General features: G+C 46.4%; 4 protein-coding genes across 5 annotated transcripts; 1 reads left to right on the top strand and 3 right to left on the bottom strand.

Moving 5' to 3' along the window:
* Positions 1-14993: 14993 nt before the first annotated feature.
* On the bottom strand, positions 14994-47332 carry ALG9 (ALG9 alpha-1,2-mannosyltransferase). Of its 2 annotated transcripts, XM_086626954.1 has the most exons (15): positions 47232-47332; positions 46438-46576; positions 46109-46243; positions 45234-45304; positions 44520-44608; positions 43381-43516; positions 42935-43022; positions 42687-42792; positions 37001-37123; positions 34950-35104; positions 32584-32713; positions 32025-32172; positions 31573-31702; positions 25629-25759; positions 14994-15195 (listed from the first exon to the last, which is right to left on the bottom strand). In XM_086626954.1, the coding sequence occupies exons 1-15, from the start codon at positions 47330-47332 to the stop codon at positions 15072-15074; spliced, it is 1806 nt and encodes a 601-aa protein (XP_086483080.1). In that variant the 3' UTR covers positions 14994-15071. The 2 variants fall into 2 exon arrangements, with proteins under 2 accessions (XP_086483080.1, XP_086483082.1); XM_086626956.1 differs by lacking the exons at positions 37001-37123; positions 45234-45304; positions 46109-46243; positions 46438-46576; positions 47232-47332 and having other exon boundaries at positions 44520-44602.
* A 5408-nt stretch (positions 47333-52740) lies between these two features.
* FDXACB1 (ferredoxin-fold anticodon binding domain containing 1) lies at positions 52741-56849 on the bottom strand. Its single transcript, XM_086626953.1, has 5 exons — positions 56681-56849; positions 56011-56167; positions 55671-55874; positions 54867-55025; positions 52741-54124 (listed from the first exon to the last, which is right to left on the bottom strand). Exons 1-5 carry the CDS (start codon positions 56847-56849, stop codon positions 52936-52938), a joined length of 1878 nt encoding a protein of 625 aa, XP_086483079.1. The 3' UTR covers positions 52741-52935.
* Positions 56850-59829: 2980 nt separating this feature from the next.
* Positions 59830-63134, bottom strand: CRYAB (crystallin alpha B). Its single transcript, XM_009990760.2, has 3 exons — positions 62937-63134; positions 61198-61320; positions 59830-60033 (listed from the first exon to the last, which is right to left on the bottom strand). The coding sequence occupies exons 1-3, from the start codon at positions 63132-63134 to the stop codon at positions 59830-59832; spliced, it is 525 nt and encodes a 174-aa protein (XP_009989062.1).
* Positions 63135-65289: 2155 nt separating this feature from the next.
* HSPB2 (heat shock protein family B (small) member 2) lies at positions 65290-66765 on the top strand. The gene is made up of 2 exons (XM_086627042.1): positions 65290-65383; positions 66314-66765. The coding sequence occupies exons 1-2, from the start codon at positions 65290-65292 to the stop codon at positions 66763-66765; spliced, it is 546 nt and encodes a 181-aa protein (XP_086483168.1).
* The last annotated feature ends 2360 nt before the right edge of the window (positions 66766-69125 follow it).

Raw genomic sequence — 69125 nt, 5'->3', positions numbered from 1 at the left:
TGGGGCAGGCCTTCCAAAATCAGTCATGAAAGCTCACACAGCCTACTTCAAAGGGCCTACAAAGACAGTGTGCTCCCTGAGCAAGCGTTTCTAGAGCTCCAAGAAGTTCTAGTAACTCCCTTCTAACTTGCTCAGATGACATGATTTGATCAAGATAAATATACACACAAACACTGCAACAGCAAAAAACGAGTTCATAAGCATCTCGTACGTGTATTACCCTTGACTCAGAACTGGAGACTGAGTAACAAGTACAAAGTGCAAGAAATACCCATGCATTTTGCTTTATTTTGAACATGTTGCCTAGAGCCCTGGCATGACATATCTAGATTTTTGTCTTTCCCTGGGGTACTCATCCCAGAATACCAGTCTTTAAAAGGGCTGATATTTATATCAACAGTTCTTAGAAGCCACAATGGCAATTTTCTTTTTTTTCTCCAAAAGAATTAATTGTAAACTGCCTAAAAATAAGCCTGGAAAACCTCAGAGAGGAAAGCAATGTCAGCTTCTGGTAGCTTTACTACAGCACTCTTGGTGCTGTGTAGCCTCCATTGTTCCTAGCTGGGTCACTGGGGGAAATCTACAAGCCAAGAGACCTCATATAGTCCCTGAGGAGCTCAGAGACATTCTGTTATAAAGCAACAGAGGGAAACAGCTACAGATTTCACCTGGTAACCAAAAAACTCTATACATAGTGGCTGCTTTTCCACAGCAACCCTTACCTCTGAAATCAAGTCATCTACATAAACAAGGGCATCCTATTTTTCCTGAAGAGACAGCAGTGGCTATTGGTATCCGACTGTAGGTTCCCAGGAACCACCTCCTAGTAAAGTCTAGAAGCCACTCAGGACAGGGACTCTGCAGTCTGTACAGTGCCTAACAAAGACGTGTTACAAACAGGATACAGAAACACAGCACAAGCATCACAGGTTGTGTTTATAGGGAGTCACTGGTGTTGTGGAGCCGCTATCCTTTTTGCTAGCACAGTCACATCCCACACAGCACATACTCTACACAGAATAAACAAGGCTCCCTACAGCCAGAGATGCAGCTTTCACTGTCCTGCCAACACAACAACCCTCAACCCTATCAGGCAGTGACCTGCTTCAATCAGCAGAGCACCTTTTTGTACCTTTGGAGTCGTCAGCCACACTTCAGCTGCCCTCCCCACCACCCCTCCAGCCAGCCAGAGAGCTTCCTCCTCCCAACACACCTCTACCCCACAGTCACATCCCTTCCCCTCCCCTTCTCCAGTCTTACCTCCATGCCTCCAGCTATCAACAAACCCATGCAATACGTAGTCACCACATGCTCTGCCTGCACCCAACCAAACCATGGAGAAGCTTCTTGAGTGCTCTCAGGTGGTGACAATGAGGGCTTGTTAGCAGCAGCCAGGCTGACCCAGGTGCTCCAGAAGCACAGACTGAAGGTTGAGGGCTGTGCTGCCCACCTGCCGAGAAGGGCAGGGTGCTACACTTTGGAGGCTGTGCATGGTCTGGCTGCTGCACACCTGCAACAATTTACATGTCCTAGCCATGTTATTGGTGCAAAAGCCACTCGGGTGAGGTTGACATGATCCAAACATCACTCCTAACGAGCGCAAAGGAGAGTTCTGGGAAGAGACAATATAACACACATAAAAAGCTCTTTCTTATTACCAAATGCCCTTATCTATGGAGAGCAACCCTCAGAGTGTGATGCTGGCATCTAGGGTTTTGTTCAAAAATAGAAAAAAGTCAGGATGTTGTCCTCACAGGCACTGTTCCTATGCAAAGGCCTTCCTATAACCTGCAAGGACCCCAGGATCTGGGTCATGCTGGGTTTCACACCACAGCGCAGAATACTCTCCTCCAGCTATCTAGAAATACAGTGTTTTTTCTGGAGTGAAGACAGCATGTGAGGGGTTAATGGGCTAGAACACCAATTCAGGCTGTATCTAAACAGAAAGAAAAATGACCAAAACATTTCTCAAGAGGCAAGGCAGCTGATGGCCAGTAGCATCTGAACGCCTGCTGCCAACAGGCAGTTCAAGCACCCAGGGTGTTTGGAGCCAGGATCAGCTGCTGCATTTTGTTTTCAGTAGTGCCCTTCTCCCTGTTTTTGAAGTAGGTCTCAGTCCCAAGGCAGGTGAGGCTAGAAGGTTTGCTGGGAGGTATTTGTCCTGTTTGGAGACAGTACTACCAAGTCTGCAGTCTCAAAGGACAGAAATTCTCAGTAAAGCAAAAATGTGAGTTTTTTTAAAACACAAACTATCACTCAGTGTTCTGTAACAAAAGAAAATATCAAAAAAATCAACACCAGCTCTGAGTGGTTTTAAAAATGTAACTAGGAACAATCTGACTTTGCTAACCAGATTGTGAGGATAAGGCCTTAGTTGTTAGTGACAAGCTTAGCTCCAAGCACCAAAGATATTTCCAAGGTTACGCAGAAATACCCAACAAGTGACGTGGGTAAATTTAGCAGTCACATATTCCCCACTGTTGCATGGCTTAGCTATGTATTTCTGAGGGTTTCCCTGGAGAAGGTCCACCAATCCCCCCATTTATTCACAAAGCAAGGGGAATGTTAGATGAAAGCAGGGAGAACAGCATGCTTTGCCACACTGGCTCTAAACCAATGATACAGTTCTGTGGGCCTGCAGCTAAGCATTTGAAGGATGAACTTGTCAGTTACCAACAGAGAGGAACTGCTGCTAGCTGAAGGGCAAATCAGTTTCTGGGGATTTCTGGAAAGCTGTGGTACCCAATGATGAATGGCGCACTTGGGAATTATCCTGTAACTACAACTTTTCATGGGTGTACAGGTGATACTTTTAACTTGCTGTACAACTGTTCCCTCTCTGCAGCGGTCTAAAAGTATTGACCTGCCTGCAGGGAAGTTATGGGAGGCAATATAGTCATGCCTGAAAGACTGTTCCTTGGAGAACACAGACAGGAACAAAGCATCAGTTTGAACAGGGAAAACCAACTCACAAGGAGAAGCCTCATAAAACAGGTTTTCCAGCTCTGGAAAGGAAGTTCCCTGCCTGTTCTGCCTGTGGGCAGAGAGAAGTTTAAAATTTCTCAGCCTTGATTAATTTTATTTTCCCATGCTGTTTGTAAGAAATGTCCACTCCCATCACACAGTCTGCTTTAACAGCAAATCCTTCACCAAGCACTTGCTCTGTGTGAATTAGCAGAGTCAACGACATGTAGACAAGGCAGCCTCTGAAATAAACATGCCTGATTTCCCTTTTCACACTGAACGACTTGTATCGGTTGTACCTTCCAGGAAACAAATCAGTTAGTAGCTATTAAGAATGTTCACCTAAATCAAGTGATCACAGCAGCTTAAATACACTCCTTTAGAGGCAGAACAAAAGCTCAAGTCCTCAGCAGCAGAGCTCTGACTTCACTGAAGTCAGGCAAAAGTTCTAATTTCACTTCAGTGTTCATGGATTTCATGCTTTGTCTTTAGGGAAGTGCAGACTAAAGGAAGGTGCAGCTAAAGGAAGCACCTAGTTGAAAGCTGCTAATTTGCACGTCTCCTGTGCTGAATCTCATACAAATTGCACTTCTGGCCAAGATTCCAGAGACAGGAGATGCCAGGAGCTCTGAATAGGTACATGCCAGCATTCAGAGAGACACATAACATACACACAAGGCCCCATTCCATTTACTGTGTTTGGCTCCATCTGAGCGGTATTTTCCTGCTGATGTTGAAGTACCAGATGCCTCCCCTCCAGCCAGCATGCAGGAAACCACCTTTGAAAAGGAGCTAGTGTTAGAAACTGAAACCCTCTGCTTTCTAGCCGACAGTGCAAAGAGCTCTGCAAACTTGAACACATTCTATTTCAACCCTCCTTGCAAAGAAAGCATTTGCTCCGTTTGGCATTGTTTGTCAACAAATGTGTCAGCAATAGGATTGGTAGCAATAGGATCTTGAGGCTCAAAGACACAGGTTTAACTGCAAAACCCATCCTTCCTGTCATGTGAAATGAGCAATATAACAGGTTAGAAGATCCTGAGCTATTGCCTCCATCTAGAGGTAAGAGAACAAGCAACCTGAATTCATAAAGCCTGCATAAAGCACCCATCACATTAAAGGTTTTCTGCATTTACTAACCAGATTCTTCCTGATCTCCTGTATCCATCACTCCACCTTTACTGTGTTGTTTCACTTTTGAAGACACCATGTTTCATTTAGGACCAGGTTTGACATGTTATTCAGAGTGCATAGCACCTACTTCCGTGAGTATGTCCTAGGTACTATGAGCAAAGAGGCTCTAAGACAATCTCTTATATCCATACTGCCCTGTTATGGAGTCATCCTGCCTTTCTGTTTGGGAAGACACCTAGTGTACTTACAGAAAGAAACCATCCTGAAAGCCAGGCACTTCCCAGCAAGCTAACTAGGCTCCAGCTGCTGAGATCATACATTGAGACCAATGGTGGTCTGGCCAGGGTTTTATTCCCTGGACACTGCTGTAATTAAACAGAGGAGTTGCTCCCTCCCCAGGATTATCAGTCAAGTCCTACAGAATTATATAGCAACCTTTGTAATCTATAATTAAATATTAATAAATATTATAATAGAGTTTTTAAATATAGCATCTATACATACTTAAATCCACTATTATTTATATCTACTTATAATTGCTCATTAATCAGACACCAACCCAACCTAGAATCACCTCAAAAATTCCACTTAAGCTTTGTAAATTATCATCAGTCAAAGGAATGTAACCATCCAAAAATCTGCCTTCAAGAAAAACATGCCACAGCATTTCTGAAGTTATTACCTAACACTATACACCTGTAAGAGTTGGAGAACCCACTTCCCTCCAACCAAACTAATCCGACCCATGTTGCCAGGGAAGCTGGAGGGAAGCAGGCACTGGAGGCTGATTTTCTAGCTTGTGAAATTGCTCCCAGTGCCAAGGTAGACAAGCTCTCTGGAATAAAGCAGTCAAAGCAACAAAAGTTGTGCAAGAGGAGAACTGTGTACTCCACAGCTGCACAAACAATGCCTATTTCACTTTGCCCCACAGCTGCTGCAAATGGTCATCATCGTGTTCTTAAAATTCAGTCTAACTGGGGCTTTAATACTGTGACAGGTTTAGGGAAATATATTCCCAGTTGCACTACTGAAAGACAAACCCATGACAACCTGTCTTTAGGGCTGAATGAGTTTTAATCCCCTCCCTCCCCTGCAAGGGTATAAATAGTATCTGAAAAGGTTCCATGGTTTTCCGCACAGTTTCTAGGACTCTCTTCAAGACTTCCTAGGATTTATTCTCCTCACACTCCAACCTGTGACTTGTACTTTTGACTCCATCAGTGAGGGGTAAGAAGAATTCATGAAACTGTGAGATATGGTTTTGAGAACTGTCCAGGGCAGGCTCTTCCTCTTTCACTAAAACTCTTTCCAGTCTTGTCTACTTGGACTTTTAAACAAAGAGAAACTAGTGCAAATCACCCTTCAAAACAACGTGGAGCTCTCCTGCACACAAAATCTTCTCCACCTAGCTAACTACCCCAGTGATTATACATCTCAGGAGAGAAAAGCCCTTCGAAACAGGCTCATTCAGTGAGTCGTTGCAAAGCATGAGGGACCAGTGGGGGGTATTTTTTTTTTGGCTTCAGCTCTGAGGGCATGAAGCTAGATTTCACTTGGCTAAGTTGCAGAATGCAATTAAGGACTATGCTGCCTTTCCCTACTAGTGGAGGAGAAAAGTTTCTTACTGGAGCCAAATAACTTTGGCAAACTAAATAATTTGCACAGTGAAGGTCTACAAGCTTCTTGTTAGTGAACCAGAAAGGTAACAGCAAGTTTACTGAAAGGTAAAGCAGCAAATGTAATTCCTTTCTTACAAAAATGCTTGAGGATCATAGGAAATTGCAGTAATAAGGAAATTAAGTGTCACAATAATTGAAAATAGAGAGGGCTGCTAGACCAAGGACTTTCAGTAACAAAGCTCCAGCTGTTACACACAAGCTATATCCAAGTGGTGCGCACACAAAAAATCCATTAAGACAGAGCTTTGGTCAAGGTTGTCTATCAGGACCCCCAAAAAAGCTATTGCTTGAGAGCATCCTTGTTACCCTTACACTGCAAGTAAGCAATGCAAGTGTGGACTGACATTACCAGAGCCCAACTTTGCACGGTTACAGTACATGCAAAGAACTCGATGGCATACAAAAATGCAGCCGTAACTGACGGCTCCAGTGCATGTGCCAAGCTGGCCACTCCAGAACTGTCCTAACCACTTTGTCTCAGCTAACTACAGGTGCAACACTTTGCTAACTTGATATGTGTTTTCTGTATGGGAGCTGGCTTACATGCCAACTGCCAGAAACATGATACCAGAGTGGAAATCTGTAGGCATTGATCTGTTCAGACATGGTCAAAGGAGTTTTTCTTAAGTTAGGGCATCTCTGCTCCCTTTCTATACCACGAAGACTCATGCTTATCTGAATGTCTGAATACCTCTTCCCTTTCTGTTGGGGCATTAACACACAAACAACTTTAATAAATGTCATTTAAAAACATATGTGCCCTGGGGTCTTGAAGAGGAATGCCCCAGTATCCTGCCAAGTACAGGTCGACGTTAGAGAATTATGGATCCGTGGCACAGAGCTTTAGGTTGAGATTTATCACCATATGCATGTTGCACATCCTTTCAATGCCATGTATCCTTCCATCTAGCAAATACAAAATCATAAGACTACAGATCAAAACCATGCTATAATTCTTAGGGAGAGGGGGAGATGGAAGAGGAGTGCCAGCTTAATTTCTATCAAAGGTGGAACTATCTTCATAACTCTCGCCTGGGCTGAACTGAACTCAGCAAAAGGCCAGACAGACAAGCCACCCACACTCCAGCATCACTGTACTGAAGGACAGAGGAGACACGGCTTTCCTGATGTCCCTCACACAGGCCGACCCCTCATTCTTACTAGTGTGATAAGGTCTCACTTTTTATTGTGTTCAGTCATCGTTTCAGGGTGCAGCCTTGGAGGTGCATAAGAACCTTGGTGATGCAGTGATACAGCACAAAAAGGCAAACAGGAAACTGGAGAGGCAGGAATTGCTGAAACCAGGCCTAGGATGCCTTTGACCTGATAACAAAGGATGCAAACAAACTTCATGGAAGTCAACAGTTTTCTCATGGATTTTAGTGGAAGCAAGATTTCACCTTGGGAGTGAATAAATGATCCTGTGGCTTTATCTTTCTCTTCCCCAACTCCAGCCTGTCTTGGAGCAGATGGGCTGAAACACACCCCACACTCAGAACAGAAAATGAAAACATGACCTGGCAACCATTGGAAGGCTCCCACAACATTGTCTTTTATGAGCTACACAAACAAGAGCTGCCAGTGTGGGAGACTTGGGGCAATATTCCAGCAAGACGGGAGAAACAAATACCAAAACAAGAGAGCAACAGCATTTTAACAGCTTGCCTGGAAGAATAAATATTGACTGGTGAACTGGAAAAAGCCAGCTCATCCTCCTTTTTGGTGAGGGCAGTTCTAGCACAGAGCAGGAGCCCTCACAAGTTAGCAAGCACACTGGGCTTACAAAACACTACATGGAAGTTTCTTAGCAAATATTTCTGGAAGGTGGTACTGGACAGCTGATCTGCACAATGGCTCTGTTCATGAACAAAGGCTGTCTGCAGCCTCTAGAGAGTGAGCTAAAAACATACAAGGAATTCACGTGACACTAAGGGTAAGCAGAGTTGGGTTCTCTGCACACCTCCCTGTGCCAGCCGAGGCGGATGGCCACAGAGTTTTAACAGATTGCCAGAAACAGCAAGTGCTCCAGCAGAGCAGGAAACTAAACCCAGCTCCTCTTGGGGAGATGCTGGACACTGGTCTGCCCTCTTTTGTCAAGGAGTCTTTTCAAGACGTTGAACAACTCAGCTTTTGCCTTCACCAGCTTTGCTTACCAGTATTTGCTGTCCAAGCACCATCAGCGTTTCAGTCAGCTGATGGAGAACTGGCCAAAGCTAATTACGGCATGAAGACCAAGCACAAAAGCACATTAACAATTTTCATCACCCCACTGTTAGGTACAAAGTCCACAGAAATGGATCTGTGAACTCACCAGTAAAAAACGCTAATTCATGGTCCTCCTCATGCACAGTCCTTGACTAGTGTAATTGGAGTGCCCTGTGTGGTGACTGCCAAAGTAAGAAAGTGGCTTTTGGGGGTTGTAACACAGCTCTAGAGTCATCTGACTCTCACAGACATCACAGCCGCTCTCACAATGAAAGCTCAGACACACACACTGCTATTCCTGTAAATCATTAATGCAGCAGGCATGTCAGATCGTAACTGACATTTAAGAGGCAGTCCCATTAACCCTGAGTCTGTTGGCGAGCACCCTGTAATCTTTTCTTTCCCTTTGTTTAGGAGAAAATACCTCCCTGCCTGAATACCATGGAACATATGCTGTGGCCAGAATTCCAGGGAGTTTTTATGGTGTCAAAAAAAAAAGAGAAAAGGTCCTACAGTTAGCAGTTCTGCCTTGTTCTCCACGTTCACACAAAATGTAGAAATCAGACCACCCACTTCCTCCCTGCTTAAGTTATTACTATTCCCTCTTACCTGTCTGTGGCTAAAAAAGTGAATGAGGATTGCATCTATTCCTTCACAATGACTACCATCTCCAGGCTTGCTATTGCTGGGAAAGACAAGTATAGCCTTGGGTTCTGTACCAGCTCCCACATGAGGACGACTATTTATTTTGGAGTGCCAGAAAGATAATATATTTATTAGCAAATTCTGCAACATAGAGGACAGGGAGCCTAATTGAAAGGAAGCAATTAATCGTTAGTTTTCCTTACAGACATGGATTATCTGTTAGTAAGTGTCAACTCACTGGAGAAAATGAGATCCCAATTAGGCAGGAGAGTTTTCTGGGTTGCTTTAAGAATGGGAGGGGACTTGCTTTGCCAGAAGGCCCTTGTTCAGCTTCTCATTTCTTGTGCACAGTAGCAAAGAAACCATTAGCAATCCCTGAGCAAGGGAGAAGGGAAACTCTCGGCATGGTGGGGTGCCATCAAGTTTTCTCACTCCCTGCCTGTTCAGCACCTCCATCTCCCACCCTGTCTGGTTGTACTGTCACTGCTGAGTGATGAGTATCCTGTCTCCTTAAAGACATTACCCATTGCCCTCTGCATCCATCCCTGTGTCAAAAAGGGGAGAAGCCTGTCAGTTCTCTGAACATTCCCCTGACAAAGAATTATCTACAGGCAAAGAAGATATGTGGAAAGGGTGCCCCAGCAAACAGATGCACAGGTGGCCAACTGGAGACGTGCAATATTGCCTTCTCCCTCTCATCTCCTCACTGCACTAGGGATGCAGCACCAGGCTTGCAAACAAGCTGCAGGGTGTGAGAAGCATGGCAACATGGCAAGCATCGCATTCGCACTGCAGAGTCCACTGCCTGACCTGGTAGACAGACCTGTTTTGCCAGGCTCAGCTAGAAAAAACAGAGGTAATGCAGGGCTGCAAGGCATTCACCTAGAGAAAGAATGACAAATGGTTTTAAGATTTTAGCTGCAGCACCAGCCCTCCCCACACCCTTAACAGTAACACCCACTGGAAGGGAGTTGGCCATTTCTTTAATCGTTTTTAAAATATCTCCTTTATCCCTTCTCCAAGCCTACAGCATGTCCTGGCTATTTTGTGCCTGCCCCAGTTTATAGAGAGAATGACACATGGTGCAGTCTGAGCAGCTTTGAGGTTTTTATGTACTGCAGAGCATTACCTAACAAGTGTAGGTAAGAAGAGGAGCCCTGGGTCCTGACAGAAAGCTGAACACAACTCCCTGGAGAAAATACTGAGTGCACAAAATACAAAATCAGCATTGCATGGGAAGATAAAGCACCCTACAGCTAAAAGTACTCATGCCAAACAACTGAAAGAGGCAGAGAGAGCAGCGGCACAGGCAGGCAGGTGGGTCAAGGGAATCTGTGCTGGGAAGATTTGTCATGGGAAGAAGATGGCTATTTCATTTGGATGGGAAAGCTAACAGCCTTGAGTGAGACAACAGTGCTGTTGGCCCAGATGCATTCACACGTTACGAGACAGTCAGTGCAGTTCAGAGGCCTGCTGCAAAGCTTGTTGAAGTCGACATTTCCATTGCTTTTTGGTGAGCCTTAGATCTGTCCTTCCTCAAACAAGGCGGAGAAAGGAAGTCACTCCTGTTTCATGAGGCATTGAGGCTTTCTCACACTCATGCAGGGTGTTGTTGGAGCTGCGTAGGGAACTAGACCCAGTACTTCTGCTTTAGCTACCAAAGCAGCTGGTTTGCATACCTACACACTGTGGTGACCTTGGCAAGTTCTTTGTCCAGTTACTTATTATTTGTGTTTTCCTGTCCCCCTCTAAAATAGCTGGTATTTGCCACCCTGCTGACATTGGAGCAGATGTCTCATTAGCACAGCTAGAACTTGGGAGACTGGAAGAGCGAGGAGGATGAGCTCAGGTGGGAAGAAGCAACAACAGCAGGGACAGGCAGGTTCTGGAGAAGCAGAGATCCTTTTTTTCTTACCAGCTTCCCTAGTGAAGAGCCAGAGAGAAAATCATGGATATTTATAAGCAAACCTGTCTCTAAGGCAGCAGCTTCGAAAGTCTAATAATAGGAGTTGGACTTGTTTATTGCATGATTCAGACAGCATTGCATAAAGCTGCTGGAAAGCTCCTCAGGCATATTCCCGAGAAGCTGTGAGTTAGAGGAGGGCCCGAGTCTAGCTGCAGTGGGTTCAAGCCAGAAGAGTACCAGCAGGTTCTGTATCTTCAGAGGCACAATCAGAGCCAGCAGAGATGCTGGAGCAAACTGGGCTGTGCAGAAGAAATATAAAAGCCTTCTCCCAGGGAAAGCCAACCACCCTCTCCCTGTCTAGCAACAGCAAGGTAAGACACAGAGGAGCCTGGTAATTGCACCTCTTGCTTTGACTCTTTGGTTACTCACACCTGCAGCAGCACTGAGCACAGTCCAGGAACCCATGGTGCAATGCACTGTGAAATACAGGCAAGGACTGCACCTGCCTCAAGGATTTTGCAGCAGTGGAAAGAATGTCAGGAATGTGGAAAGCTACCTATCCCCCAAATCAAGGCAAAACCCAAGTCTACAGATTGTTGCTACTATGCCTTGACCACTGGGCTGGTCTCAAACAAGATCTGATAGCATGGGCAACTTCTTATGAATTCACCACAAAAAAACACATCCAGTGGCGCTGTTGTGGTTTCTTGCTGACTCAGATACAATGTGTTGAAAGTGCAGCTTCCACAGCCAAGTACAAAGTGAGAATTAAGAACAGAAAAGGTCAAAACAGCCTCTTCTCTATACGAGGGAGAAAACTGGGCTTTGCAGCACAGGGCAGCACCTGGACAACATGTGCTGAGGCAGAATAATTGCTCTTCACTACACAGACAGTCTTTCCAACCAACCCATTTCAACACAGGACAGAGGAAACTTCCCAGAGAATGCCTCTTTGCTCACTCCAGGCAGGACAAGTGCTACAACAATGTCATATGGACTATTAGAAACCAGAGGAGGCCAGAGCAGCCTTCTCTGTGCTGGGTGTAATACAAGGAAACTGGCCCTTTTCTAGAAAAAGTTGTGTGAAGCATGTTTTCTGAATCATGTTTAAACATTTACCCAGTAATTCACCTCTCAAGCAGGATTCATAGAGTTACAGGACAAGTGATTGACAGTACCACAGAAGAACCCAGGCTCCTGGCTCTCCAGTCCAGTCTCTATATCAGGCATCCAGACACGTGCACTTGTTTGGAGGAGATCAGAGCCTGCCTCCACATCTAGCTTCAGACCCTGCCTCTTCACTGATCCCACAAAAAATGCACCTCTGTCCAGTCCTGGTTGCAGTTCTCCAGTCTTGCCTGGATGAAGAACAGGGCAGGAGGGCAGCATAGGACTACATTGATGAAGAGTCCTGCTAGGCTACGACGCTCTCTCACCCTGCACATCCAGCCTGACCTTTTTTTGTTGCTTAGCAGACACAGCTGGAGTTTGCAAAGCAGAGAGATGAGGCCTCATCAGTACCTCTCCAGGCAAGTGGATAGAGACGTGCGGTTATTCACAGGGACATGCACTGAATCTCAGCAGGGCTGAGATGATGCTCAGGTTCTGACAAATGCTAGAGGAGAAAGAAATTCACAGCTCTTTCCTCCAGCAGTGCCTCAAGGGCTAGGAACTCAGAACCACAGAATCTCATTACCAGGGCCTCTCTCTGCTGCTACTTTGAGCTCTTCTTACAGAAACAAAATCAACACACAACCTACTAACTCGATACCTTTTGTTAGATGTGAGGTGGACTTAAACACTAAGATAGTCCCTGCTTCTGAGGTTAGTACAAGTAGTAAGGAAAGAGCTGTTACCAGTAGGGCCACAACTAAGAACTATCTAAGCATTAGGCTTACTAGAGACAAAGCAGGGAATTAGAGGAGAGGAAAGAGCAGTTGTCACTGGACACTGACCACCACTTCCCCAGGAACCAAACCTCAGTACGGTCCCTCCAGCAAGGGATGCACAGTCTACTTTGGAAAGAACATCCCTTCATCATGCTTTACAGAAATCTCCTGTATGTTAGCAATGCAATGTGGCAAGTGAGTGAAAGTGCTTCCCCGTTCTTATGGAGGGAATAGTTATCAAACAGCAGCTGCGCTCTCAATATGACAGACCAGCTGCCAACATGCCATCAATCTCTCCTAGAACAACCAGGTCCAGCGCAGATCTGCCACTCACACCTGAAAGCTGGCCTGTGGCATTCCCAGCTAAGCCAGCCTGAAGCCTCCCCAGCCTACATGCAGCCCTCAACATTTTACTTACTGTTATTCATGTCCAAGGTATCTGCTCCACACACCTCAATTCCTTTGCCCCTACTTCTTCACACACACTCTCAGCTCCTGGATTCTATGAGAGTACATTATTTCAAATAATTTTCCTACAGAAAGAAGACAAAAAACTTTGAACAGGAAAAAAATCCTCAGTCAAGGAAAGCTTAAGTATCACCTCCGTGGAGATGTAGTGTCATTTTTGTTTTCCCTTCAAAAAAGAGTAAATTTGCATTCAGCATCCTTGGAAACATGTTGGAGTCCAGGAGTGCCCTCTTCTGACATGCCCCAGACCCCAGGCAGAGCCCTAGGTGAGATGATCAGCTTATACATACGCCTGCCTTTGGAGCACGTTGCAGCTGAACCCCAGGAACAGGAATTAAAAACAGCAGCAAAACTGAAATGGACCTTAAATCCTGCTGCAGCAGACAAGCAGGAAAAAATATTCTGTGGAAATCATGACTTCCCTCAGCTGATTTCTTACAGTCAATCTGTCTCATTGCTGGCCCTTCCTCACGGACTCTCCACCTCAGTGCTCCTTGCTGCAAAGGCTGGATGAGCTCAAACAAGATGAAATTTACTGGGTCCCAGTATTTCACAGCAGGATTGTCCAACCTGCAGTGCTCTCAGCCTCAGTTTAAAGGTGGAGAAATACTGCCAGAAAAGAGCTGTAACCCCTGTACAGTCTCCGACCAACAGCATCAGCGTCTTGCATCAGCTCTCATCTTCATGCGAGACACCTGATCTGGCCACAGCCATGACCGCAAGGTTGTGCCCATGTATGTTTCTGTCAAGAAACCAGCTTCTGTCAGTGTGTTGGGTCAGACACTAGCAGCACTGTAGAAAGCCATCTAGATACCTTCTTTTCCAGAACCAGCCAGAATAATAGTAAGAGCCCTTTCTCCAGAGACAGAAAGGAGACGAAGGACTGCCTACACAATCCTGATGTGCTATCCAACAGGTTTGGTCACAACACCCCACTGCAACCCTAGGCAGCGAATCCAGCTAAGGCAGATCAGCAATTTGTGGTTTGACCCTTTACCCACAAGCTCACAAACCACAAGACTTTATTATTTTTTAATAGAAATCATAAATTAGCTGTCCCAAACCTGTCTCCTCATAATAAGATCATACATTTGCTTTAATTAGGGTCAAAGCAAAAAGAAAATTAAAAAAAATCAGAAGCCCCCCCACTCAAGCTTGCTAACAGAACCAGAAAAGCAAACTACAAAATGCCTTTTGAAATGTTTTGTTTTGTTTTGGATGCAGCTCCACCTTTTAGTGCAAAGCTCTTTGCATCCATATCTGCATTCAAAAAGCAAGACCCTTCATCCAGCTAAACCCGAGCCAGGTAGGCAATTCTCGCAGTCGCTTCCTCAGGCCCCAATGCACATACTCCTTGTACTGCTCACTCCATCAAGTCTGTTTATTTACTAGTAATCTTCTTGTTATTGATGGCTTTTTGCTTAATCTCAGCACTGCACAGAGCGCAACAGTCCTGACTTGTGAATTATGAAACAATGAGGGGAGCCTCAGCATTTCCTCTCAGAAATCTCACCTATGTCTCAGTCTTTATGATAGAAACATTGGCAGCAACTTCACCACCTCAGTCCCAGTGGTCTCAGCTGGGATGGATAGATTGCCTCTATGCTCAACAGCACTATCCATGACAATTATGGAATAGCAGGGACTGAAGGAAGAAAGGCCTTGGCTCCTTCGCCTGCTGCCAGGAAGGCTGGTTCTGTACCAGAAACACTAGACGAGAAACAACTTGTTGGCAGATGAGGATGGTGGAGGTGGGGGGCAGGAGAGAGAGAGAAAGAGAGAGAGAGGGGATGAACTGGATTTTCCCAGTGCCAAATTGCAACCTGGAGCAAAGCCTCGTACTGTCATTCCTTTTTATTTTCCATTTTTCTCTTCTCTAGTGTAATGAATAATAACACAAGGAGCAGCAGGGATAATACGTTTGTAGGTGGCTGCTGGATTTTCAAATGGTTTCTTACCAATACTTTCTGTGTAGGCAGAGCAGAGACCTGACACTGAGAAATGAAAGCAGATGATGCACCCTTTTCACAGCTGGAAGCTTGCAGAGCAAAATCACTTCATGGGAAATCTTTATTAGTGAATCTTACAAGCGCAATCTTTCAAAAAAGGAACTGTAGATGGCTTAGGCAGCTGTCCAAGAGTGTCAGCAGATGCTTTTGGTTTTGTTGCCCAGGTGTGTTGCTAGCCTCCCATTTTTTTCCTGGTTTGCTTCAACCTCCGGGATTTCAGAATAGTATAGTTTGCATACCATGTGTACTGTTCTGAGAGGAGAGGGATGTAGAATGCACGCAGCAGCTTTGAGGACCTGAAACCAGAAAGGAAAAACAAATCATCCTTAAAGCGCTCATTAGCCAGTATGTTCACAATGATACAAATGAGGCTTTGCAAAAGATTTAGGCTGGTCAGTCAGTGACATGAGGAATGCTAATGGTTCAGGCATATGAAGCCCAGTCCCATTTTCTCCTTGTCTGTAGGACCAAAGTTGCTTTGTGTCAGCATCATCAGTTTAAGAGCAGCAGCCTGCCCAGTTCTTCAGCATGGCCACTATCCATTCCAGTAGGATTAAGGGGGAGAGAGAGAGAGAGCAGGAAGGTGTTTATCAAAAGGAACTTAGATCACAGATATCACTGTCCAAAAAGCAGACAGTATAGCCCTGTGGGTCTTTGGTATCATACAGACAGGCAGGCCCTTCCTGTTCCTCAGGCACACTATGACGGTGAAAGATAACAAGCATGCAGTTAGCTCCTGGCCTCTCTTCTTTTCTGTCCAATCTTTCTGGGGGCCTATTCCTCCACGCATGTCCGAAGGGCAGTAAGAACCTTTGATGGGCATTGGCATTTTGAAGTTTTGCTCTTGTGCTGATCTTCTGTTGAGGGTATTGAATTAAAGAGGGATGGACTTCTCTAAAGCCTACAAGGCACTTTGCTGCAGGCTGCCAGCATTCACTCCATGCCTTGCTAGTGCTGGGAGCTGGCATTTCATAGCACTTTGCACAATTGGACCAATGGAGTACTCAAGCATGGAGGGTTTAATGGCTGCATCAAATTAGTACCTTTTGTTTGGTTGCTAATTGATGGAGCTGTGCTAGATGAGTACATTTTAAATGCATGTATTCTTTTAGTGAGCAAACTAATAGTAAAATCCTGGTTTAAATGTGAAGCAGATAACTATAATGTCCTTCAGCAGCAGCTCTAAACCTTGCTAGAAGCTTCAAAAATTTGAGCAACCTACTGAAATCATGGCTGGGGCAGTGTCTTGCTTCCTCAGCATTGAAGCTTATCTCTTTACTTGTTGGTAAATTACCAAGTCTTGACAGACATAAGTTTAACTCCATCCACAGAAGGCTTGGAAAAGCAGCAACAGTACTCAAATTTGATTTGCAACACGCTAAGTGGTCAGGGATGGTACACAGATCCAGCATGTACTTGCTGGTCACTGCAATTCATACTGCTTTACTAGTAACACAGCCAAGGTTCTGGACATCCAATTCAAGTCACTTTTTCACAGGAAATATGAATTGTGTTTTGTTTGCTTATTGTAAGGCAGCACTGGATATCTTTCAAAAATGCAGTCTAAAAAACAATGGCAGGAACTGCCACTGTGAACTACATCTCCCCAGAGCCTTCCAGGGTTCTTAAACAGCCTTACTGCAACACATCTGAGAACAAGCAGCTCCTGATCTCCTGCAACTTGGAGTAAAAGACTATCCAGGAAAAGACTGGTCATACCTGCTTGCATTGGCACAGCACCACTCAGCAGCAGAATCCTGTTACATAAGATGCCATACAAGCACAAAGCAAGGCATTTTTCAGTTGAAGTGTTCTGTTTTTAGATAGACAAAGTGATAAGCAGTAATCTTCGCACACCGGAGAGGGGAAACTGAGGCAGAAAGTATTGTCTACCCTCAGAGAGACTGAGCAAGTCTGAATTCCTGAAATTTACAAGTCCCACTTCTAACTGTGAGATTCTACCTCCTTTCAACACCTAGCATCTTGTAAGCCTGCTTTTGCCTAGCACTCAGACCGTGCTTTAGGATATAAAAATGCTGATTGCTTTACTTCAAAGAACAAAAAGCTCAGTGATAATACTTAGGCCCTTTACAAATTGTAAAGCATCCAGCAAAGTTCTTAAATAAAAGAATCACTGGAAATGGTTGCTTTCTGTGAATTCCTGAGGTGCTGGAATCAGGAACATATTCAAAGTAGAATCTCTTAGTAGCAAATAACTAGGCAGAAGATGGTAATTTTGGTGTATTCTGAACATTTTTTGCAGCTGTCATTTCCTTGAGCCTGGAAATTGGAGGTCAGCCCTCTCACTAGAAGCAAAGGCATCCCTTTGAAAACAAGTGCTTGATTTTCCTCCTCCAACTCTTGTGGCTAATGAACATCATGTCATTGCTGAACTTATTCTGGCATCTCCTCCTCTGAGCCTGACAACCCATCATTGCTACCATGGCTGCTCTCTGTGAATGGTATGGTTTCACTTCAATTCCTTTTAGCGAAGAAAATGAAAAGAAAGAAAGACAAGAACAAGCACCTGTGTTCAAGCTGCTTGGGATGCTGTTTAAAGCAAAGAAAATGAAAAATAAGGTGGAGTACCAGCTTGCTGCTATATTGCAAGAAAGGGACAGAAACTAGCACAATTCCCCAGAGCTCAGGGTGCGTGCTTGGGTTAAGATGAAGTAATTTATTGAATTAACCTTGTGCAGTTTAGCTTAGGAACAGAGAGGAAGGCAGCACCTTCAGTTGATGACTAAGGTCCCAAATATGGAGTCTGTAGCACTGAAAATGCTTTCAGTCGCTCAGTCCAGATGTAGTCCTCACAGCAATCAGACAACAGCACCCAGTTCACATCCTCCCCTTGACCTGGATGCATCTACACACTGACAGCCTGCCCAGGCCAGCACTGCACAGCGAAGCGGGCACCCAATAATGTAAGTCTGATTGCTAGAGCAACAGAACTAAGTGCCTGTGTTTACTCTCAGTGCCGGTGCCTCTCATAGATCTGCAGAAACACTACTATCCTGTCTGTACTTCCTCTTCTTTACACCTTTTCTGAGAAACGCTCCCTATACCTTTTACTTGTTGGTATCCTGAAATACAGGCCCAATGCAGCTCACATGGTTGTACTCACATGGTCTTCATGGCATGTGTTTAGAATGTGCAGGATTCAGCTTTGCTTTCTAGAACAAAAGGATATTCCAGGAGCTGGCAGTAGCAAAAATCTCCTCTCAAATAATCCAGATCAGTGTAACCATCCTGAGTTTGCAGACAGCCTGAAACAACAACTCTGCGCAACAAAAGCTCTCCACATGCTCTTAACTTTGCTGGCATCTCAGCCCTTATTAGTTTAAATATCAATGTTCACTGTTTCACAGATGATATCACAGTGAAATGGGAGGAGAAAATACTGTTGGTAAAAAGAAGATCAAAAAAGGAGAGGCAGGAATGACTGCTGGAAAAAAATAGAGAGGGTGGAAAACCATGAGAAATGCAGAGCAGAAAGATAGCTGCTCTTCCCATCAGTGGATGTCATACATAATGCCAAGGCACTCATGACAAATAACAATACAGTGAATTGATGTATAAAGGCCACAGATGATCTACATTCCTGCACTCCTCCCCAAAACCAAGAAGTACATGATCCAACAATGGAGAGCTGTAAGTCTAAGCCAGAGGAGACCTCAGAATCAAAGTTCACCCTGCTCTTCAAGGTGAATTGATGTATTACTCAAACTGTGAAGTCCACAAGGAGTCCTTGGTTTCCACCAGGTGTTAGCTAATCAGGCTGCTGGTGCCATAGCAAAATAGCTCTTTACTAACAAGATTTATTAAGGTGAAAAGGGAACAATTTACATTGGTTCCAATTACCCAGTCTAAGGACACAAGTTAAAAAAGGCAACAGAAAATAAAAGAGGCATCTTAAAAAATAATGTTTATGTGCTTAGACAATCACATCTCAGACATAAAAACAGGAAACTCTGAATATGGCATGGCAAATGGCAGCACCAACGTATCTGCTCCGCAGCTATAAGGTCAGCCTTTGTATTTGTTCAGCAGCAACTTTCTCACTGAAAAGAGACTCAGACTGGACACAAGCACAAGCTGAGCTCTCTGCTGCTGGTAACTACAGAGCAGCAAAGCCATGGATGCCTGCTCTCTTCAGCAACCATGAGACAACCATGGCTGCTGATGCACCTACAGCTCAGGGAGTCATGACACAGCTTTAAATTCAGACAGGGAACCTTTACCTCCTGTCACCTCGCTTTGTCAGGCTCAGCAACCTCAGACAACAGATGGCACATGGAAAGATTTGAGATGACAGACGACAGTGAATATATATAATGTTCTATTTGTATTTGCTTCTAAATTTGTCCCGCAGGGACTGTGAGTGTGTGTAGCCTTAATCAGCATAGAGCTCCCAAGCAGTATGTCAGCAGCAAGATCAAGGCCACAATCACTCCAAGCTGGGTAGCCAAGGGTCTAGTGCAATGCTACTGGAACGCAGATGCAGCAAGGCTCTTTCAGTGGTGAGCTCCAGGCTGGAGCCAGGCAACAGGCAAATTCTGCCCAGCTCTTGCTGTGCCCCAGACATGGGAGGTATCCCACATTCCAGGGGGGATCTGAATTCTTTTCCATTTTTTTGGTTTCTAGGGAAGTGACTGCTGCAGCACCCAAAGCAGCTCCTAGTTAGGATAGAGGTGAACAGTTACCAGTAGGCCCAGCAGAGCTGGAACCACAGTGCTGTTTAGTCCTAAGCATATTTCTGTAAATTACTTGTTGGACTTTAGGAGAAAGTAACTCAGCAGTCCTGTTCTACTAATGCAGTGGAGGCTCCTCCAGAACGGAAGCAAGGACTGCTAAGTGAAGAGGTTCAAGTGCCCCCTTCCAAGCTCATCGGCTGACATGGAACGAAACCAGTTAGATACATGCAGTGGTGGGAGAGTCTTCCTCACTGCATCTTGTAACCTGAACTTCTTACCCCAGTGACAGCAGAATTCAGAAAGAAGCATGAGAAGGAAGAAGAGCAGGGAATGGCAGAAAGAACAGGTAGGAGGAGTTGAATCTCTGCCACATGGGCCGGACCTAGTACCTTCTAGCTACAGGCATACAAAAAAGGAAGCTCATGATCAAAGCTCTCTGAAAACTCATTAACGTTTGCACTTCCTCTAATTATAAAAATTTTGTACCAGCCATGCACCTAAGAAATAATTTAGCTACTTGTAAAACAAAAGTAGGGAAAACATTTCATGTAACATGGAGGAAAGCACCATTAAAAGGAATAAGACAGTCTCGTATCAAACCAGGGTAATGATATGCTAGAATAAGGTGACCGAAACATTAATTTTGCACTAAGAATACTTTTTTTTGATGGAAAACTCAAGTGTTGGAGCAAGCAGACAGCTCAGCTTAAAGAGTTGGAAAATATGTGCTCCTCAGTGGGGAGCTATAATATATTTCCCCTTTTGTGTGCCAGATTCTGAGTGCTCAGCCAATATAGAATTAAATGGACCTGGACAAAGCAGCTTCCTGAGGAGTATAATTAGCTGGTGGCTTGGAGTACTCTCTAATTCAATTAGCAGCACCATTTATCAGAGCCAGCTGAGATTTACATTTGCACTTGCTGACGTCAATGTGAGACTCGCAGTGAGTCCCAGAAGCCTTCAGTTCAGCAGGAGCGAATTGAACTGCTGGGGTCATTTATTTTCAAAGAATAAGAGCTGGAATTTGGGTTTGGGTGGAGAGATGTTTTGATAGTGTTTTTTTCCCCAAACGCTCCTTGCTTTGCAGCCACTGATCTGCAGACCTGAAATCTACACTGGCAGCTTCCGTCACAGATCAGTTCAAAGTGCCACTTCTTCTGCTCCTTCTCTTTTATATAAAAAAAAAAGCTGCATTTTTGTAGTGCTTTTACACGTACTTCATAGGTAGCAGGGGACATTTCCAAATCATTGTGTAGAAGCAGGTGCTGGATTTGAGAGATGTGTCATTCTGCTGAGCTGGGGAGGAGGGGGAAGGTAATTGCTCAGAAACATGAGCAGCCTGGATCATTATAGGAATTCTTGATGCATTTTCACTGACTCTGCCCACAGACCTGTGTGTCTAACCCTGGGAAGAACTCTCCCCACAGATCTACTAGTTCTGGGATCCTTTCAGCTTACCGATTTCTAGCACCTAACATGCTGTTACAGCTGTGTTACTGCTGCTCTCCTGCAGCTAAACCCCCCAAAATGATCAATTTCTCAACTCTAAGAGAGACAGCACTGCCTACATTTGTTGTCTCAAATTAAAATAACACAAAAACACAGAAGTGTTTTGCTGGGATTTCCATACTTTCTCCACCATCTGGCCTGTCAACAACTTTCTGGAGTACAGAAGTACTTGTTGCATCCCTGGAACAGTCTCAGGGCATCCTTCAGAGAACCTTCCAGCTGTATGGAGTGGCAACTCTCCGTGTCCTCCCCCTGAGGCTCTGCAGTGTCCACTCTAGCAGGCTTGGTACTCTACAGGCTGGGATAAGAACAGAAGCAAGTGAAGCAAGGGCTGACTAGCAGCAAGGGAGACTGCTGCAGCCACAGACAGAAAGATGCACCATCAGTATTTGCTTTGCAACTGAAGTTTTCCAGTCTCAAAAAAGGACAATAGCTAATGCCTGGGTCTGCAGGGCGAGACAGACCCTCACATCTCATTCAACTGCTAGGCAGATCTGCAACTGCCACTAGCTAACTCATCTGTCAGCTGCCAATCTACTGCAAAACTTGTGTCATTTCTCCTTTTGAGAATTGCTTGAGCCCCATTATTTTATGCAAGTTACAATTCAGCCACACTCAGGGAAAACAACCAAAGTAGACAACGCTGTCTTATTTTAGAAATGCTATGATGCATTCAAAGCAAGGAGCTCAACAGATTGATTGTGACCATTTGCCGTGGGAAATCTTTATGTGGATGTTACAGCAAAATCCCAATACTCTGATGCAAAACACGGCAAAGGTATTTACGTGACACCACTAGTATGAAGTTGAAGCTCCTCACTTTTTTATTCATTGCCAACAAACTCCTGGAGATAAGCGGCGAGCTAACAAACTTTTAGTCCAAATGGGAAAATGCAACACAAGAGAGCGTTTAAGAGACCTGGACAGAGTCATGGGAACACCAAGTTCCAGCAGAGCCCCTTAATCATTCATCCACTCTACCTCTTCTCCAAGGGCCAAATTACAGAAAGAAATAAAAAATATATGACAAAAAATTATGAAGCAGGCAATCCAAAAAGAGCCCTTCTGAAATTTCTCTTGCTCATGCTGTTGTGGATGGGCTGGCAAAAGGGCCTTGACCTTGTCTGTAGCATCCAGTTTTAAACGTGATACCTTTAAATGACACATTGGCTAAAACAAGAGCAGATCAGACCTTGCATGGTTTGTTCTTTCTGCTCTTTCCTGTACCATGAGTTGCCTTGGGAAGCTGTGCCCACTGCTACTCATTTGTCCTGCTATGCAGGCCATGGTTCCTGGCTTACTGTTCTTCTTCAGGGCAAACAAAGAATCTGTCAGACAAGCAGAGTGATAAGATGGGGAGATATTGCTGGTTCTCTCATCCCTCAGCATCAGTGATACCCTCCAGGTAAGAACATGCCCTTCTAGTCCTTCACTAGCATTGTGCACTCGAGCTGCTGCACCTGCTGACTGCTGAAGGTCTGCTGAAGGGACAAAGCCCAGCATTCCAAACTGCAGGAGCTCTGGAGGTACTAAACAGCAGGGATGGAAATCGGACCTGCTGCTGTGGCAACCTGGCCTCCTCCACTGGTGAAGGCACCACACCTCCCCTCTGTTCCAGCTGTGAGGCATTGATAAGGAATAGCGCGGAGAATTTCCATGCAGCACAAGAACAGGAGCAGAGGAGGCTGACAGGCGACACCAGCAGGGCTAAGAATCTGACTGCCTGATCTCGTTTCGGAATACGCTCTGCAAACTCTCTTCTATTCCAGTCTCTCACTAATGCAAGAGCATCTTTTGTTAAAGAGGACACAGCAGCTGGAAAGATCTTCTTCCCTCCCCACCACCTTCAGATTATCTGTTCTAAGGTCTTGGTGATTGCTTAGCCAGGGAGTATGCTCTCCTTCCCCCACTCCCAGTATTCTGCCTTTACATCTCCTCTTTACCAGGGTAGTATGCTCTGAGTGTGGATCACTGTGACTCCCAGCTTCCACAACAAGCTGCTGCTCCGTGGTGAGATGCTACCTTTGCTACAAGCCAAGCCATTACTTCCAGTTATAACAGCCACATGTACTCTTCCTTCACAAGCCAGACATGAAGGACCACACACAGAAATCGACATCCCTGTACTAAGTGGGTTACCAGAGTTTGGCTGCAGGCTTGCATAGATACTTAGCCAACAAGAAGCATCCAGCTTGGGAATCTAGCTGGAGTTTAGATGATCTAAATGCAACACACAGTATCATATATCAAATCAAAATAATTGCACAGGTTTTCACTGCCAAGCTTGGGAATAAGCTACCAGCCTCGGTCTGGCAGGAAGTACTTCAACAGCATTTCCCCTAGAAGCACAGAGCTGCAACACCAAATCTACCTATTTGTTCAGCCAAATTCCTGAGAAGCCAGACAGATATTTACACTTGGCAGGACACAGGGGTTTAGCTGTAAACAGGGAAATTCCTTAATCCTATCAATTTCCCCTAATAAGAGGGGGGAAAAAAGAAGAAAGAAAAATATCATTGAGTGACTCATATGGAAAGAGCATTAAAGCAGTAAAGAGAGTGACAAGGACTCAGCTCAGTACTGAGCTATGTGTTTGGCTCTAGCTTAACTGGTTGCACTGATCACAGTCAGCATTGCAGGCTGCAGCAGGGTCAGGACTGAGATGGTGTCAGATCTACACGCACCTTACAGGAAAAATCCCCAGCCAAGTTAGGAACGAACCAAAAAGCCTGGGTGAAAGTGGAGGATTCAAAACACCTGTGTCCATCCTGTGGTAAGGCCTACAGTTGCAGGCTCAACTCTCTCCCCACAAAAGGAACAAATACACTGTACTGTTGCTTCCAGACAGATGCTGGTTTGTATTCAGCAGAGCGCAGCCTCTAAGAGGATACAAAATGGGTTCAGAAGAGAGCACAGTAGTACGTCTTTAATCAAAAGCTCAGAGGCTATGGGTGCGGGCTGAAAGTGCAACAATTCAAAAAGTCCCGTAAGACAGATCAACTCCTCTACCAAACATCAGCTAAGTATAGGAAAAATGATCAAAAGTGGAAAGAAGCCATGGTGAATCCAGGACGTTCTGGAGAAGTCTTTGAGATGTACAGCCATACCAGAATAATTCACCTTGCTTTCATTAGGTGAGCTAGCATCTCTGCGGCAGACAGCCACTACCTCTGAAAGCACCCCTAGCAAATTACATCCCCATGGTTAACCCAAGGTGTCTTGAAGGCTCATTTGGACCTGGCTCAATGCTGCTGATTGACTTCAAAAGACTTTAGATCAGGTCCAAACAATCAAACCTTGGCTATTCAGCAGAGGATAGCAAGATAAACCAGCTTTAAGAACACATGAATGTGTCTTCAAAGCAGAAATGCATGTTCAGGGGTATGTGTCTGCACAAGGAGTCATTTACAAAACTCTTATGCAGATGCTTTTATTGCCTCATTAATAAGACTCATTGGCCATCTCATTCTCCCTTCCTAAAGTCCTGTCCGAATGTAACAGCAGGTCTCAGAAATCATAGTTCATGAAAAACCTTGCCAAGAAAACTTGTTTGTGTCAGCAAGCTGGGAACATTAGAGCACTCCTGGGAGTTGCTCTAACATTATCACTCTTTCTCACTGCTCAACTGCTTTTACCAGCGCCCCTCCCTGGAGGGTCCTATTACTAGGAAGTAATAAAGTCTCACGTAGAAAATAGGAGGGCACTGAACTCTGTGTTAGGTTTTTACAGAGATTTTTCCAGTCAGCCTCTCTGTCCTGTTATGACACCTACATGACCAGAGCTTGAAATGAATAAATAACCATCCCCTTGCAGCTGAGGGTTTCTGTATTTGCAGAAATGTATTAACAACAATCCCGGTTTGACCACCTTGATTCCACCCCGTTAGCCTGGAGGAGAGCAATTTCAATCTCTGCTTCTCACAGAAATTCCTGTTCAGACACACAAGCAAGTTGTTCAGTGAGCAGAAGAACCAATGAACAACGGATTCTAACAAAGGTCTTTTCCATGGATTCTCTGATGCCTAATAAAGGTGTGATCTTGCTGACTTTTCATTTGATGAGACTGCCTCCTCTCTCTGTATACCAGTTTTCATAAAATTTTTAAGTGCTTATGCCCTTTGAGACCGACTTACACCTGTCTTGAATTTGGCTGAAACAAGACAGCAGATTCAAGAGTCTGTTGGGAGGAGATGACATACACCTCATTTCTTTAGAAAGCAAACCAAAACACATTACTTCAGCAAGAAGTGCACAGGGAGGATTCTTTTTAAAAATAATCCTCACCACCCTTCTCAGCCAGCTTCACCCTCTAAAGCAATCTAGGTCATAAATATTGCAAGTACAAATTTGACAAAGGTTCCACTGTAGCCAGCAAGCTGCCTTTACTGGAAACTGGATTTCAAGCTGGCATTTGCCAATGTATCTTTCCTGCCTGTATACAGCTACTGTTGCAATGGGATAACTGAACAGAATTAGTTCACAGACCTGCCAGCCTTCCTCCCTCCCTCTCTAATGTGTAAAGCATACCTGGAAGCATCTAGGAATGGCTTGTAGGCAATGGTTACCCACTCTTCTTTGTTGGACGAATACCTTGGCTCCCTTGGGGTTTCAGCTGCTGTATCCAAGTCCACCAGATAGTGGCATTTGGAAATGTCAATCTGCAGAAAGACAGACATTCTTGTGGTTTATTTCCCGTAGGCTGCTGGTTGTATGTGTTCATTTATACAGGCTGTTATTTATCAATGACAAGGGGGTTAAATTTCTAGCAATAAGTAAAATGCTTCATGCAGGATACATGGTAAAATATTTTGAATGTTTTCAAGTAAAACCTTTATGGGAGAATACAAGGTACAACTACTGCTCTGATCACAGAAGGAGAGTCCTAGGGTCTTGTCATCTCATGGCAGAGCTTAAGCAGAATCATGGAAAACAGTATTTCCAGTAAAGTAAGCTTGTTGTCTGGCACAAATTAGGGTAGGGTTTGTGCATGAATAACCTGTCCTGTAGCACTTATGACCCTCACTGTCTCACTTGAAGCAGATGGACATCACATTGCACCTCTGAGACCACGTGGACTTGGTTGGTATCAGCACAGTCATGCCTTTATCAGCTGCGTATGACGCAAGTAACCGCTCTGCCCTGACCAAGATGTTTAGCGACACCCTGCCAAATTATGAAAACGTATTCGAGGAAGCAACATCAAAGAAATGAATTATGTGTATGACCTCCCAGTTAAATGCGCTGTGGGTAATGTCCTCAGGAGACTCATGTTATGCAACCTTCTCCCTCCTGCTGGGGAGAGTGCTTTTGGATACAAACAGGCTGTACTATTCATTTATATGAATATCCTGTGTCCCCTCCATTGAGTGGAACACATCGAGAGAGAGGACAGGTTACAAATAAGGGCTGATGTCCTCTTGTTGAAGATCTAATTGTCTATAAGTGATCTAAGTCACATTTTCAAAAGTGAAATAATCCTAAGCCTAAGGCCATGTGTAAATTGTACCAGGGTATCATTACAATACACCAGAAAAAAGAGTCCCGCATGCAGTGTACAGCAGCAAGGCTAAGCTTTTGCTGACGTAATAATTTTCAGCCACTGGAGCAAAGCAAGTTCTACCAATCTGTCATTGATTATTGCCTCTGTATTTGGGTATTTTGCTGACACTAGGTTTTGTTAGCCAAGGGTCACACTTTCTCACACCTGGCACTGGCTGAATTTTCTGGAAAAAGCTTGCAGTAGTGAACTGAGAGGCACTAGAAGTCAACAGGACTGATGCTTGCAACTATCTTATGATATTGTGCCTCTCTCAATCAGATTAATCTTAAAAGTTCTACCTCCAGGGTTTCTTTCTGCGAACTAAGAACACTGAATTCTTGAATGCTTTTTCTGGCTCTGTTGGTCCGCAAGCCATCCTTGTGGCACTCCAGCATTCCCAACTGCCAAAGGGGACTAACAGTTCCTAGTTTTGCCTCTGATATGTTATTAAGCATTGTACATTAAAATGTCACACAGTATTTTGAAACTTCTGAGAAAAGACACCAGTGAAGTACAGCACATCCTAGTAATTACTGGTGTTTTCCTTCAATAATTTAGATATTTTGATTTGGGAGACATCAAGGAACTAGAATACATGTATTTAGATACAAAAAAATTACATCACCAGAGTCCTCAAATGAAGTGGAACAGAAGACAGGGCATAACTTCTGATAATAAATACTTGCAAATTATAACATGAATCTCATTAGTTGTGTAGATGTTTTACCCGGATGGAATAAAAAGGAGAAAGGAAAGAGACTTCACATAGGAACTTAGGAAAAATACCAAGTTTTCAACTTGTGATATCTCAGTTTACAGCTGCCACCAATCCCTGCATCCAGCAGGACAGGGTTATCAGAGCGCCGGGCTACTTTGTGCCATCTAATCCCAGCCCTATTACATCAGCAAACACCAAGGAAACTGGCAAGCAAATAAAAGGTCCATCCAGCTCCTCCCAAACACCCTGCCGCTGCCAAGCCTGTGTTTGAACTCCCAACTGACTGAACAGGAGGATATAGGTGCATGCTTCTAACATGCTTCCTTCCCACTCCCAGGTATAAAAAAGGACCTGAGAAATCCACTGTAATTTCAGTAAAGAAATTCATGAGGAGGTTAAGTGTCCTGTAAGGAAATTTTTGTGCTAGGCTAGGAACTTCCATCATGTGTCTTTGTGTAAACTGGTTAAAAATTTTTTCTGAAGACAGCCACAAAACCAAATCCTTGTGCTTAATTACTGCCTGGAAACATGCTCCATGGTCCATCATAATCAGATCCTGTCAACAGTGCACACACAAAAAAAATGGTCTCTCAGCTGGTGACACAAACTCTTAGTTCTTGCTAATCTTTCAGGAGCTCTGAACAGAATGTAGATTGCAATCTCACCTTTTCCATGCACAAGCTTTTCAACATGCAGGCTACAGGGGAGTTCTTGTAAGGTCAGATCATCTCTGACTTTTGTAGAATATCAGACCCCTCCAGATTTATTTTTTTTTTGCAAACAGTCAGGGCAACAAGGGCTGGAAGGGAAAGACTAAGGACCCTATCAGGAGGAGGACTCACATTAATAAATTATATGCCTGGTGGAAGGAACGTGATCAAGTCTGGGAGCAACAAATCCTGGTCCACTTGGTTTCACTTTTACACGGAGGGCCCATGACCTTCATGAGAGATCTATATGCACTCCTTAGGAGGCCAGCTCTCCCAAGTGGCAGTTTTCCCTTTAATTAACAACGGCAGAACACAACATACACAGCTGAGTCTTGTTGATTGCACTACAGTGTGTACATCTCATCAGGTCAGATAAAAAAGGTAATGTGTGATGACCAGGTGTTTCAACAAGGAAACATTTCCTTAAGAATCACTGCATAAGTTTGCCACATTGAAAAGGTGAAGCAAAAGGCAGGGCAGCTATAACTTGATTAGTCAAATGAAAAACTAAGGTCCATTAAGCCAGGTTCACAAAGGCCTCTACCCATCAGTTACCTTAAATGCAGGCAGCTGAGATTCTCCAAGATGACTATGTCTTATTCTGTCTCACTCCCTCAAACTCTTCCTTGAGGTATCCCACATTTCAGTTTGCTCTCCCACAAAATTTTATCGCAAACTTCCTCAGACATGCTTGAATTCACTTTTCTGAAGCACCTTTGGAGTTTATTGTAACAATTTAGGCTGAAAACAATTTAATTAGGTGGATACCAGATGGCTCCATGGCATCACAACTGAGTAGCAAATGAAATTACTCCACGGGAATTCAGCTGAGGAGAATGTTGAATCCACTTCTTGCACTGTATGAGAAGAACATTCCAGTCCCTGAGAGAGGTTCTGGCTCATTAGCAAAAAGACTCCCAAACCACTAACCAAGATTTTCTGTAAGTGATGTAGAATCATTCAGAGAAAGGCAAGTCACTGCCTCAAGCACTAAGACTGATCTCACTTCTAAATGCTCCCCTAAAAGGGCTGGCACTTCCAATGCATATGACTTATCTGCCAGGTGAAAGACTGATTTTCCTTCTACCGTTCCAAGTAGAGCACAGTGCATTCTTACAAGTTACGCTGAAGCTAAGGATAATACTCATCCTGGTCAGAGGGCCAGCACAGCACCTATGCATTTATTCGGGGACTTACACAAGACTTCAGTGGTGTACAGACCTTGAAATGTTTCTTTGTAGAAAGAAGTCAGTCTTAGTGAATGGACCTGCAAGGAATTTCTAAATTACATCCTATCCTCTTCTGTTCTCCTTTCTTTTTCCTCCTCCCACTCTTTTTTTATTTGATGCAACCACTATGCTAAGTTGTGGAGAACTATATTTGATCACATCCTGAACAACAGGAGTGGGCAAGTTATAGTACAGAAATAGAGCTAAAGGCACAGCCTGCTGCTGTACTGCCACAGCCACATCTCTGGTGTCTGGATGGATGTTCGCCTGGCCACACAGAGCACAACAGGAGCTTGTCTGGTTTACCATAGATAAAGTTCAACTGTTCTGAGCAAAACCAGATATGTTTTTTCAATCACTCAAATGCATATTTCAAAAATTAGACCAAACTTCAGGTGGTTCCTACGGTTCAAAACAGTTAAAGGAAATTGGAAAAGAAGTGAAAATAAAGTGGTTAAAAAATACTTCCTCTGAAGTCAGGAGTTTTTAACAGTTTCAGCTTTTAGGCCTAATCTACTGTTCCTGCTTGGACACATCTTTGCAAAAGATAATACTCCTTATCTCTTTCTTAGCAGTTTAGGAGACAAATGCATCTCCTGAATGGGACAAGTACAAGTTAAGTGCTGTTCAACACGATTAAGGAAGGAAGAATTGCAAAACAAGAAGATTAAATCACCATTTTCCCCAGTGTCTCATAGCAACAGAAACACTTAAATTTACTTTTCAATTTTCAAGCAGAGCAGTAATAGATACTTACACTTGAAACAGAGAGATTGAGACCCATTTCTGTAGCCATTAATTGATTTTAAGCTGTCCATGGCTCAGATAATCCTTTTCAACTGTTTGTTTTCTCCCCTTTAACTGACCAACAGACTCATGCTATTTAGATTTATTTGCTATGATGATCCTTTGTGGTGCTTGCTAACTTTTTTTTTTTAATCTCTGGGTATGCTTGCACTTGTAAGCTTACTAAACTTGAGAAAAGATCTTGTGCTCTTTGGTTTTATTAGCAGGTCAGAAGTAAAAGTTTTAAAACCCCATTTAAAATTCACATTTAGTAGCTATTTTCTAACATCCTAGGCCCTTCTGCTTGCATGAGAAATACAAAAATTGTAGGACGACATTAAGAAACAACCATGAAACAAAAGTGTGTTTTGCTCCATTAGTCACAGGCTGTGCACCAGCCAGCTGTCTGTGCTAAAAATATGCAACAGTTAAAGATTTCGTAAATTAAATGCACTGCAGCAGACAGCTTCTCTCAGGTGGGAACACGCCTCCTTCCCATTTCCAGTAACTGCATAATGAGGCTCAAAATAAGAGAGCTTTAACCCAGATCGATCCTTGCCTTTACCCACAGTTTGCTCCTGTGTTACAGCACTGCCCTCCATACACTTCTGTGAACAGATTACAAGTGCTTGTACAATGTCTAACAGGCCAAAATCATGAGCCACATAAACAAGCATACGTCTACTGTCTTCAGCCAGGATAGACCCACTCCTGTAAAACAGAGACTTGGTCCATTATAGGAGAGAAGTGAGAGCTTCCTATATACTGTAGGAGACACCAAAGCTATCCTCCAAGGTGCTAAGAGAGAATGAAGCAAGCACTATGCATTTCTTGGCAGTTCATTTCATTCAACCCTTAGGACAAAAAAGAAAGGATGACTAAATATCTAGTGCACTGCAAAGAATATTTAGTGCGCTGCTAAAATTTAACCTGTGTGCTGATTTTGTTTAGGTGACACAATACAACCAAGAAAAGTAACAAATTAATAGTATCAGTATACATTATCTTAACAGATTCCCATTGAAATCACTGATGCAATTGTTTCAGTGGAGTTCCAAGTTTCTTCTTCTCAGTTGCCAATATGATGAATATATTTATATTTAAAAAGAAAAGAAAGCACAAAGGAGAATTTCAATCCCTGCTCAGTGACAAATATTTTCTATGGGGGATTTCAAACTATTCATTCAGTTCACTTTCCTGTGATCACAGTAACATATTATACTAAACCCAAAATTGCAATAACTAGGAATTACTAGTACTTCTGCTTCTTTTTTATTACTATGTCTTTACAAGAAAAATAGGAAGCTGAAATACGAACAGAAACCACTCACATAAACGGGGAAATTTCCAAGTGCTGCAGAGCGCCCATTTTTGTTCTGTAACTTGTATGGTCCCCGCAAAACGAAATGGGGAGATCAAATCATAGGCATTATATTAACACAAATTATACAGTAAAGTAAGGAAAAGAAAATAGGAATATAATCCTTACATATCGAGATGGCTCTTCCTTATTTTGGTCATTCATGTCAGTGGGAATCATCTGTGTGGCCATTGGTCCCTTGGCAAACGGTTTTGGTAACTGGCCTCTAAATTCTGACAGGATGAACTGGAGCTGCCAACTGCAGAGAACAGTGTCAGAAAGCCCAGCAGGAAAACGCAGGAGCTAGTAACGCTTTATCTGGAGAAAACCAGAAGCATAACCAAGGACATTTCATTCCTGAGGGGAGACAGCCCTGATAAAGGATCAGTCACACTACAAATTTTCAATAGCTTCTGGCCAACATAATCTGCTAACAACAAACTTCAGAATCCTTTGTTTTGGATATGCTGCTGTCAACAGAGATATCAGGTTTTGAAGGTCACTCCTATAAATACTTTTTATAAGAAATGCCCCTCCTTATAAATCTCATCAAATTGTACCTTTTACATTAAACAACTTACTTATCCGGCAGAAGAAAGCTACTTGGAAATCTGTGCCACTCCTTTCCCACGCAGACATTAACCGGTCTTCCCTCCGGCACAGTGTGAATACTTGGGTCAGTAGCAATCCTGTGAAATTCTGGGTACAGGTCCAGGGGCCCATGGTAGCCTGTGGACAGCAGAAAATTGTAAATAAGATTAAAGAAATAGGTGATATTTACATGACTACTTTTGAAAGATTACAAAAAATTGTTCAAACATTTTAACTGGTAACTTCTTGAATAAATGAAGAATGATATAATTCTAGTGATACATTCAAACATACATATATTCATACATATATGTATGTATGTATGTACAATTATATACATACGTATAACCACTCATTAATGGTGACCATTAGAACTTACTCCTTTTCCTGCAACAATGACATTCAAACTTTCAAAGTTTTATTTATTTATTTTATTTATTTATTTTATTTCTACTCTGCTGCTATAGTCAAAGCAGCACAACTTTGGCAGGCCTTAAGACTTGCCAAGACCAGAACCCAGGAAAGCACAGAATAGTCTAAAATACCAACCTCTGAATAAGGCAACCGAGCGTGACAACGACAAAAGGCCAAAGAGAAAGAGAGTCCCCAGAGCCAGCCAGTTGGAGGAGACTGTGTAGTGTTCCAGGCGGTAGCGCTGGAATATGAAGTGGTAACATTTCTGAGGAAAGAGAGAAAGACAATATAAAATTACTCAAACTCTCATATGTTCAGTGAAGTTCTACTCTTCATAAGGACCTTACAGCAGCGCCTGTATCTCCCACCAGATCTTTGATCCTCATTTTTTTCATTCAGACCCATAAAAAATGCACAGAAACTCACACGGTTCAGTGACATTTCTTAATTGATAATCCAGGGCATTAGAAGACGTTTTCAGCTCTTTGCCCTAGGAAGGCTTCAGGTCAAGATGTAAAGTGCTCTCTATCAGGGCTGCAGCTTGGTTGTTCCCAGGTGAACCAGTAGCAAGTATCCCTTTCAGACATTTTCATAGAACTGCCCTACACAGATAGACCTCATTTTCAATGCTGGACTGACTTTCTTTCTAACAGAAGTTCCATGACCCAGATTTATTGAGTGACCTATGGTTGTTTACCCGGTCTGCACAAACAACAGCTTTGAAGTGGATAAAAGATCACACAGCATCCACCAACACAGGATCCAGTGTTCTGCATCCACCTGTAAACACAAGCCACTCTGAAACTGTTAACAGAAAAGCCCTTTAGGTTTTTGTAATATAAAAGCCTTTCTGGAGAAACCCAGGAGGAACTATATACAATGTTTGCTTGGCTTTGTCTGTCCCTCCTGCTCTTTCTTTCTGCAGGAGTGATTGTTCACTTCCTATCCTAATCTGGTTTCTGTTCCTCTTGTCTTGTTTGCATTTTTCTCGTAACAACCAGATCCATGTGGTTTGGAGGAGTGGACTCTGACAAGCTTGTACTACTAGTGGGCAATCAGTTCTAAATTCTCAGTGGGATACTGAATACTGGACAAAATGTCATCAAACAGTGTTAAAATATGCAGGACAGAAATATATACTAGATTTTCCTGAAGCCTTAGTTAGCAAAGGTCCTAGATCATTGCCCTCTGATGAATATTCTGACAGCACATAGCAATTCTCAGTCAGAGCAATAAAACTGCTGGCATTACAGAGCTTGGTCCTGTACGCATGCAAGGATTGAAACTCATCTGGCGTGCTCCAGCTTAGCACTGCAAAGCATCAGCAGTGATGGGAGACAAACAGTCATAATAGCTACTGACCAGGGAAAGAGTGAGAGTGATTTGGGGCGTGCAGGCAATACTGGTGGGGAGCCCAGGACAGGAACAGCCAGCAGTGGTGCATAGCAAGACAGAGGAGAACGAGGACAAACAGCTGGAATAGGCTCTAACGAGGACTAGCGACTGCATTCCTACACCTCTTTAACACAGGAAAGATGAATAATTTTGAGCTTTGGAAAGTTTATATCAATCTATATTAGTGCTTTAGTCTATGAAGTGTTTCAAGTGATATTTACTAAACATGCAATTTTTGGCTCTTCGAAATATCCAACGCAATTTCTCGATGCCTGAAAAAAATCACTTGTCCTTTTTCAAATCAGTGAAGGATTCCTACTAGGAAACAACAAAATGCATTTCCTACACACATATATTCCTGCCCGTTAAAGCTTGCTTAACGGCAGACAAAGGAGGCAAAATGCTATAAGCCAGTTACTAATCCTGATGACATCTCTTGGATATTGTGTTGTATTGGCACTACAACATCAGAACTGCTCCTCACCAGAAAATCCCACTTGGGATGGAAGAATAACTCAAAGTCATCATGAAACAATTAGTGGCAAGGAAATATTCTCAACCATTTATCACTTCACACAATCCCGGACAAGCTCCTATGTGATCACCTTATAAAGCCATGAAACGTGATCTTTTTTATCTGAGCTGTTAAGCAGTCTGCACTGAAGTCCAAGATTATTAGATGATCTCATTCTGTACGACACTCAGGAGGGAAATCCCAAATATTTTTGCTTTTAAATCATACCTTACAGAGGGCAAATAGTCTTCTGCATACTTAGAGGAAGATTATGGTTTAACTTGTAAAATCAGCAACACGCATACACACACACACTCTTCAGTATTAGAACATTTTGTTTCCAGAGTGTCAACACCTATCCATGACACATGGTTCAAAACTGAAAACTGTACCAGCTAACAGATTAAAAACAATGATGAGAAGTTATGCATCGGACAGTTCTGAACTGTGTAATCACTGTAGATTGTGTCACAGACCCATATATTCTGCAGATGTTCCCAAACTTTAGGAAGCAATGTTAAAGAAGTCAGCTAGCAGTTACGCTTCCTCAAGGTATGAGCTCATTAAAAAAATATGTTCCACTAAAACTTACCTGAAGAGCAGACAGAGCCACAGCACCACAGAGACAGATGAGGGGATAGATGGGAAAGAGAAACCTCTCTTCTTTGTGAGGCTGACTGAAGAAAATGATGATCCAGATGTACATAGGAGCTAGAGTCAGCCAGTAGGGACGGCCCAGATTCTGAACTGAAAGAAACAAACACTCAGCAAAGTAAGAATGAGGGGTTTATCCTATTCCCCCTCTTGCACAATCATATCTTAGATTCAAAAGCCCTTTCTTCAGACTCAGACCATTGCCTTGAGACACAAACCCACCATGTTCTGATCAGCCACATTGCTAAAATCAAGGTAACATGTCCAAACATTCAGTATAGAATTTTGATCAGAGAATTTTTGTAGATTCATAGAATACTGACAATTTCAACAGACTTTAGAAGACCAAAAGTAGAAAATAAGGGACTGCATTACTGAACCCAAGCAAGAGACAAAACCCATCAAGAACTCATATATTGAAACGAGTAGTCAGAAGTACTAGATTTCCTGCTGTGTATTATGCTATACATACAAAGATCAGAAAGGATCTCCTCTGGACCTATCCTTCCACTTAAAAATAGTTGTTTAGTGACTGAAGTTTCCACAGCCTTCATTGCTTCATTACAAAAACAACGGCATTAGAGGTCTCTCAAGCGGTCTGCTTAACGGAGGAAATAACTGATTCAAAAATAACAACAATTATCCTGAATTTTAGTCGCACTGAGGAGGGTTCTACAGTGCCTGACAATTTTCAGTCCCTTTTCTGTCCCCTTGTTACTCTCAACAGCAGAGTTAAGCAATTAAGCTAACAGCATTTCACAGACAGTAAGAACAACGCACTTAGGAGAACTGCTCCTGCTGTTAAGTACAAGAACACCAAGCGAACAGCAGGAAATCTTGCATTTACAGATCTCCTACTGAGCTTTTACTGGTTTCTGACAGTATGTCAGTCATATACAAAGAATAGATACAAGCAAATACCCGTTAAGATACATTTTCAGCAATAATTATGATGTTACTGTTTCTTGCATTTAGTAAAAAATCAGAGAGCGAAGCACTAACTGGACTGATGAATCTGAAGGCTGCTGCTGACGCTTAATGAATCTTCCTTAAGAAAACAGCAGAGAAGAACTCACATTTCCTCAACACCTTTCTCCTCTCTAGAGTCACATGCCAAATGTCATGTGTTTAAACTGATGTTATTTTATTTAAGAGAAAGCTCAACGTGAAGTAGGGGATATCCTGATTCCTCCTTTCTCTACTCCCACTATATCCACACCTATGGGGACATTTCCCAAAGCATGGGGTAGCAAGACTGTCCTGCCACGGCTCTGTCCTTCGAGTTGAAGAGTGCCTTTCACGGTGCACAGAATAATTGAAGTTCAGTCTCAACATGGGTGGCAGCAGCAGAGACCAGAGGATGCCTATTTTTGGCTCAGTCCCAACAATCAAAAAGGAAATGATAACTCTGTTCTCTCAAGCTGCTGCAGAAAACATTCTGGCAGTGGTATAAAAAAGCAACAATGGAAGCGCCAGCAAAAAGTTCCCCAAATAACTCTAAAGGCTACCATTTCCAGCTGCAGATTAGATGGAAACAACAATGTCTACATAGTTTCTTACCCCCTTAAGATTTCTGACGGAGCTATTTCTAATGCATTTGCATGCCTGGATGAAGGTTATGTTCCATACAACTTGTTAAGCTTACTCTGGGTATGGATAGTTCAGCCTTGATAACACATTGTTCTTCTTGAGGTGGAAGCAGGGAACACAGGAATTATCCTTAAAAACATGCTTCTGTCCTTTTGCAGACAGCATGTAAGTAGATACATCTCACTGTGTGTTCTTTCTGCACAGCAACTCCATTGTGGGGTCCATATTGAACTGAGTAATAAGCTCTAGGAACTTTCCTATTATTCCAAAGACTTTCCCTGAACCTAGTTTCACTTCCAATAAAGGAAAGCTGCTCTTTGGCTTGCAAGCTCTTCCTTTAGTAACAAGGTTGAGATCCAAGCTGTCTGTGCTTGGATCTCACAGCTGTCTTGCACTCACCATGAAATTTCTGAAGCAGACACTCCATGAGACAAGTCAGTGGTAGCACAAGCAGTGCCAAAATAAATGCCACGTTGAAATTCAGAAAGCCGTTGATGAAATAGAAGAACCAGGGTTCTGTACCTAAAGGACGAGAAAAGGAAACACAAGTTTTTAAACACAAGCATGTATGAGATCTAGAAATAACAGCAGTTTCGTTCCATCTCTGCCTGACACAGACTGAGATAATCAGCAGCAGACATCAATTCTATCCATTGCAGGCATACTGGAACCAAAGAATGGAAAGGGTGTGGACAGAAGATCTTGCAGGTGGACAGAGGATGCAGACCCATGGAATGAGCCTGAGCCATCTCAAAGCAGTCTCATGGTTCTGCCCCTCACTCATAAAACTGCCGTAACAGTGGCATGAGAGTTAGTCAATAGCCATACAAAGGCACCAGAGTATCTCACAATCATGTCTGCCCAACAAACTTCATTGTCTTCCTTTTCAGAAATTATTTTTCTCCTTCCTTTTTCACTGGGTCATAGTCAATATCACATCTGTTGCTCATGAATCACAGGCCACTAACAGTCAGCCTTCCCCAGCAGAAGTTCTGTGACACAGAACTCACCCTTGCATTAAGAAAGCCTACACAGCAAGGAAGTAGAGGTGAAAACTTGTAAAACTAGGAAATTTGACTCCAAATTCATTCTTTCTAATTGCAGAGAAATAACAGCGGAATTATACAAAAACACACAATGTTAATAAGAGATCATTATAATTCTGGAGAGATGATGTATATTCCATGTTGGCAGAAATAGAAAACATACTAAAAAGGAAAAAGAAAGAGTTCAGATTCACACTTCACCCCAACAAAGACTGCTATTGAAGTTCATCCAGATGCTAGTTTTGATACTTCCTTAGAGTCAACACTATTTAAAATGTCCCTACTTCAATTTGTTCTTACAGTGCAGCTTCAAACAGGAGCAAGCCAACTCTGCCTCCTAACATGACATACTTGGTTATTGGCTGCAAGCTTAGAAGGATGTAAATTGAAACAAATTCCAATCCAATTGTCATTTATTTGGGCTCTTCATTCAGGATGCTTAAAATCCTGAACAATAAGGAATGCCAGTTCCTCTCCACACATTTGCCACTGTCTCAGTGTGATTAGCTCAATCAGTCAGTAAATGACACGCGGGGGCTTTAATTACTGCACTGTTGTGACACGTGTCACATGCTGCAGCAATTTCCTGCAATCAGAGCCACTTAAACAGGGTCCATGTTGAAATTAATCAGACAACTGAAAAGCAGCAAGAAAAACCTGAAACCTCTGCAGCTCCTACAGCTAAATATGAGTAGAAGCTGCACTAGTAATGTTACATATCGTCGGAGTTACTAAGGCCAAGTCCAAGCAACTGAGGTTCATTTAGGAAACCTTTAGCTATTAGTACTGAAAGCAAACAGCAATTACAGATTTGGATTTGGGAAGCAGTGGGTCTTAAGAGAGTGAATTATTAGAAATTCATCCTTTCTCCCCCTCCACCTGCCTCATAATTCTTGCAAGTCTCACATATGCACAATCCTCAGCCTGTGAAAGGCTGAATACAAGATACAGCCGATTAAAAGATCATGTCAAGTGATGGACATGACAGAGTTATGTGCATGGCAACATTGCTATAGTGCCAACGTCCCTTCCTCCTTCTCTAGGCCCTGTGGTGACTGTCCATATTTAAGGACTGCAATTCTAAATGATCACTGTGACATATCTTGAACACATGCAGAAAGCAGATAATTTTAGGATTGAAGCATACTACTCTTCCCAGAAATCAGGGCTGCTGATTGAGATACGTCTGGGAGGGAAAACCTGAGGCAGTCTGGGGTATCGCACTGTAAATCTTCCAGTGGACATCTAGAAAAAGTGTGTGTAAAAGGGGCTTTGGTTTCTTCCCAGTCTTGCCACCTCCAGACTCTCTTCTGAGGCAACAGTACAGGTTTCTAAAGACTTACAGCAGGGTTAGCACTAGTTAGGTGACTCTAGTAACTACTTCTGTGGAGCACCAAGGCCTCTCCTTATATAAAAAAAAGACTGGAACTGGGTTACATACCCTGCTTCCCCATTCCCACTGCTATAAACAGCAGACACTTTCTCATAGAAGACGCCAGGATGAGACAGAAAGCTGCTTAAACTTATATAAACTGTTACCTTCCAGTGTTTTCTGGCTACAATTAAGCTGCACAGCCAAGTCCCAAATCTTTAAAGGATAGTACCAGGGTCCATACTGTCACCCTTCTACCTGCCCTGGCTGCTATGGAAAGTAAAAGAAATTAACTACGGCTCTCACTAGTCTGGTCTCTGATTTGGTAGCCTGGGACTCAGGAATGAAGGACACTTCATGAAGCACACCTCCTTCACAATCCAGATACAGCCTTAAAGGCCCAGAGGTGACCTGAGAGACTCTGCTAATAAAGAGTCTGAAGCACAACTTTAACAAAAAGGCTACTTTCTCAGATTTTTTTTGCAGTATGACTGAATTCCCCTTAAGAACTAAGCACTAGAACCTCCCGTTCTCCAATGAGGGATTTTCTTCTCTGGGTAAAGGTAAAAAAAAAGGAAAAAAAAATATGAGAGGAGAACAGTGCATTACACAGGCAAGTTAAATAATTCATAGACACCAGGCAAAAAGCAATAGGCTTGGTCACTGTGATAACTCAGCCATTCAGGGGCATTCAGTCTTGTCCTGGGTTTGGCTGGGACAGAGTAAATTTTCACAAGAAGCTGGGAGGGGACACAGCAAGGACAGTTGACCCAAACTAGCCAAGGGGATATTCGATACCGTATGACCTCATTCTCAATATAAAAACTAGGGGAGCTCACTGGGGAAGGGGGATCGCAACTTGGGAGCAGGCTGGGCATTGGTTCTTGAGCAATTGCATTATGCATCACTTGCTTTGTACGTTCTTTCATTAGTATTACTGTTATTATTTCTTCTCTCCTTGTGCTGCTCTATTAAACTGTCCTTAATCCAACCCACAAGTTTTACGTTTTTCTTCCGATTCTTCTCCCCATTCCTCGGAGGAGGGAAGGAGTAAGCAAGCAGCTGCATGGTACTTTAGCTACCAGCTGGGGCTAAACCACAACAAGCCTCAATACCTCCCAGGGCAAAATGCTTTTATTCTTGTTATCCACAATGACTCAAGGCGATCTGAGAAAGAACTGCAATATAAAAAAAGAACAACTCCATTGCATACAAGAAGTCCTGCCCCAGAACGTCTTTCAAGCAGGGTAAGACACTAAAGAGCTCTCCATGCACAGTACTGATGGGAACATGCTTCCCAAGCATTGCCTTCAGACCAGACAGATTTAACTTCCTGCAAGTATCCCACACGCTCGAGCAGATGTGGGCTATAGGAGAAAGACTGATGAAAGCAGTGGGAAGAACACTGTGGCCAGGTCAGTTCATGGCACTATGGTTCCATGGGGATAACAAACTGGAAGCACTGTCAGACCCTGAGACAGAAACTGGTTTGAACTTTGTGCTCTGTGACAGACTCTGGGAGCAATTCTAGAAATCAAACTCACATACAAGTTAACAGAACTTAACAAGCTACCATGCGGCAGCTCGACCACAGCAACGGTGAAGGCAGCTCAGGACAAAGCAGAGGAGGTGTAAAATAAGCTTAAACTAAGGCACCCCACCCTATGTTTGTCACAGCCTAAAAGCCTGAATGCTGACAGGAACTGTAGCTCAGATGTTAAGCAGTAACTAAGCTGCAATAATTTGATCATTAGTCACAGCTCTCATTCGAAGCAAGCTGATTCAGTGCTAGTACAATAAACTGTCTTCTTTCTGCATTTCATTTATTTTCACCCTATTTAAGAACCAGGATTCAACAGAGCAAGGTGTCATACTAACAGCTCCAGCACACCCCACCCAAGCTGAATAAAGCTTCCCAAAGTGCCATCGTATTGCAAGTCACAGCCAAGGCTCTGATCACAGAAAAGGGAACAAAACTTTTGTCACAAATTGCGCGTTCTTAGAACATATGTACACAAAAACATCCCAAAGCCTCACAATCAGGCTTAATGATATTCACTATTTTCCCTTGGCCATAGAAACCTAATGACCCCAGGGAAATATTTATTGCACAGACTGTATTTATCCAGAAGGAGTGTGTTGCTAAGGACACACACACACACAAAAATCTAATGTTGTCTCCAGAACTCTAGTCTGCAGGCAAAAGGAAAAATATTGTGATGCTTACATTGAAAATGATATGGGTTGATGACTCTGCAACCTCCAGCAGTTCCTGCTCCCATCATGTAAAAGCTGGAAAATCCCAGCTCCAAAGCCAAAAGGGATTGGCCAGCCTTTCATCTGCCCTGGTAGTGTTATTTTTCCCAAGTGTTTTGAAGCTCTCTAAACAAGGCCTTGTCCTGGCCACATTGCATTAAAAAGCAATTTCAAGCAGGCTCGTTTACTAGCCTGAGGATGTTATATGAATGTCACTATGAATAAAACACTTCAGAACAGATTGGTCCCTGGAGGCTTCTGGAAACAACTCATGCACCAGTGTGGAAAAGGTCAGGCACGAGCCCATGCCAAAACCTATCAGAGACAGAGCATGGAGTTTCCTTACAGAAAATTCACAGCGACAGACTTCAGAGCCTTCCTGCAGAGATGAAGAATCGTGGCAAAGCAGCTGTTGCCCTGCTCCGCCACAGCACAAGTAATAAATCACCACTCGGCACCACCTAAAACAGTCCTTCAAATGAACCAACAAATATGGCCTGCAAGGCCCTGCCAGAGAAAGCCTTGCTGCTAACCACTGCTGAATCCCTCATAGAATATCTTAATGGGGCTTAAACAGATGACAGAGGTGACGCAGGGACCTTGCATCTGAGCTCCCTGAAGTCTCCGCGAGCCCCTCTGACACCCTGCTAGAAGTGTAACACTCTTCTACTGTTCAGCTCTAGAAGTACATGATACGAAGAACTTAGTGCAGTGGCAGATCAAAAACAAACAACACAGCAATGCCATCAAGGTTCAGACCTGAGATTTGGGTCACACAATATCCTACATAGCCAGTACGAGAGAACTCCTCTTAGGCAGATGATTTGCCTGCAGATTAGATGCCTTCATGGTAACCTCAGGTTCTGCTTGCCAGCAAAGCCCAGGCCATACGCTGCCAATAAGCAAGGAGATTCCCAATGCACAGCATGGACTCAGGAAGCCTGCAGAGACACAATGTGAACTGAAAGAACTATGGATTCTGCACTGTTACTCACATTCCGAAGGTTTTACACCCTGACTGTGAGGAACAACAGCCAAGAACTTGATTAAAGCTGACAAAGACACACAAATATCACTTATGTCTACTGCACTCGCATAGCATCCAGACACGTTTGCTACTAGCAGTCTTCTGCTGTGAAGCTGAGACATCTAACGACGGGTTACAGAACTTTAAACAAAAGCAGCTTTAACGCAAGAGTGTGGACAAATCCGACAACGGCAGCAGATTCCACCTCGAGAGAGACATCCTGTGGCAAAAAGCAGGAACTGCAGCCCTTTGGAGCTGGCGAGCTGCTGCTGCTTTAGAGTTCGTCAGAAAAAGGATTGGCAATCAAGACCTGGTGGGTCATGGTAGCAAGACAGTAGCAAGAAAATCGCCGACTCCCTTCCTGACTTGTTATCTTAAACTCACCATAGAGATCAGGTCCGTGAGAGGTGAAGACATTGTATAAAACAATGTTGAGAGGTGCAACTACCAGCTTCCCATAATAATAGCTGTCCACGACTACCAAGGGCACCTGGAAGAAAGTATCTATTATTTAAAGTGTCAGAAGCTTTTGGCTGGACTGCCCAAAAGTTTCACATGATTTTCTTGGTGGAACCCACCCCTTCTATTGCAAGCCAAATCCATTCCCTCTTTGCATTGTTACAGGCACTTACCAAAAACAGGATCAATGACACGACACACCAGTTTAGGAAACTTTTCCACCTCTGCTTCAGTATCAACAAGTCAAAAGCAATAGGAAGCCTGAAAGAGAGACCAGGTATCAGCTGGAGACTTTGCCTTTCCCCACTATTGGTTTTCCTGCCCCTTCAAAGCAAGTGGGGCAGTATTGGAAGATAACCATCACTTCACTGCGCTCTGCCTCCACTCTGTACTCCAGTCATCCAACTCACGTCTTACTCTCAGTACGTTAGGGTCAGGAAATCTTCCCAACTTAAGTTCTTCAAAAGCAAAGAAATCAGGCTATGGAAGCCTGTGTCAATGATCCTGGACTAGGCTGGCAGCTCAGTTTTTTTCTCCAGCTCTCCAGCCCCTACATTCTCCCCAACTAGGCAAGAAACACTTCACAAAGCACCAAACTCCTGAGTCCTCCTCTTCTTACCCAAGAGCTGCACTGAAGGGCCAGCCCAGAAGGGCTCCAGCGGCCACGCCCAGCACTGCTACAGAGGTCTTGTCCATGTACCACCCAGTCATGGCAACCACTGTGGTATACATGCAGAAACTGCTTGGGAGGAAAGCTGCAATACAAGGAAAGAAAGCAGTTAGCAGGGCTTTCTCACAGTGAGAGAAATGCATGAGACCAAGATAAGGCTAACATCTCTCATTCATTCCATTGGATCTGGGATGCTATACTGGACACTCTCATTTCTGTGAAAGCAAAACAAACAAACAAAAAAAGAGGATTCTTTTTCTTATTCTGCCAAGACCAGAAATACTTCCTTTAAGTATGAAGGCCTCTTTCCTCGGTGGCACTCAGCAGTGGTAACCAGTTGACAGCATCCGCAGTTACCACTTGTAACACTTGCTGCTAGGTACAAAAAAGTGAAATGAATCTGCTCAAGCAGCAGCAGAAAATGTGAGCTGACTGGGAACAGTCTCTGAAACAACTGGGCAGAGATTAGTGGGGAGTAAGCGAAGAACGAGAAGACCTATGAAACTGCAAAAATCAATGAAGGTCATTTCTCCACTCACCATAACTAAAAAAGGGTAAAATAGGAAATGTCAGCATTCTTAAGTTGTGGTATTTCCCTTTAAGTTTCTGTATGTACACAATACAGAAAAACTTTGCTCAAAGACTCTCCTTGCACTTTACTGAATATCTGCAGCAGGTGTTTTCTAAGTCTTACAGTGGTTGGCTAGGGAAATTAGTACTATCAGCCAGAGGGGACAGGACACAAAGGCAAATGACAATGCTGAAATATGACCCTCCTTCCTTGGATTAAAATATGTTCAAGGAAGGTAGGCCAAGACCCTGTTTAAAAGGCATGGCCCATTGCAGAGAGAGTGGGGGCAGCAATAGAAACAAATATGTCCTGGAAATGGAAAGATACAAGAGAGAGATGCAGGGAACATAATTTGAATCAACTTTGTCATCACACCTGCCATGAGAAATACCTGCAATAGAATAAAACAAACAATTGCTAGAGAGATATCTCAGTGCTTTGGATTTTCTTCTCTCTGGATCTGTCTTTGCTTTCTATGGACAAAGCAGTTCTTAGTGCCATTGCTAAGCCAACTTACCTGCAGATGAGCAAAACATCCCAGTGCTGAGTACTAAGAAGGCCAACATCAGCCGGCTCACATGTAGCCCAAACTTCTTGCACACAGCCCTGAGGAAGCAAGAGAGAATTAGAGACCACAAAACACATCCTCAGTATATAAAAGAACGGTACCCAACATATGCAGAACCACAAACAATCCATGGAGCATCTCGAGAGCTTTAAGGTGAGTGATTCTCATCACTCAGCCACTGAAGGCAATCTGAAGAGCAGTATGGCTGCCTCTGGCCTGGGATATCAGATCCTCCTAAGTTACACCAGTGCAAAACTCTAGAAGGGACTTTGCTTCTACCAGTGTCAGTTGCTGACTGCTGTCTGCTGCTCATGCAGATCTCAGGAACTGAGAGAGTCTGCACTGCCATAGCAACATCAATCTAAGACTTTCACCCCTCACAAAATCCCATCATGCAAAAAGCCACAGCTCACATTCTTAAAACTAGACTATTGCCAACAGAAAAGTCACGCAAGGTAACAGTTTGAAAGCCAAAAATTAAGAGGCAGCAGGTAAAAATAAAAATCCAGCTTAGACAAGATAATTATATGTTCAGGCTACTCGTTTTAGTGGATGTAACACCATTGGCAGGTACATTACAGGCAGCAACAATCAATGTATTCCACTGAAATTCACTATGATAAAGAAACACAGCATTCACTGTAGACAGCTTCTAATACTCACTTGTAGAAGTAGAGTTCACAAACGCAGCTCAGGAAGGCCAGGAAGCATCGGAGGAAGTAGAAGACAAGGACCTAGGAGACATACTCAAGAGCCTGAACAAGGTTTGCAATGAAGCTTATGCACCTATTAGTAACGAGTCGGTACCAAGAACAAAAGTTCTGATCAGAATGGAGCAAGTTTGGCAGTGGTGAATGAGCCTATTCTTGTAGGTCCAGATCCCATACCAAAAGGATGCTGATAATCCCAGCAGCTCAAGGCCTAGTCCTCTAACACTGAAGTCCTTTACAACACAGAAAGTGAATGCATTCCACTGAACTTAACAGAACTACCTCTCTTTTGTTTTCTGTTGTGTAGAAACATGCCAAGCATGGCAATGGATACCCAAGAACAATGCACATTCAGTGTTTTTTCTTTTACATTTCTATCCCTTGCAAAATACTTATTTATTTTTTATAGTTTATTGGAAAAATATAGCAAAACAGTCATTGAGAGCTGGCACAGAAAACAATATGGGCTTCTAATGCATCAGGGTGAAACTCACAGGGGTGAATGAGAGCCCACGGCCACCTGGTAACTGTCCTCAGGCCTGCACACATTCAAAAGGCCAAGGAGCTCCGAGCCCCTCTGGGACAGCTTCTCAATCAAACCAGAACCCAACAGCATTTCCCTGCAACTTCCCAATCACCTTTTCTTGGATCTCCTTGAGTCAGCTCACAAACCCTGGCAAAGCCTTACAGGGAGGTTAGTGTTTGTAAACAAGTTAGTATTTTCTAAACACTAGTTCTCTTAGCTCTGACAACAAACATATCAGCTGTTTAGCACAGACTAAAGGCATGGTTATTCATCACAAAGTAGCTTCCACACATCTGATTTACCTTGTTTGTTTGCAGAACTCTAGCGTGGAACAAGGCTGGTAAGGCATGAAGCCACAGGTAAGCATAGGAGCGGATGGCATAGGCTGGAGAGTATTCCCATGTCTGAAACCCCTTTCCATAAATGAGGTAGTGTGTCTACAATGGAGATAAAATAAAGAAATAATAAACATCACAGAGAGTAGAGAGTACTGCATCTCCCATCTCTGAATTCCTGAGTAAGAAAATTTCTCTTTGAAACACAGAGATTAGCACAAGGTTCTAGATAAATTTGAATCTGCATAGGTCAGTTATGAATTCTTAAGTATCTCCAAGGAGAAAAAGCCTCTTACCGGTTCCCAATAGTTAAACGTCTCATCACAATCAGAGATGTTGCTTAAGAGAGCTGCACAGAACCTGGCTGAGATGAGACACTTGAAAGCTGTTGATCCTTCAGGGGCCCAAACTTGTCCTGTTTTGCTACCAGATGATCTAGTCCAAAGAAAAAAATACAAATATACACCAAGAAGACTCAGTAACAAGATCAAGACTAGGAACGTGACACCAGGCAAAGAAGTGACAAGCATATTCGCATCTCCGTCATTTAGGCACTGTGTAAGTAGAAATGAGCCGTTCATTCCCTGCTTTCTCTGCGCGATGCCAGTCCCTGCTCAAGGAAACAACATTATCCCTCTCACCATACCGGCGTGAGCAAGGGCCCTGAGTGCTTAAACCACCGCTGAAAGACGGCCCCCAAAGATCTCCTCCACGCTCTCCAAAAAAACAGAAGGCAAGACCAGGCACAAGCTACCGCAGGCCCTGGAGAAGCGGCACCGAAGCGAGACCGCGGAGACCCGTTTCCACAACACGCGCCGAGCCGGCGGGCCTCCCAGCACGGCCGCCGAGTGCGAGACACGCTCGGCCTGCAAGGACACCTGAGACGTACAAACCCGCCAGCGAGCTAACACCGGGGCGGGCGCTCCCACCGGACACCGCCCCGCCGGACGCTGCGTTCCGCCCGAGTGACGGCGGCAGAACCCGCCCCACGACGCGCCCGCGCGCAGCCCGGGGAAGAGGGCGCGCGCCCGATGCGCACCGCGGCCCCGCCCCGGCTCCCCGCGGCCCCTCCGCGCGCTCCAGCACCTACTCCGCACGGGCCTCCCCCGCGCCCGCGGCCTCCGCCCGCAGCCGGGCCGACTCCCCGCCACCTCCGGCCCGCGGCCGCTGCCGGGCCCCCTTGGCGGCCATGCCGAGTACGGGAAGCCGAGCGCCCGCTCCCTGCCGCCAGCGGACCAAACGAGAGCGGTGCCGAAGCCGCCGGCCGCCATGCCGGGCGCGGGCACGGGCGCGCACCTCCACGCCGCGGGCGCGGGCGGCCGGAAGCGCGCTCTGCCCGAGGACGGGGCGCGTCCCGCGCCGCCGACGGCCCCGGGCAGACGCTCGGCAGCGACAGCGCTGCACGGGACGCCCCGCCTGAAATAGCGGCGCTTGGTCTCCCCCACCCGCGCGCCCTTCCCTGCCCCTGCTCGGGCAGAGCTGGCCAGGAAAGCAGCGAAAGGGAGAGCACACAGTTGGAGAAAGCATTTTATTGGGTGTCCCAGCAGTGAAGCGCTGGGAAAGGGCAGCGGCAGACGCTGCTTCAGGACACGGAGGAGAAACGTGTTCTTCCAGAGGCTGAGGTCCGCCAGCTTCCTCTCCCGTGCAGCTGATGAAAAAGAAGCATTCGGAACCGGGGAAACCACCCCAAAATCAATGACCCCAAAATGCCGTCCTCCCACACCTATTCCCTGTCCCCTACCCCCCCCCCCCCCCCAAGAAAAAACCTCGCAGATCAGCTTTTCTCACCGAATTGGGGCTCTGATGCTCCCCCGTTAGTGCTTGCAGAGTTCCGGACGGTGCTGGAGCCCGGCACCCTGGGCAAATCGAGCTGGACACACAAAGCAGCGGCCCAAGAGGCTGCGCCCCTGCTTACAGGGGGCTCGAGCCGCTGCCTGCACTGCAAAGCACCCGGGACTCCAGGGCACTGGCCAGTCCCTGACTTAACGGGTGGTCCTGGTCCCAAAGGCCCACGGAGGCTCCTTCTCTCCGATTCAGGGGCACCCTGACCCGCACCCCGCTAACGGGGCGGTCACCCCACACAGGCTGCCAGCTGAGCACTATCAAGAGTGCTGGGCGCTTTCCGCCCTAGAGGCAGGCGAATTGGCAGCGGTGGCTGGTGACTTTGGCAAGAGTTTTTCCTGGGAGGTTCTGGGGGCTTGGGCAGAACTTCCTGAGGTGGGTTCCTCATCGCCTGGGAGAAGCTGCCGCTTCAACGCAGAGCAGCTGGCTGGAAAGTGGCTGGTGTCTGGGGCCTGCAAGTTGTGCTTGACACTCTAAATCTGCTGCCCTGCCCTGCCCTGCCCTGCCCTGGCCCGCCCTGCCCCGCCGTGCCCTGTTCCCCTTTCCCTCTGCTCTCAGCCCTAGGAGCAGCCTGGGAGAAAGAGAACCCCGGGGGAAGGCAAGAGGCTAGGGGGAAGGGGCCCGTTCCGGGCACCGGGCACGTGCCCACAAGCGGGGCCCAGGTCCTGCTCAGGCAGCCCTGGCACTGGGAAGCCCTTTTCTGGCCATCAGCTGGGCCACCGCCCCTAAAGCAGAGCTGGGGCCTTTGCTCTTTAAGCCTCGAGCTGCTGGGCACCACAGGGTGAGAAAAGCGGGCCTCAGGCGGCTGAGCCTGGGGGGGTAGAGGGTGGAGGGGGGAAGGACGGCCGGGGATCAGGGAGCGCTGCGGGGAGGTCCCTCCGGGGGCCGGCGTCCCTCTGTTCTCCAGGCGGAGGAGCTGCCACTTGACTGCGCCCTCTTTCCTCAGCAGCAGCTCCCAGAGAAGAAAGAAAAAAGAGGCATCCATTGTGTGCGGAACCACGAGGCAAGAGCAAGTGAAAGGAGGAGCAGCAGGTTGAAGAGAGGGAAAGAGAAAGGCACCCTGGGCAAAGGGACCTCCCTGTCACCAAGGCCGCAGTCGCACAAGAGCATGCTTGGCGCTTTTGGGATGTTTTTTATGGCTCTGGGGGAGGGACTTGGCTCAGCGTTATTCCCTAGAATTTTAGAAGCCATTCCAATTCTGTGTTAAGAAGAGACAACTTCCAAATTTTGGCCCTGGAAAGGCTGGAGCCAGAGATACCCGCCTGATTACAGGGGGTCCCTCCCAGCACCTCCCGCCGAGCGCGGGGGGCACGCACAGCCCTGCTTACAGGGAGCTCGGGCCGCTCCTGGGCACAGAGGGCTCCACGGCTCGTGACACACGCCCCGAGTACAGGGCTGTCACACTGGCAGGTCGCCAGCAGGACAGGCAGCCGCGCAGGCAGAGACCCAGGCCCTGACTACAGGCAGGTCGCCTCGCCCGCACTACGGCTCAGCGGCTTCGCTCCGTCCTTCGAGAGAAGGGGCAAGCCCGGACTCCCCCTCCGCTCGCGGTCGCAGAGGGGGCCCCCCTGTTGCTGCACAGAGCCCTGCCCTCTCTCCTGGGAAGTTCAAGCTAAGTACGCTGCAGTCATTTTAACAGGGGCCTAAACAAGCTCATTCGCTCGCTCGCTCACTCGTGTGGACGCAGACACGGACACAGACACACACAGGGAAAAAGAGAGCTTTCCAGAAGAGATCGAGAGCTCTGTTCAGCCAATGTCTGGGGAGCCATCCCTACCTGCGAGCAGGAGAAAGGAGCCACAGACCCGCCCCTTGGGCTGCACGGAGGCCAGAGGGGCCTCAACACGCCAAGGGGCAGCCAAACCATGGGGCAACATGGCAAAAGGCCAAAGACCTGAGCCCTGGTTACAGGGAGGTCACCCAGCGCAAACCCGGCCAGGGCACCAAACGTGCCGGCAATGCTGTCGGGCGGCCACAGCCCTGGCGACAGGGAGGCCCCTTTGCCCAGGGCGCCTTTCTCTTTCCCCCTCTTCAAGCTGCCGCCCGTCCTCTCACTCGCTCCTGCCTCGCAGTTCCACGCGACGCCTTGTGTTTCTTCTCCAGGAGCCGCTGCCAAGGAAGGAGGGCGCAGTCAAGCGCCAGCTCCTCCACCCGGAGGAGAGAGGGACACCAGCCCCCGGAGGGAGGTCCCCACAGAGCGCCCCGACCCCCAGCCATCCTTCCCCCCTCCTACCCTCTACCCCCCCAGGCTCAGCCACCTTAGACCCACCCTTCTGACCGCCACGGTGCTGCCCAGGCACGAGCTGGGCCCCGCTTGCAGGCACGACCCAATGCCAGGAGGGGGCCGTTTCCCCCCAGCCTCCCACCTTCCCCCGGGGTTCTCTTTCTCCCAAGCTGCTCCCGGGGCTGAGAGCAAAGACAAAGGGGGCCAGGGCAGGGCATGCCCAGCCCCACAAATCTCAGCCCCGCGCCTCTGAAAGGCTGGAGCCAAGGACACCTGCCTGCTTACAGGGGGTCCCTCCCAGCACCTCCCATTGAGCGCAAAGGATGCGCACAGCCCTGCTCACTGGGTGGTCCCCCTCAGCTCGGTACGCTCAACAAGTCCCACGGAGCCCGAGGCTCCGACCTACACCCCAGTCACGGGCTGGCCGTCCTGGCTGCAGCACAACATCCTGTCAAGAGCTCCACTTCCCGCCCAGGTGCAGAGACAGTGGCTCTCATCCTCCTTACAGGGTCGTCCCTCTCTCTGGGCAGCCTAACCACGGGGCAACATTGTGGCAAAGACCCCAGCCCTGCTTACAGGGAGGTCGCCCAGCAAAGGCGGTCAGCCACCAAAAGCGCTGGCAATGCCTTTTTGTAACCACAGCCCCGGTGACAGGGAGGTCCCTTTGCCCAGAGTGCCCTTCTCTTCCCTTTGCTTCAGTCTCCCGGGCTTCCGCCGCTCCGCTCCTCTTCTCGCTCGCTCTTGCCTCGCAGTGCCGCACGATGGATATCTCCTCTGTCGGCTCCAGCTGCTGCAACGACAGGGGGACGCGGTCAGGTCCGAGAAGGACGTCGATGGCCGGAGGGAGCTGTCCGCAGCACCACACGACCTCCGCCCGTTCTCCCGCCCCTGTCCCCTACGCCCTACTCTCCCCCCTCCACCGAGAAAACCTCGCAGCTCGGCTTTACTCACCGAACTGGTGCTCCCGTGTTCCCTGCACGGACGAGGCCGAAGGGGCCTCCGCTGCTCCGGGCTCCTGGTCGCTCCCGGCGGGCTCCCGGCGGGCTCCCGGCGGGCGCTGAACCCTGCGCGTCCCCTGCGGCGATGGCTGACCGCGCCTCCGCGGGACGGCGCCGGAGCCCAGCCCTCCCCACGGCGCTCGCAGGCCCTCCCGAAGGCGACGGTCGCTCCCCGCCCTCCCGCCCCGAGGCGATCGCGGACCCTTCCCCGAAGGCGCGGACGCCCGCCCGCCCCGAGGCGATCGCGGACCCTTCCCCCCGAAGGCGATGGTCGACCCCGGCCCGCCCGCCCCGAGGCGATCGCGGACCCTGCCCCACGGAGGCGGCGCCGACCCCCGCCCGCCCCTTCCCCAGGCGGGTCCCGCTCCCTTTCCCCTCAGGCGCCCGCTCTCCCCTCACACAGGCGCGCGACCGTTGGCGACGCCCGCGCGCGACGGCAGCTCCCTCCCGCCCTCGCCAGCCCGCCTGCCCCGCGAGATGCCCGCGCGCCGCCCGGGAAGAGGGCACGTGCTTCGCGCCTCCTTGCCCGCCCTGCAGCGGGACCGTCTGCTCGGCCCCGGCCCGTGGCGGGGCTCCGACGGCTCATGGCGGGGTCGGACCCGCTCCCCGCGCTGCGGCGGGCTCCGACGGCTGCGGCGGAGCCGAGTCGGCTCCGCTGAGACGCAGCGCCGCTAGCAGATGCGACAGTGTTGTGGCAACTGACGAGGTCGGTCAATATCTGACAGACCCTCCTCCGGCTACACCAGTCCCTTGCACTGACTACTGGGAGATGTTTGTTTCATTCCCAAAGACTCCGGAGGGCTCCGTTGTTACAATTCAGGAGTAGATTTTCCAGCTGCAGATTTGCTTACTGGCAGAAGAGCCTAACAGAACTGTCTGGTAGCACTGCCTAGTGTTTGCGGCGGCCGTAAATTACCCAGCGCAATCTGGGAGTCGCTATAGTGTCAGCAATGACCTCAGGTCCCAGAGTCTTTTAACGTGTTAAAAGAAAGACCTATTAGTACCCACCATGCTATTGGTACCTTTCCCCAGGGTAATCCTACAGATTCCAGTAACTCAGCCTGTTCCTGGAGTTCTCCGCCAGCAGTTACATCTGCTGTAGCTGTTAGCACACTACCCTTAGTACAGCTATCTTTTAGGATCAGTTAGCACCCTTTGACATCTAGTAATGGAATTACCATTTATGATTACCATCTGTACTAGCTACTCAGAAAACAGTCCGCTGGTGCATGTGGCTGGGGCACCAGCGGCTGCACTCTGGCACTGCCAGCCCAGCACACACCATCCTCCCATAGGGACTGAGCACCCACACAGAGTTTTCAGTGCTCAAACTGTGCACAACCCCTTGCAAATAGTAAGATCCTCCCTCTCCCAGTGTACTCGATACAATCGCCAGCAGTACAAGGCTCTGGCAAACACAAGGAAGAATAGGAAAAGTGAATCAACATCAGTAAGGAGATCAAGTCCAGTCTCACAGGACCCTAGAAAAGAAGGGCTCCACTTTTTAAAATGAGGTTTCACTACATGCACGCAGAACAGGAAGGTCCCTGGTCTTCATTAACAGGAATGTCCACATTTAGAATGTGTACAGGTACTTGAAGTCCACACCACCTTTGTAAGAGGCGCTGCAACGACACACAGTGTTAGGTCCAACAAGATGTAGGCCACGTTTTCCAGACCGGCAACAAGCACAGACACCACTCGAGCACCTGGAAACCCCATTCAACGCTCTACCGAAGAGTTACACGCAAGCGCTGGCTTATCTCCTTCCGAAAGAGCAGCTGTTCCTCTGCCACCTCCTGGCGGCTCAGTGCCTTGTCACAGGACTGAAAGGTCAGTCTGTAGCAGAGGCTTTTCCGTCTGGTCTCGGGCTGCTGGAAACTGTCGATTAACTGGATGGATACGACCATTTCACCTGACACCCACCTAGCAATGGTGTGAAATGCAACTTCATCAAATTGTTCCCCATCAGGAACCCAAAAGCTGACATCATGCACATAGGAAGGTGGATAGAGAGAAAAACTCTTGAAAAGCCTTAACTCTCCTCTAGGAAATTGACAGAGGAACCGTGTGTCTGATGTCCAGAGCATTCGCCAGTCAGATATTCCACAGATCAGCATGGCTAGGAGGTCAAGATTCAATGAAGCAAAGACAACAACAAACTCACTGCTTACTAGTTTGTAATGAGCTGTCCTTATAATTCCCACACAGGTGCCCTTCTCACAGGAATCTGAAGTAGCTATCTCCATACAGATGAAGTACTGAATTTTGCTAAGCTGAGATTCAAAAGTAGCAAAGTCATTTAACTCAGTTGTTTCAAAGCTTGTTGCTTCCTGCAGGTTGATACTCAGTTTAACGCTGGAAACAGTCTGGTGAAGAGAATGTATGCCGGTTTTAATGCTATTCACCAACATCTGGATACAGCTGTTCTCTGTACCCATGTTAACTGCACATACAAAAAACACCTCATGAAAAACCGGCATGGAATAAGGAGCGATAAGACACTTCCTGAAAACTGGGCCAGAAAGAACATGAAGTGTCCCCGGGAGAAAGGCTCCTCTTTGTATTATTGCCTGAGCATAAGGTAAAAGGGAAGGTCTAAGATAATACTGTTTTGAAATGTGGCATCCCTTTTGTACATTCACCCAGCCATTCTTATCTGTGTCCCTGCAAAAATCAACCTGGGAAAATGAAATTGCTTTTGCCAGTCCATTAGAAATTTCTTCGGTTCCTGCAGTCTCCTCTGGGCTCAGAATGATCCAAAAGATACTTGAGTGACAAACACCACTGAGGTGGCCTTGGTGGAGCGGAGAAAAGCAGTAGTCAATGTTTTGTAAAGGAAAGGCTTGGCTGAGCTCTGCAGTGAGCTTCTCCTTTACTGTCCGTACTGGATGATTTGAATTGAGTTCTAGGAAACCCCTGTGAAAAATAAAAATGCAAATTACAGAAACCACTAAACGGATTTCCTTGAAACATTTTCCTGCGATCATAATTTGAGTGCAGTAATTTACCTAAAACAATCTCAGATATTAAACCGGCTTTCTAGTGAACTACCTGAACAAGTCAATTCTTCCATCAAAGGTGTGGCAATGACTAACACATTTTCATCAGAGTGATGTTTGTCTCCAGGTTGCAATCAATAATTAACTGCACTTCTGCTGGTAAAAAAGGAATGGGACTGAACAGTCAGCATCACAACTTCCACTCAGCACAGGCATTACCAGGCTACAGAAACAAATCGAATTATGCCAGCCCTGGACAGTCTCCGAAGCACGGAGCAGTTTGTCTAAGAGGTTAGCATTTTTTATCCTAGCTAGCCTTAGTACTGTGGTATGAGCAGCACAAAGTCAGCTTCTGAATTTCTTCCACAGTACAGTAAAACATACTAAAGTTTTCATCTTTATTTGTACATTCAAGTATACAGCAGCTTGGTCTCAACCATAAAGTTTCTTTTTGTTCTGTAGACTTGTTTTTAAGTAGGCTATAACCACAAGCTAACATGAAGCAGAATTGAAGAAGATATGGAACAGGAAATTCTGTAAAGGGGAGAAGAGGGAAGGAAAGTGAAGTAATTCCATTTTATCTGACACTTATGCTGGTCATTGCCACTGAGAGCAAGAGCGTGTGTTATTGCCAAACAGAAACTAATTACAAAACTTACCTGTTAATTTTATCCACAAGTACTTGTGGTACTTGAAATGAAACTTCTCGGCTTTCCAGTTCTATCTTGCAGATCATAGGTTTGAAATACGGAAGTGGCATGCTTCGTGTGAAAATGTGGTTTAAAGCACCCTCTACACAGAAAGATTTATCTTGACTTCTGACAATCCACAAAAGCAGAGAAAAGTCATCGATCGTTTCATATATTTAATGTGTCACAAGTAAGCATTACACAGATAACTCTGTGCAACACTAACACACCTCTTGTTCAATCCCAGGTCTTGTTACAAGGTGACAAAAATGCAACACTCCGTATTTTCACCGGGCAGGTGGTCCAACATTGGAACAAGTTGCACAGAAAGGCTATGCAGTTTCCATTCCTGGAGACTGAATGTGACTCTGAGCAACTCGCTCTAGCTGGCTCTGTTTTGAGCTGTGGCGTAGGACTAGATAATTGCCAGAGGTCCCTGCCAGCATCAACCATGCTGTGATTCTGTGACTGCTAAGCAGACTCACATACCACAGTCCTCCTGCTGCCTTTAGGCCGAGATTGATTTGCTCTGAAATGTACCATTTTGACCGTTAAAATCCCAAGATAATCTTATTTTTCTGAGGGTACTCTGGCAAGAAGCTTGCATTTTTATCTTGGCTATTCTTCTTAGAGGTGAAAAAGAATTGTAGCTATTTTAAGGAAAATTAAAGGGAGTTCCTCCCTCCAACAAACAAGATACTAAAATAACATACTAGCACTAACTATTATAAGAGCACAAATATCAACTTTTCAATTTTGCCACATGAAGTTTACCTGTAGCCTGTACACTTATATCCATGGATAGTATCTGCTTTAAAAGGATGAACGTTACTTAAGATAAATCCAGCTCCTGCTGCCACAGCCACTATTTGCCAGCTGTTGTGCCATTCTCTCCTTGGTTGATCAGCAGGTGTCCCACCCTGTCCATTGCAAAGAGCCACATGGACCTCTCCCTCCTCTGTCAGCACTTCTGCGGAGCTGAAAGGAAAGCCGGGCAAGAAAAATCCTTCTAGCACATCCAAAAATTTTATAGTGCCAGAAAAACACCTGTAACACAGCTAGAAATCTGTATCACAGCAGACAATTAGCATAGAACTACTTCTGGTTTACTCACCTATGGAAAAAGTGGGCAAGAAGCTCTCTGTTCTTCACTACCCCAGTCTTTCTCCCACAGTGAGGGAAGTTGAAATAAATACAATCAAATTCTCGTTGTTCTGGCAAAAAATAGTCCTTCAGCTTGGTGCAGTCCACAGAAAACACAACTTCAGCTCCTCCAAAAGTAAACAAAAACCAAAACTCTGATGTTTATCATTATAGAAAATTTTAAAGAAAGGGAGCAATTAAAGTCCTCTAGTCCATTTTTAAGTGTATCAGAGCAGCAGCTGCCAGGCATCTTCCCACTCACGTGCATGAGGAAAACCAGAAAGGCTAGGCTACCTTTGCTGTCTTGCAGAGACTTCTGCTAACTGGCTACTTGTTTCAGTGCTATTTCAGTCTGATTAGATTTTAGGGTATCTGATTTAGCCTCTTGGACAACTCCGATTCCTCGTGGCAAGAGTGGGCTTCTGAGACGCCTGGCGTGGCGCAGGGCTGCACAGTGACCGCACGGCGCCTGCGGAGGCACGGCAGCGCCAGGTCCCTGACCCAAGGCAGGCGTGCCGCTCTCGAACGCGGAGAGAAGCGGTCACAGCCCACGCCTGAGCTCCGGCGACACCATGTCTCTGCCCGTCCCGGCCCCCGACGTCGCTTTGCCCGAGGGCCGATCCCCGCCGGCGCCGACCCACCTCTCTCCCGCAGCCGCCGGATGCTCTCCGCGGCCCGCCCCCGCCCGGACACCTCCTCTTCGCTCTCGTAGCAAGTGGCCACGACGTGGGTGCCCGCGGCCGCGCACAAGGCGGCCGCGAAGGAGAAGTTGCCCTCGCCGAGCAGCAGTACGCGGCGCACCGGCTCCATGTCCGCAGCCAGCCCGGATGCCGGCGCTCGCGGGCCGCGGGCGCTTCCTCGTGACGTGTCCACCGGCGGCCGGCGCGCTCGGCCCGCCTTGGTGGCGTCGGACCGCGCCGCCCCGCTCCCCCGTGAGGCTGCGGGTCTCGGCAGCGCACCCTGTGGCTTGAGAGAGAGCAGCGATGCTTTGCTGTCGCCTGTTCCGTTTGTGTCTGTTTTGTTCCGCTGCTGCACGGGCACGGAGTGTTTCGGGAGTCACGTGGGTAGTGACAGTGGAAGGCTTAAAATTGGCGAAGGCAAGGTCCAGCAGAGCTGCTGCCTGCAGTTGGTGAGGTCTGGCTCTGGTTCAGCCATTAGGTGCCTGTGGCCTTGGATAAATCACTTCGTCTATTTCAAAGGGTGGGTAAGTTACTCCGAGAGTTATTCAGCAAGCGGAGGCTGAGAAATGCAGTGCTACCTTTCAAGAAAATACCATCCTACCTCTCACACCCCACCCCCACCCACCCCCCCAAAGAAATAAATGCTTTTTGGCCTCAAGAAGGAATACAGTTCTTCTCTGATGCCCTCTGTCACATGTCGAAGTACAGGAGGTCCCTTCACAGTCACCAGAGGGATGGAAGGGACAACATTCCGTATCATGTCACCTGCTGTTGAGATTCAAGGTGATCCTGTTGATACCTATTGTCACATCATGTTCAAGGTCTGTTTGTACAACTCCCTCCATGGCTCCTTAATGCATGCTACTGGTCATGGGAACTGTGGATGGACTGGGACAGCACGTCTTAGTTTTCCCAGTATAGCTGGAGGTACACCACCAATGAAAATGATTATAGAGCGAAAACCTGTATGGGGAACTGGAATGAAGAGCGATACAATATCCAGAAAATTGTGCAGCACAAGCCACTTCCTTCCCAGGTATGTCCTTGTGCTTTTTCCTTATTGTGGATATAGCAAATCTCTGTTGAGATGATCACTGGTCACTGAATTTGTCGTGCACACAGGGCATTACCCTTCCCATCCTCAGCTACGAATACATCAGAGGTAAGCCTCCCATGATAGCTTCCCTTTCTGCAGCCTTACTAGTCTTTTCTACTGTTTTTTAAAAATGCAGAACGGTAGCAGTCAGCACTCTTTTCTCTGGTGAGTGCCCTACAACAGTCCCACTACAGGTGTAAAGATGTGAGGAATGCTTTTCTGTTTAAACTAAGTCTTACTCCTTATAACGGTGGCCCCAGTCCAGCTCTTTCCTTTGCTGTTCAGCTGGTGAATCAAAAGTCATCACTGAAGCTTTGTGATCTTAGGTTAGGCTGATCTGAAAGTAGTAATGTGAATGCAGCTACTTTAGTCTTCCGTAAGATATAAAATGTTAAAGTTTTTTGCTTATATTTAGCCATGCTAAATGTGAGTTTTTCTTTGCAGTATACTCGCTGCTTTGAAACAACATACTCTTCCAATTACAACAAAGGAAAGCATCAGAGAATGAAAAGTATGTGCACAGAACTGAAACTTAGTCTGTTGGATCTGTAGTGTAGCTAAAGAGGAGCTTCTGAATGACACATGTGCTTAGAGATGATAGGATTGTTTTCTGTTGTTTTCTCATTGTTCCACCACAGAACAGGTATTTCGAGTCATTCAAGGAGTGGTATTTGCGTCTCAAGTTTTCTTGTCTAGCTAACCTCATCATGTTTATCTCCAAGGAGCTTTCACTCAAAATTCCCATTTCTTGCTCCTGAGTTTGAGCCTAACAAACCCCTGCTCTATAGAAAAGATTTACCTCAGTTGCACTCTGGATATATTCTTACTATTTCCACTTACTTACTCCATTTTTTGTGCATTTTTTCTTTCAGGATTTGAATGAGAACCTCATTGGTTTCCAGGACACCACCCTGAGTTGGAATCTCCTTCGTTCAACCCAGTTGCTCAGTCCTACTGCACAATATACTACAGGCCTCCATATGGCAGCATTTACTTTGCTTGTGTCCAGCACTCAGAGAAAGAGCAAAAAGGATGCAGGAAACGCAACCAAGATGGAAAGAATCTGCAGGCTATGCCTTCAGAAAAACAGGAGGCCTGTCTGCTAGCAGTGCTACAAGGATATATTTTGAGCAAAAAGACCTGTTGCACACTAAAGCCAAATGTAGCATCATGGGAAAAATGTTCTTCCTGCTTTATAAGCTGTGTTGTTTGTAACCTATGTGTGTTTCTGTTGTTTTGTGTGCAAAGGTTACCAGTCACCCTGCGCCTTGTCAGTCAAGCCCAACAATGTTAGCATAAATCAGAGCAATACTGTAGATGCCAGATCCTGTTCATTTTTTGAAGGGCACTGACAACATAGTTTCAGTGATGTGCACCATGACAGCAGGACGTTTTTTTTGTCTCTGGATATATCTGTGTTTACTGCAGCTATGCAGTTTTCATCTGCAACTGCTCTGAATTAGTTGCAGCACTTGGATGCTTCTCCATAACATGAGTCATTCTAGAGATTTAAGATAGAGTTGTCTTCTGTTCAGTTGTTATCTAATACCCACACTTCAAATGGGTTTCGATTGTCATGACGTTGTTTTACCAGCCTAATCTCCACTGGAAAAACTTTTCTGTTGCTTGTGAAACACTATGAAATCCTCTGCCAACATTGAAGGAAAAGGCTCAAGCGATTAGACGTTTGTAAAACATTAGAGTACAAGAAGTAAAACTAGCAAAGCAGTTCTGAACACCAAGACAAGCTCTCCTGGACACACCTGCCACTCAAGCTGTCAGCGACAATGATGCCAGGTTTGTTTTCCTGTACAGCAACCTTACACCGCTTTCGTGACCCAACAATTCCCTTGTCCTCAGTGCTCAAAACAAAAAAAAAATACAAACTGCTTATTCATGTTTTATTTGTTAGTAAACTTACTCAGCATAAATAATAAGAGTAGCCATTCAGTATAGCTGGCATCTAATGAAAAGTGCTCTTGAATGGCCCCCTGGGGCAACTTTAAATAGCAGCCTACTTCCTTTGGACTCCTGCAATGGCAGGCTTCTCTTCACGAGTGATAGGGATACTGCGCTCAGGGATGTCACTTTGTTTCCTTGGTGCGCTCACCGTCAGGACACCATCCAGAGAGAGTGATGAGGTTATAGTCAGAGGGTCCACATCGTCTGGAATCCTGTATTTCCTGTTGAACTCCCTGGCAATAAAGCCATGTTCATCCTTCAAAAGGAGAAGAGAAGGAACAGCCCATATTAGAAATGTTCCACAGTTCCACCTAAACCATGGATCCTTTGCATACAGTCTGAGATCAGGAAACTCCAGCTCTCAAAAGGAAAACTTTTCAGAAGGTTAAAAGGGTTTTTATTCTGAGATGGCCTTTTCAAAGAGCCAAGACTGTCCAAAGTAAGGCACTGCCCTTGCCTAGGCTGCAGGTGCCTGCAAGTACACTGTTTACAGGAGGAGGCTTTATGTTCCAGCTCTTGTGCTAGCCAGAGACTGGCTTCATTGCACAGTGGTGTGCTGTCATTCCTAAGATGCAGCAGCCAGCTAGACCTACATGCAATGCCAACCATGCCTGTTCCTGAGGGTCTCCAGAGCTCTTTTAACACACAGCTTTCTAGTAAGCTGATCTCTGCTATAGTGCTTGATTATTTTCTTGGCCAAAAAAAGTTGCAGAAGCTGTGTCAAGATTACAGGCTGTGTTTCCTGACTGACAGATCTGTGCTTCCAGAACCTCTTGGAGAGCACAGTTTCAGTGACATAGCTACTTTATCATGTGGATTCTATCCTTCTGGCAAGGAGGTGGGAGTGGGTGGTGGGAGGGAGATGGGGACTGGCAGACTCTGTTATGTCCAGCTTTGGACATGGCTTTTGACTTCTGCCTGCCCAGTTGCCACACAGGTCTCCAGAGCCAGCGAGCAGTGGGATAACTGACAGCAGAACACAGCCTTTAAGGATTACAAACTTACAGATGGGCCTTTTTCAGGAAGAGGTAGCCTCATGGTAACTGAACAGGGCAATGCACTGATCCATTATGTGGTTTAATTATTACAGTTTGTTGTTAGCTTATTGAATGCCTCCCTGCATTCCTGGCCTCTTCCCAGAAAGAGGGAGGCCCAGAAAAGCCAATTTCAAAGATGAGTTTCCAGTTCAGTTCACAGTTCATGTAACATCACCAATAAATTTCCACTCTGTTGCTGCCCAGTCTGGCATCAGCTGGGAGTGGGGGTTGCACAGGGCATCTTCCATTAGGATTGGTTGTTAAAAAACATTGGAAGTATCTGAGATGAGCACAGGAGAGGATTGTTTTGTAGTCTCCTTGTTTAACCATAGATGAGGAAGTTCGCACTGAGTCTATCAGTCGCACAGTTAAAGTAGAAGTACCTGGCGCTCCTCGTGTTTCCCGTGAATTTCTATCATGTCCCCAAGCACCTTCACTTTTAGCTCCTCAGGGGAGAAATGCTTCACATCAAGATTTACAGAAAATTTGTCCTTCTCCAGTCGCATCTGCAAAACGAGGAGGTGATTTCAGGAAAGAGCAGGTGAGACTTTCAGCTTAAAAAGGCTCTCAGAATACATAGCAGTTGAAGACTCAAACTCAGATCTACACATGCATTGTCTGACCGTAATTCAGTCCTGGAATTCTGATCTGGGCAGCTTTGTCCCTTGCTAGCCTATTATATTAATGCCAATTATTACAGTATCTAAAATGTGAACGCTTTCTCTTGATCACATGGGATAAATGTTTTCCTTGGGAGTGAGGAAGAGATTCTCTTAATCAAAATGTGTTAAAACTGACTCTTTAGTTGACGTACAGGTTTCACATTCAATTCTATTTACAGAGTGTCTGCGGATTTCCAGTTTCTCTGACTGGATTTCACAAAGTTTTTCAAGCAAAAGAAAACCTGACTGTGCAGCTGACTGCAGCTCATCTGCAGGCTTGCAGGCCTTCCCCTGCTTCATTGCTCTTTAGTAATCAAAATAATGTGTCACTGGCAAGCAGTACTGCCTCCCTGGTCACCTCCATTACCTGAGCAGCAAGACTTCTACTGAAACTGAGACACCTGCTGCTAATCTCACCTCCTTCCCTTCCATTTTGCACTTTATCACCTCTAAAAAATACTGCTTTTTGTTGCTTCCTGAGGTTGAATTTGCATTTTCTGCCTGTCTTGGACATGTTTGTGGGACTTTGCTATATGAGCTTGTTGTCTCTGCCTTCCTGCTGCATTTGTGGTCAGGGAGCAGGTGAGCCTCCTAGAGCTCTGCTCTGGGATGTGGAGGCAGCCTCTGTGCCAGCTCTAGGCTTACTGGTTTCCACAGTTTGACCTACAAGTCTAAGTGCTTCCTCCTCCTTCTAGGTTATTTGTGAAGATTTCTCCACGGAGATAGTCAAACATTGTTATCTTTGGTGCTTATTATGGCTGCTTCAGTGGACAGCCAGACCCAGGTCACTAAATCAAGAGAAACATTATGCAAAAATTAAAAAATACTTTCACTCCTTTGGTTTAGAATAGCTCTACAAGTTTCTTGTAAATGGGACAGTTGACTTGCAGAACAGGCAAGGTTGTTTAAACTGTGTGCCTCTTGGCTCAGCCCCTGAAGCAAGCAGGCTGCTGCTTCATGATCCTTTGGGTCTTGCATATTCCTTAAAATGCTGCGCTCCTCAGCAGTTACTCTTTAAAATAGGCCCCTTTTTTCTCAGCAACAGTGAGCTCCCACACTTCCTGATGAGGATCCTACTACCTCTACCCACTACCCCGTGCTGTTTGCTTCTCAGGAGGAAGTGGGATTGAAAGTTTTGCAAAGCAGACAGGGAAATTAGGCTTCCTCCTTCCTTCGATCAGCTCCTACAGTCGTTCGCCGCACACACTCAGCTAACTTTGCCTCTATTCCCAACACTATGGCAATACTTGCTCTCAGTCACAAGTGATTAGCAGAGCATGCAGATGTTCTTGCATAATGCAGAGGAGCAGAGGCACAAACATACTAGTCTTTTCCCCAGCCTTTTCCTAATAACCCCCTACAAGCAGCTTCCAAGCTCTCAGCTCTCATACGTCTTCAGCTCCAGACCCATCAGGATGTGCACATGGCAATAACAAAGAGTATTAAGAAGGGAAGATTACCTCAGAGAGTCCCGTCTCTAGCCAACTGGGCATCCGAAGAATGGGGGATCTCATCAGGAAGGGACTGAGGCTGGGGGAAGCAGGGAGCAGCTCTGACTCCTGCAGATGCTCTCCAAAAATCTGGTCAAAGATACGACTTGGTGCCAACCAAGATAACAGGGGTCTGCGGATCAGGGGGTTATGAATGGTGATATCCATTGGAGTGCGCTGGAAGAGCCTGGCAAACAACTGTGCTGCAGTGCTGTGCCGGGAACCGGGGGCAGATTTATACTCGTGCAGCTGGCCTGGCCTTCCCTTCCCCCCCCCCCCGCCCCCTGCTGAGGCCTCTTGAACAGTGGTGTCAGGGATTTTATTGTCCCACTCTTGGGCTGGTCCCTTCGGCGGTGCCCAGTAGCTGTCTAGGGGATTTGAACACGCGGCTGAGGAGGAGGGGGAAGGGGAGAAGAAGAAAACGAGCCTAATGGGGCAGCAAGAAGCCAAACTGCCCAGCCACCCGCCCCACTCCCCACGTGCTGTTTATCTGCAGAGTCCCAGGCAGGCTTGGCAGATGTTCCCAGCTGCTTTAGATGCCAGCAGGATCAATGCTGCTCCTATCTTTGGCTCATGACAAGGGGCTGTTGTTCCCACTGCCAGCACTGAGACTTCAGCTCCTACATCACCCACCAGTCTAGGAAGAGACTAGAGTTCCTTTGCCTCTCCCTAAGGCAAAGGAAGCCACAGGCCTGCTTTAGTCAGAGGGCAGGAAAGATCCCAGGAGGTCTTTGCTGAGATACTCTCTGCAGCCCAGTACCCCCTAAGATATTCTCAGCATCCATTGGTGTGTGTGTGTGAATGAAGGATGGCTTTCTCCACAGTGCCTCAGCCCAACACCTCTCACCATTTGCCCACTATAGAAACCACTTTGCTGGAGAGAGCAGAAGAGCCTGACTCTGTGACCTCAGAGTACTCTGGAGGGCTGTGAGCAGAGATAAACCAGGCATGTACACGGCCTCCATGGTGCTGCACCGCAACATGCCTCCTCAGGGATGCAAGCTACCTCTGTTTGCCTCTGCCCCTGCAGTAAGCTGATTTCCTATAATTACGCTCCTATTAAGTCTCAATTCACCCATCTATTTTAATTCCTGCCTTGCCTATGAATCTAAATCATGGGTATGCATTCAGCCTAGCAACTGTCCTTAAAAGACAAGAGCTAGTCTCTGCCTCTGAGAGCTCGCAAGTTAAATACAATTACTGGCTCAGAGGCACATCATTCTTACTGCCAGCACCACCAGACCCTTGCAAAAGGGTCTGACCCTCTTCCTCTCAGCTTGGAGCAGAATTTGCTCTGTGCAAGCTCAGGCCATAAATACCTTCTTTAATTCCCCATTACACCAACAGCAGTGCACCTGCTCTCTCATACTGCAGGGACATGGACTCAATGAAATCTTTGGTTTCAGAGTACAAGGAGCTCAAGTGGGCACTACTTCCTCCCCTCCACTCCCCACCCCCATTCAGTAAAACTGGATCTATGGCAGTTTCAGATCCCTGGTTAACTCGTGATCTCTGGCACAGGTATTTTTCCGGGTCTCATTAGATTGTGCTAAAGCCCTGGCCAGGGAACAGTCTGGACAGACAGATTGCAGCAGCACAGTTTGCGATATGGAGGTGTCAGTAGTGGGATCTGGATCCTGTCTAGCCCTGCTTAACTACCTGCAGCACTTCACCACTCACAGGAACAAAAGGCTTGAGCCGTCCACTCAGCTTCTGGGAAAATCAAGCTCCTTTGTGTAGGGCTGATTTAGGCCTTAAACTCACAATGGGGTGATAGTGACTTCACATGACTTTGCACAACCTGATCAAGCACCAGCCAGCATTAGCTACTGCCCTGTCCTCACAGGGTGCATCAGGGCCAGCAGGATCATTGTCAGGGACTCCTTGAACACGCTTGCAACGAGCCTTCTTGCTGGCCCTTGCCTTTGGGAGTACCACAGGCAGCAGAGCCTGGGGTCTGTCCAGCTGTCTCCTACTTCAGCCTCTCTCAGCTCACCTTTGTGCCTTCCTGCTGTACTTGGCTGCCCATTTGCCTCCTGAACCCCCTGCTCAAGGAGGGGATCTCAGAGTCTGGGAGGAGGTGCAGGATTTTCCAGAGACGTCCCTGACTGTGAGCAGTGCCTGCACTCCCTGCTGGAATGCAGTGAGAAGCTTCCCTTGTCACCCTGGCGAGGCATCCTGGGTCCTGTGCGTGTGGCTATTTTGGTCCATCTTTTTATCACACACTCCTCCCTGTGGAATTTGTCCAATTAAAACCTTGCAATCTGCAGCCTTCACTCTCAGAGGCAGTGAGTGCTTGGAAGGTCCCCTTCCCAGACACGCCATGGCTGCACGGACTGTTCCCCACGCCTACCCCATGAGTTTGGAGTACGAGTTTGCCAACCCTAGCAAGATCTATGACCAGAACTTTGGAGAAGGTAAGAAAGGAGATGGGATCCCCTTGGCACCTTTCTCTTCTCTAGTGCAGGAGGGCTGGTGTCATCCCCCTGGGAAGACTGAGCTCCAGAGCAGGCCAGGGAAGCTGGAGCCAAGGAATTTTGAGCATAAGAACCCAGGTCAAATCAGGGGGAAATAGCCAGGGAATAACCAGGGTCTCTCTCATCAGGTCCACTTCCTCCATCCGTGCCTACTACTCTCTCTCCTGTCCCTCCCTCATGCCCCCAGTGGTCTGGCATTCATGCATATGCTGTGCAAACATGGAGCAAAATGCCCGGGGGGGGGGGGGGGGGGACGGGGAGGGGTGCTGGGGGGGAGCAGGAGTGGTGGTGGAGCGGTTTTGTAGCTGGAGGCAGTGGAGAAGAGCTGAGCTGGGGTGTTCAGCACAAAGCCAGGCAGTGGCTGGCGAGGGGAAGGAATGTGGGCAGCAGCACAACCATTCAGCACCGGCACAACAGCATGAAAAGGCAAAAAGCTCTAAGGAAAGCCCTCTGGACAATGGCACACAAAAGGCCTTTAGTTCTTCAGGGCACTTTCTTCACCATCAGCATTTTCCGTGCCCATCCCTGGCTGTGGGCTTTGCACTGCAGAGCGCCCAGTGCACCTACTAGTCCCTCCCTGTCCACCCAGCAGACATGCAAAAGCTGGATGCCAGCCCTTGGCTTGCCAGCAGCTGCTGGCTGTGTAGTGGAAGGCATGGCTGGCAGGCATCTGGGTCTGTGTGTGTTTTGGAGACAAAAAAGCCAGGAACCACAAGAGATTCCGTCCATATTGTGCTGATGTGATGGCAAAACTACAGTGTTTGCCTGGTCCCAGCCTCCTCCTGTCACTCTCCCCTATCTGCTGCCAACCATCCTTCTCCAACTCCTTCCCCTGGCAACCCCACACTCCTCACTGAGTCTCATTTTCAGGTGTGTTCCCATGTGAAATTTTAGCCCCTGCCCTGTACCATGGCTACTACATCAGGCCTCGGATCAATAAGCAGCTGGATCGAGGCACTTCTGAGATCAGCCTCAACGAGCACAAATTCCAGGTGTTCCTGGATGTCTGTCACTTCCTGCCGGATGAGATCACTGTCCGCACCATAGACAACCTGCTGGAGGTGATGGGACAGCACCCACAGAAGGCTGACCGCCATGGCTTCATCTCCCGAGAGTTCACCAGGACCTACATCCTCCCTCTGGATGTCGACCCCTTGCTGGTGAGAGCCACATTGTCCCACGATGGCATCTTAAGCATTGTGGCTCCCCGGACAGGGAAGGAGGTGAAGGCCAGAGTCAACGAGGTGAAGATAACCCAACAGGAGCAGCCAGTGGGGAAAGAAGAACAGTCTGAGGAAGGAAAAGGGAAGGAAGAGTCCTAAAGGCCCCAGATCTGAGCTTGACCAGGGAGGGGGGAGGACAGGGATGGGGAATCCATGCTGCCAGACCCCTATTTCTCACCATCAGTGTTTAGCAGGGCTGTGAGGCAGCCACGTATATGCTAGACTTCTGCTTCTTAAGGCTGATGGCTGGAAAAAGGGACTTGGAACTGAAAACGGAGGGGGATTGAAGTGTTAGTGTGAGGGAATGTAATGCAAGTTTTCTCCTAGGTCAAGTGCTCATTGAGCACCATTCAGGGTACTCTTGTCTCACCCCAAATGGCAAGGTTCGCTCTTACTTTAAACTGTGAGGCTGTGCCTCAATGGGCTGTTAAACAGCTGCTATGCTTTAGCCCAGAAGGGTACCAGGAAGAGGCAAGAGATGATCCCACTGCCTCACTTCTGAGCTCATGGCTGACCTTTGTGGAGATGGAAGTGCTTGTCGGTCTGTAAAGGTGCCTGTGGCTCTCAGGAGAAAAGAGGAATAAATGCCTCTGATCTTGTCTTGTCTGCCTTGGATTCATGTTGCTTCTGGCCAAGCTACTCTGCAGCAGGAAGGATGGACAGTGCCTTAGCTGCTCCAGATGCAGGGAGCAGAGCAGTGGAGAGTTCACTCTGGGCTCGTCTGTGGAAATGGCATCAGTGGGGACGTGGAGGGACTCTGTCTATGGGGCAGCCAGGGAGACCTGTGTGATTGGCCCCGCCTGGCTCAGGTGCAGCTGGAGTTGCTTGCTGTTGTAGGGAGCCCACAGTGAGCGGTCGCCTCGAGGAGAAAAGAGATAGAGTGATGGGCTCTTGGAGGCTCGCTGTGCATTTCCAGACCTGGAGCTGGAGTTAGCCCAAGTAAAAAAATGCCAACCCACAGTCTCTGCTTGCTTCAGCCCTCTAGTTTATGGGACATAAGGCTTGTTCACACACAGACCTTTTCAGCCCTTGTGAGGGGAGTGAACCCCAAAATGCTGAAGGCTCTGCTCAGATCCCAAGTGCCTTACTGGCATCCCAGCACTCTCTGTAGAGTCACAGAGGAGATGAATTTGGCCCCTTTTGCAGACACCATGATGATACCAGCTACATGAGAAATGACTCCGCAGTCTTGTGATGTTGGGCCAGGGATCATGTGTGCTGCTGTCAGTGGCAGCTGCTGCCTCGTATGGCCCCGAGGGCTCAGCAGGTGCCAGTTGCAATCCTTGTCTTGTCAGAGCCAATTAAAGCAGCCAAAATGCTGTGTCACTGGCCAAATACGGGGGTCCCTGGCATGCCTCAGTGCAGCCCTCCCCCAGAGGTGAGAGGAGGTTCCAAGGTCCCCATGGACAGAGCCTTTCCCTCTCCCTGCTGGGATATGACGTGCAGGCTTCTGCACTCTGCCTCCATGAATACATAAGGCCAGAAATGCCTTGCTTAGGAGTCTGTCTCATTCAGTGTACTTCCGTGGTTGCTGAAACACTGGTGTAAGGCTGCTTTTTCACTCTCGCCAGGAAAAGTGGGATCCTGACCAGAGTGAACCATTACTTCTCAGGGCCCCTGCCAGCAATGAGGATCAGGGTCAAATTAAGAGCAGCCCTGCCTGCCAGCCTCAGGAGAGCAAGTGAGAAGATGGCTAAGCCTCCACCCACCCAGTGCAGATCAGATACCCACACTCACAGTCTGTACTGCTGAGACATGCCCTTACTCATGAAGTAGGACCAGATAACCTGCTGCCAGTAAGTATTTCAGGCACTGTCAAAATAAAAATCACCTTTACAACAGGCTTTGTCTAAGTCAATAATAATTCCAGAGATAATCCTGGGCTAGTGACTTTCAATTACCTGAAGCATCTGCTTGTAAGGGCAGGAACAGCCCAGTCCTTAACTGCTCCTCTGTGTACAAGCCTCTGTACTCCTCAGTGCACTCCGCACTAGCCTCATGCACTGCACCAGGTACATACCACATCCCATTTGCAGCAGCACTCACTCGAGTCCCGAGACCCAGGAGGGCTGAGTTCTCAAGCCCATATCCCTGTGGTGAGAGCAGAAATCTGTGTCTGTGTGTGGGCTTAGGCATGGCCATAATTTCCTTAGTCCCTTGCCATAAAAGGATTCCTCAAACTCACAGCCACTTCAGAGCAGCAGCTATAAAGGTCTTTTCTTTGTCTCTGATCTGGCATCTCCTGTGCTGGTAAGAAGGATCAATGGTTCTCTTGCTCACTGCAGGCCTCCTGTTACTAGGATAAACACCTTCACTGGATTTTGGATAGGGAGGACGGCCAACATATAACCCGCAAGTTGGGCAAAGGGTGCCTGACTGAAGGAGTGCACATACACACACAATGCAGACATGGCACGTGCTAGAGCATGAAATGCCATCTGGCTCTGCTCTGACTCCGC

The sequence above is a fragment of the Tauraco erythrolophus genome, chromosome 26 (genome assembly GCF_009769465.1).
Source record: "Tauraco erythrolophus isolate bTauEry1 chromosome 26, bTauEry1.pri, whole genome shotgun sequence".
In the NCBI taxonomy this organism is placed as follows: domain Eukaryota; kingdom Metazoa; phylum Chordata; class Aves; order Musophagiformes; family Musophagidae; genus Tauraco; species Tauraco erythrolophus.
The sequence above is the reverse complement of the archived record's forward strand: the minus strand, read 5'-3'. Positions and strand labels throughout refer to the sequence as shown.

What these genes read in the sequence shown, in the direction of transcription:
- CRYAB (XM_009990760.2), bottom strand. Translation starts at nt 63,134, where the DNA reads ATGGATATCACCATTCATAACCCCCTGATCCGCAGACCCCTGTTATCT. An exon ending in TAGAGACGGGACTCTCTGAG is followed by an intron (nt 61,321 to 62,936) that starts GTAATCTTCCCT and finishes CTCGTTTTGCAG; the next exon opens with ATGCGACTGGAGAAGGACAA. An exon ending in GGAAACACGAGGAGCGCCAG is followed by an intron (nt 60,034 to 61,197) that starts GTACTTCTACTT and finishes CTCCTTTTGAAG; the next exon opens with GATGAACATGGCTTTATTGC.
- FDXACB1 (XM_086626953.1), bottom strand. Translation starts at nt 56,849, where the DNA reads ATGGAGCCGGTGCGCCGCGTACTGCTGCTCGGCGAGGGCAACTTCTCC. An exon ending in CTTGCCCACTTTTTCCATAG is followed by an intron (nt 55,875 to 56,010) that starts GTGAGTAAACCA and finishes CTTTCCTTTCAG; the next exon opens with CTCCGCAGAAGTGCTGACAG. An exon ending in CTTGTGGATAAAATTAACAG is followed by an intron (nt 54,125 to 54,866) that starts GTAAGTTTTGTA and finishes TATTTTTCACAG; the next exon opens with GGGTTTCCTAGAACTCAATT.
- HSPB2 (XM_086627042.1), top strand. Translation starts at nt 65,290, where the DNA reads ATGGCTGCACGGACTGTTCCCCACGCCTACCCCATGAGTTTGGAGTAC. An exon ending in TGACCAGAACTTTGGAGAAG is followed by an intron (nt 65,384 to 66,313) that starts GTAAGAAAGGAG and finishes TCTCATTTTCAG; the next exon opens with GTGTGTTCCCATGTGAAATT.
- ALG9 (XM_086626954.1), bottom strand. Translation starts at nt 47,332, where the DNA reads ATGGCCGCCAAGGGGGCCCGGCAGCGGCCGCGGGCCGGAGGTGGCGGG. An exon ending in TGGCTCTGTCTGCTCTTCAG is followed by an intron (nt 32,714 to 34,949) that starts GTAAGTTTTAGT and finishes CTCTTTCCTCAG; the next exon opens with AAATGTTACCACTTCATATT. An exon ending in CCATTCCTAGATGCTTCCAG is followed by an intron (nt 15,196 to 25,628) that starts GTATGCTTTACA and finishes TTCTGGTTTCAG; the next exon opens with GTCCTCAAAGCTGCTGCGTG.